The following is a 72,089-nucleotide window of genomic DNA, read 5'->3' as shown; positions in this document are numbered from 1 at the left end:
GCATTTCCTGGACAGCTCTGCCTTGAGTGTTGTCTCTCTTCTTTTTAAAGAGGCTTTGTCTGAAAAACAAGCTGGTTAACCCTCAGGCAGGAGTAAGGTGTTGGTTTTTAGTGTTCTGGTTCATTTTTTTCATTGAATAATTATTATAAAAATAAAAACATTCAAATACAATGAACAGTAAAATTTCCTCCCATTCTTTCTCTGAAGCCACTTAACCTTCCTCCCAAGAAGAAAGCACTAGTACCAGTTTTGTGTACACTTGGGAGATATTCTATTTCACCAAAAAGTATATATGCTACATGAAAATAACAGAATAAACACAGTTCTTGGCATCTTAATTTTCCACCAAAACAATCTACATAGATACACCTTATTCTTTTAAATACTGGCTGATTATTTCATTGCATAAAAGTGTCCCCACAATTTATTTAGCTAGATCCTCAGTAATAGAGATTTAGGTTGTTTTCAACCTTCTGATCTTACACGCAATGCTAAAATGAATAATTTGTGCATATATCAGTTCCAAATATAAATCAGATTATATTTATAGAAGTAGTTTTCATGGGTCAAAGGATATGCACATTTTTTATTTGAATTGCCATTGTTAAATCACCCTTCTCAATGACTGCTTCAATTTATACTCCCTCTGGTAATATATGGAAATGCCTTTTTTCTACACTTTGGCCAGACATTTTTTTTTTTTTTTTTGAAAATAACAGTTTGTGATATTTGCCAATCTGAGAGGAAAAGATCTGTAGCTGCATGTGGTTAAGAGTTTTTTGAGGACGTCACATTGTGATATGAGCTGTAGATAATTTTCCTAATTTTATTTTGCCTTCTGTAGATTTTCTTTTTGACCTTGATAAAATTTTTGGTAGTTGAAGTTATCAGTCTTTTATTTGCCTTCTCAGTTTTGTGTTACATTTAGAAAAATTTCACTCCAAGTTTATTTTATATGCTCCTTCCATATTTTCATCTAGTAGATTTATACTTTTTATTGTTGATGAGAGCATTTATGAATAAACTGAATTTTCTTCATTGATTTGAAATGTTGCTTTTATTGTATTTAATATACAATGTCTCTAGGTGTGTTTCACCTATTACTGGATTTCCTTTTCCCACTATTAGTTTTCTATTATTATAGCAAATTATATGCTTTTAATTGTAGCTTTATGACATTCATGTACTGGCTTAATTATTATAGTTTTATAATATGCTTTTACTTCTGAAAAACTGATAATCAGTCAGTACTCTTGAGTTTCCCTAGTGATTTCTCTTTGTTACTTTTCTATATGAACTTTAGAATCATCTTGTTTATCTTGCTGGGTGTTTCCATGGTGTTGAATCTTCCTTCCAGAGGACACAGACTTTCTAGTTGTTTCGTCTTATTTTGTGTCCTGCAGGAGAATTTTATAGTTTCTTCTAGAGAGATCTTGAAGGTTTCTATTTAATTTTATTCCTAGATTTTTAAAAAAATCATTTGTTTTTATTGAAGTCTAGTTGATTTCTGATGTTTCAGGAGTATAGCAAATTGTTTCATATATATGAATGCACAGATAGATAGATTGTTTTTCAGATTCTTTTCCATTATAGGTTATTTTAAGATATTGAATATAGTTCCTTGTGCTATACAGTAGTTAGTTATTGTTGTTTATTTTATATATAGTAGCCTGTAACTCCAATATTTTTGTTGTTATTTTATTTGCTTATTTTACTTGTGACTATATCTTAAAGATGCATGAAGTTTTAAAAATTTCTATACATTAATTTTCTATTCACTTATTTTGCTGAATTCTTTTACCTTTTCACTTGGTTCTCTGGATTTTTAGTAGCACTAGGTTTTTAACAAAGATGTAATCTGAATCCCTTGTGATTTACCATTTCTTTTTAAAAATACATGCAATAGACATGTAAAACAAACTTGTGGTTACCAAAGGAAAGAGGTTGGGGAGTGATAAATTAGGAATTTGGGATTAACAGATGTACATTACTATAAATAAAATAGGTTAACAACAAGGACCTACCATGTAGCTCAGGGAACTATATTCAATATCTTGTAATAACTTAGAAAGGAATCTGAAAAGAATTATATATTTCTGAATCACTTTGCTGTATACCTGAAACAATATAAATCAACTACAGTTCAGTTAAAAAGTTAAAATAAACAAAAAATAAAACATATATATATATACACACACACACATATATATATATATAAATTCTTGTTTCTTATCTTTGGAGATTCATTAATCTTGGAATGGGTTTTGAGATCTGCATTTTACATAGCTTTGTAAGTAATTTTCAGTCCTACCCAGGGCAAGAAAAGATCAGCTAAACACACTGAGTCCTAGCTGGTTGATATTATAGCCACGTGTTCCAGGAAAACAAACTCACTCAGAAGGGCAATGCAGATAGTGGAGTGCAGTTTATTACACTGGTGGGCCCAAGGCAGAGTCTCCTCTTAGCCAAGGACCCTGACCAGTTTTTGTGAAAACCTTATATACCCTAAGTGTACATGCCCAAACCCACCTCCCCAAATTCCCTGAAACGAGTCTGAACAAAGGAAAAGAAAGATACAATCGAAGTTAACCCGTGATTCATATGCCTTAAGCCTAGGTAGTTAACGGTGGACAATTATCAATAGGCCTGTGGTCATACCCCAATAAGCATAATAGAATTCATGATTCTATTCAGTCACACAGATAATAAAGGTATTCTTTTAGGCAATGGAGAGTCCACATACAAGCCCTGGGGCTCTTCTATCTGGGAGGTCTGATTTTCCAGTTGGTGTGTCGTTTCCGTAGATACTGGGCATATAGCTCAAAGTCCACAGTCCGGCCCAAGATGGAGTCCTGCTTTCAAGATGGAGCCTGTTCTGTCTGTTTCCTCCTTCACTGATATTAGAGAATGCTGTAAAATTGGGGATCCATATTTTTCTGAACATTAAATGTATGTATGAAATTCTGGATTACAATCATAACAGTTTGTTACTTCTTTCTTTCTAGTTCCTTATTTCCTCCCTTTCTCCTACCTTCCCTCTTGTAAAGGGAAACACTAATAATACAACACTGATATAAATCAGGGCTAGGGTGCACGCTCTGTTAACTTTCTCTTCCTGAGAGGTTATTTTTCATCAATGCATTGGTTTTATGCTCTGATAATTTGTCTTCACTTCTTTATAACAATGGAATAAAAATTGTGGATTTTTTTTTTTTTTGACAAATTTTATGTGAAAAAGAAAAGGAAATCTAGGTCACTCAGCTTGCTTTGGTAAGGTTTTGCTGTATTAGAACAGCTTTTTAAACGTTTCTCTTTACACATGGCTTTAAAAAAAATCATTTGCATAATTTCCTATTCAGCAATAAATGCTCTGATATCTGCACCTATTTTTTCCTATTCTAAAGACCCTAAAAATTATTATTCTTCCTTTCAAGGGGAGAGACTGACAACAACTCTATAGATAACATGCTATAAATTGCAGGGCATGCAGGAATTTTAACTCAGACCAGAAGAAAAATCATGAATATATTCTTGAACCCTTAGTTGTTCAAACTACTGGAAACAGCAAGGCAAATCTAACAGGGACCCAAAGAAAATAAACAGAAGTGTTTTACATTCCTGGGACTATCCTGTTGCACTTTCTCTAAATTTTAATGAAAGGTTTTTATTTTCCTTGACATGTATTACCCTTTTATAGTGATGTTTTGAAAAATATTATTTAATATGTGAAGTGAGTAATTTTGTTAAAAGTCAAGTAGATCTTTTGTTACAGATTGAATGATTTTTTCATAGATGTTGAGAGAAGTTGAGAAGTGGTTCAACTAGGGGGAGTTGAAATTAATCTGGTTTTTTTCAGACATGGTTTATTTATGAAGATATAGGAAAACTGATTATTTCCAGACTCTTTTGAGTGTACATTTTATCTTTGTTTATTGATTTTCAATCCTAAAGTCTTATTTATCAGTCTTCTGTGCAGCAAGTGAGATTGTTGCACATAGTTTGGATGCTTTAGGTTTTTAAAGGACTTTAGCATCTTTTGGAAGTTTTAGATGGCCTCTGTATCAGGCCCCTCTAAGTATATTTATATCATCCCGGTATACTTTGCTGAATAATTTTACATTCATATATCTTCTTTTTCTGTAATGAACTAATCCTGGGTTTCTTGTCATTACCTTCAAAGTATCATTTTAAGACAGAAATGAAAGTCAAGTCTTTTTCTAGTTGTTAGAGATTAGTGATTAGAGTCAAATGTTAATTCTTAGAAGGAGGGGGAGGAGAGAAGAGATGAAAGAAAAAAAAAAAAGAAAGAAAGCTTAGCAGGATCCAACTTTAGCCTGAAATTTCTAACTAAAGCTGAACTAAATCCACTTGGATTTAGTGTTCTGAAGCCTTGAAAATGGTAAAAAATAAAAAGGGGTGGGGAGGGGATCAAGTATTGAAAATTACACATTGAAAGGGGATAAGTAGGAAACTCATTTCATAAACTAGCCCTAAGAAAGACATTTTTAAAGTGAATTTTGAAGACTTAAATTGACTTATGTGCATTTCTTTTCTCTCATAATTTTTCTTTCACCTTTTTCCTGAGTATTAATTGTCCATCATCACCCATTTAGACAAACATGATACATATGCAGAAGCTAAATGGATGCAAATCAGTTTATAACAGAATAGATATGTGAACACAATTAAAATGAATGAATTGCAGGCTTGAGTAATAATTTTTTACTTCTTTTAAATAAAAGTTTTCTTTTTATTTTCAAAATTTCATTATGAAAATTTCCAAACATATAGATGAGTAAAAAGAATAACACAATGAATACCTATATCTATATTTAATATTTAAATTATATATATTTTACCCATTGTACCTATATTTAATACCCATTATTAAATTCAGTAAGAATTAATATTTTGCACACTGCTTTCTCTTGCTTATTATTTTTTAAACTTTTTATTTTAAATTAGATTCATAGGAAATTGCAAAGATTGTACTGAAGTCTCTGGTGCCCTTTACCTGGTAGTGACTATTACTTTAAAAATCCTAATACATTTCTTTTGATGTAAAGAAAATATATTTGCATTTCTTTTCCCCCCAACTTTATTGAGATATAATTAATATATAATACTATATAAGTTTAAGTTACACAATGTGATGATTTGATATATGTAAATACTGTGATTACCACAATAATCTTGGTTAACACATCCATAACCTCCTATAACTACCTTTTTGAGTGTGTAATGTAGTAAAAACATTAAAGATATTCTCACTTATCAACTTTAAGTAAATAATACAATATTATTAACTTTAGTCATCATGCTGTAAATTAGATTTCCAGAATTTATTCATCTTATAACTGGAAGTTTGCACTCTCTGACTAATATTCATCATTTCCCCACCCCCAGCTTCTGGAAACCACTATTCTATTCTCTTTGTGAGTTGACTTTTCAGATTCTATGTATAAGGGATATCACACAGTACTTGTCTTTCACTGTCTTATTTAACTCAGCATAATGCTCTCAAGATCAATCCATATTGTCAAAAATGGCTAGATTTCCTTCTTTTTATGGCTGAATAATAGTCATATAAATTTCACGTTTTCCAATCCATTGACCTGTTGACAGACACTTCAGTCAGTCAATTCAGTCGCTCAGTCATGTCTGACTCTTTGTGACCCCATGGACCTCAGCACACCAGGCTTCCCTGTCCATCACCAACTCCCAGAGCCTACTCAAACTCATGTCTATTGAGTTGGTGATGCCATCCAACCATCTCATCCTCTGTCATCCGCTTCTCCTCCCATCTTCAATCTTTCCCAGCATCAGGGTCTTTTCAAATGAGTCAGTTCTTTGCATCAGGTGGCCAAAGTATTGGAATTTCAGCTTCAGCAGCAGTCCTTCCAATGGATATTCAGGACTGACACTTAGGTTGTTTCTATGTTTTAGCTACTGTAAATAATGCTACAATGAGTAGGGGTGTGCAGATAATTTTTTCAAGTTATTGTTTTCATTCTTTGGACATATACCCAGAAATAGGCTTGCTGGATCCTATGGTAATTCTATTTCTATTCTAATTCTATTTCTATTCATACTACTTTCTACAGTGGCTTTACCAATTTACATCCCCACCAAGACACAAGAATTCCCACTTTGCCACATCTTTGTCAACAAGTGTTATCTCTTGTGTTTTTGAAAATACCCATCCTAACAAGTATAAAGTGATATCTCGTGGTGTTTTTGACTTGCGTTTCTCTGATGATTTGTGAGGCTGAGCCCCTTTTCATGTACCTGTTGATAATTTGTATATCTTCTTTGGAAAAATGTATATTTAGTTCTTCTGCCCAGTTTTTAATTGATTTTTTTTTTTTTTTGCTATTGAGTCATATGTGTTTCTTATATATGTTTGGTATTAACCCCTTACCAAAGGGCATATTTGCAGATATTTTCTCTGGATCCATTTGTTGTCTTTTCATTTTGTTAACTGTTTCTTTTGCTGTGTAGAAGTGTTTTAGTTTGATATACTCAAAAGTGTTGAATTTTGCTGTTGTTGCTTGTGTTTTGGAGACTTCTGTGGTGGTTCGGTGGTAAAAGAAACCACCTTCAGTGCAGGAGATGCAGGTTTGATCCCTGGGTTGGATAGATCCTCTGGAGAAGGGCATGGCAACACACTCCAGTATTCTTGCCTGGAGAATCTCTTAGACAGAGGAGCCTGTTGGCCTACAGTCCATGGGGTCACAAAGAGTCAGACATGACTAAAGTGACTTAGAATACATGCTTGCGCTTTTGGTGTCATATCCAAAAAATTGTTGGCAACAATGTCAAGGAGATTTCCCCCTATGTTTTCTTCTAGGAGTTTTAGAGTTTCAAGTCTTACATTTGAGCCTTTAATCCATTTAATTTTTGTGAGCAGTGCTGAGTCCAGTATCATCCTTTTGCATGTGAATATCCAGTTTTTCTAGCATCATTTATTGAAGAGTTACCCTTTCTCTATTGAGCATTCTTGATTCCTTTATAAAGTATTTGTTGATTGTAAATGCATAGGTTTATTTCTGAGTTCTCAATTCTGTTCCATTTATCTATGAGTTTGTCTTTATGATAGTACCACACAGTTTGGGTTATTGTAGCTTTGTAACATAGTTTGAAACCAGCAAGTGTGATGCCCATAGCTTTCTTTTTCTTTTTCAGAATGTGTTGGCTATAAAGGGTCTTTTGTAGTTTCATACAGATTTTAGAATTGTTTGTGCTAGTTCCATTAAAAATAACACTAGAATTTTTACAGAGATAGTATTTAATCTATAGAGGGCTTTGAGCAGTATGGACATTAGCAATATTAATTCTTTCTGCTCACAAGATGAAATTTTGATTTGTGTCTTCAATTTTTTTTTTTTTTCATCTGTGTCTTCATGTTTTAGTGTACAGATTTTTCACCCTCTTGATTAAATGAATTCCAAAGGCTTTTTAAAATTGTTTTAATGCCTCTGTAAATGACATGGTTTCCTTTTTTGAGTATTGTTGTTGTTGTTGGCATATAGAAGTGCAACAGATATTTGTATGTTTATTTTTATTCTGCAACTTTCTTGAATTTGTTCATTAATTTTAGCAGTTTTTTGCTAAGTTTTTAGGGTTTTCTGTGTATAACATCATGTCATCTTCAAACAGAGACAATTTGAATTTTTTTCTTTGCTGATTTGGATAACTTTTATTTTTCTTGCCTAACTGCTCTGGCTAGGACTCCCGATACTGTGTTGAATAAAAGGGATAAGGATAGGCATCTCTGTCTTATTCTTGATCCTAGAGAAAATTTTTAAAAAATTTTTTTCACTAGTCTAGCTAAATGTTTGTCAATTTTATTTACCTTCTGACATTTTTTTACCTTAACTTGTCAATTTTATTTATCTTACCAGTTTTAGTTTGTTGATCTTTTATGTTATTTTTTGGTCTCTATTTTATTTACTTTTGCTCTAATTTTGTTATTTCCTTCCTTCTCTTAACTTTGGACTTAATGTTTTTCTGGTTTGTTGAGGATAAAGTTAAGTAATTTATTTGTCATCTTTCTTTTTACTTAATGTGGATATTTATCACTATAAACTTCCCTCTTAGAACTGCTTTTTCCCCCTGCATCCCATAAGTGTTCATATGCTATTTTCATTTATTTTCAGATAATTTTGATTTCTTTTTGAGTGCTTTGATACACTGACTAATCAATAGCATATTGCTTAATCTCCACATATTTGAGAAACTTTCCAATTTTCCTTCTGTTATTGATTTCTAGTTTCATATTACTGTAGTCAGAAAAGAAAATTAGTATGGTTTCAGTCTTCTTAAATTTGCTAAATCTTTTGTGGTCTAACATATGATATATTCTGGAGAATGGTCCTTGTGTGCTTGAGAAGAATAAGCATTCTGCTGTTGTTGGATGAAATATTCTGTATATATCTGTTAGGTTTATTAGATCTAGAATGTAAAGTCCAATGTTTCCTTATTAATTTTCTGTATGGATAATCTATCCATTGTTGGAAGTGGAGTACTGAAGTCCCCTACTATTATTGGATTATTGTCTATTTCTCCCTTTAGATTTGTTAGTATTTGATTGTTATATTTAGTCTATGTAGGTGTTCTGATATTGGGTGCATATTTATTTAGAATTGTTATATTCTCTTAATAAGTTGGCTCTTTATCATTACATAATGACATTTTTATCTCTTGTTACAGTTTTTGCCTTAAAGTCTATTTTGTCTGATATTAAGATCAGCTACCCCTGTTCTCTTTGGTTTCTGTTTGCATTAGATACTATTTCCCATTCTTCCATGTGGAAACTATGTGTATCCTGCCAAAATGAGTCTATTGTAGGCAGCATATAGTTGTGTTTTATGTTTTAAATCCATTTAGCCATTCTGTACCTTTTGATTGAACAATTTGATCCATTTACATTTGAAGAAATTCTTGATAAGAACTTACTAATGACCTTTTATTGTTTTTTGACTTTAAGTAGTTCCATTCTTTCTTTCTCCCTCTCTTGCTCTTTCTTGTAACTTAATGACTTTCTGTAATGGTATGCTTTGATTCCCTTCTCTTTATCTTCTGTGTATCTGCTGTAGGATTTTACTTTGTGATTACTATGGGGTTCAGAATATCTTATAGATAAAGCAGTCTGTTTTAAGATGATAGCAACTTAACTTTGATCTCATAGAAAAACTCTTTTATACTTCTTTATTAAGGATTCTGAGGCTCTCTCAGACCTCTTATGTGGATATACCTGTCCTACATTTCTTGTGTCCTCTTGAGGAATTCTAAGGGTTATATGCCTTCTCTGGATTCTGTAAGCCAGGCCAGGTGCTCACTGTGTCTTATTTGCTTTCTCTAAGGTGGTATTGAATGCTCAGGTTTGTGTGCTTTTGCTGCTGCTACTGAGTTGCTTCAGTCATGTCCTACTCTGTGCGACCCCATAGATGGCAGCCCACCAGGCTCCCCCATCCCTGGGATTCTCCAGGCAAGAACACTGGAGTGGGTTGCCATTTCCTTCTCCAATGCATGAAAGTGAAAAGTGAAAGTGAAGTCCCTCAGTCGTGTCTGACTCTCAGCGATCCCATGGACTGCAGACCACCAGGCTGCTCCATCCATGGGATTTTGCAGGCAAGAGTACTGGAGTCGGATGCCATTGCCTTCTCCACAGGTTTGTGTACTTTTCCCCAAACCTGCAGAGTTGAGCCTCTTTCTGCATATGGTCAGTAGGTGTCTGCAAAGGCTCACTCTCACTGCTGTTAGGGGTGCACATAGGGCGCTAGCTTGGGGTGTGTTGGGGAGAGGTGGTGGGAGTGAGGTATGTGGAGTGTTGGAGGAACCCATGAGCTAGCTGGGATCATCTGCAGGTGAAGCAGCTCCAGAGGCTCATGGATGGCCTTCCTGATGGCATCTGTAAAGCAATTATTAGGATCTGCATTTTTTCAATGTGTTTCATTCATAGCCCAAGACACTGTTCTCCCAGCCACTCACTGCCCCTCAGCTGTGCAGCTCATGAAGAAGTATTATGGATGGGCAATAAAGAACTGGCAGGGACACACACAGCTGGGAAAATCAGGTGCTCACTCATATATTCTTAGTTTCTCTTTGGCAGAAATCCATGGGCCAACAAGGTCTCTCTTGGCAGTTTGTGCACCCTGGGGAAAGTGACACAGGTAAAGCAAAACAGCTCCTTTTGACCTCTTCAGTGTATCCAATCTTGGGCTTTTCTTGCTCCTTTGATATACTAGATCTTCTCCACTGAACTCTGGAAATCCACAAATGCTCTCTCATTCATGGACAATTGTTAAAAATCTACTTTTTCTGGGGAAAAAGATGGTAGAAAACTCAAACAGCCATTTTGATTTCATCATTTTGATGATTAAAAAACCTTATTTTTATTTAATAAAAGTTTTCTCATGGCTAAATAAAATTGACTTTATAGAAACCCAAATAACATTTGGAGTTTGCCTTTGCATGGGCAAAACTAAACTAATAACTCTGAAATCATTTTTTTCCCCTCATTATTAAGCTTTCCTAAGCCTCATTTTTTTCCTCTCCATATCAACTCAAACATTTATAGGCAGAAATCGAAAATGAAGGCTACAAAGAGGGACAATAAATAAAATGTAAAAGAAAGGCAAGATAAAGGGGGAATATGCTTTTGGAATTCTTTGAGGAATAAAATTAAAATGATCAAAAACAAAAAGAAAATATACACCATCATTTACTCTTTTCTTTCCTCCATACCCTCCTACCAGTCATCTTGGCACTGAAATATAAACTTGTTAATAACCAAGATAAAGTTTAGATCAAGCCTTGGTTGTTTTCCCAAAGAGAGGCAATGCCAAAGAATGCTCAAACTACCGCACAATTGCACTCATCTCGCACGCTAGTAAAGTAATGCTCAAAGTTCTCCAAGCCAGGCTTCAGCAATACATGAACCGCGAACTTCCAGATGTTCAAGCTGGTTTTAGAAAAGGCAGAGGAAAGAGAGATCAAATTGCCAACATCCTCTGGATCATGGAAAAAGCAAGAGAATTCCAGAAAAACATCTGTTTCTTCTTTATTGACTATGCCAAAGCCTTTGACTGTGTGGATCACAATAAACTGTGGAAAATTCTGAAAGAGATGGGAATACCAGACCACCTGACCTGCCTCTTGAGAAACCTGTATTCAGGTCAGGAAGCAACAGTTAGAACTGGACATGGAACAACAGACTTTTCCAAATAGGAAAAAGAGTACGTCAAGGCTGTATATTGTCACCCTGCTTATTTAACTTCTATGCAGAGTACATCATGAGAAATGCTGGACTGGAAGAAGCACAAGCTGGAATCAAGATTGCCGGGAGAAATATCAATAACCTCAGATATGCAGATGACACCACCCTTATGGCAGAAAGTGAAGAGGAACTAAAAAGCCTCTTGATGAAAGTGAAAGTGGAGAGTTAAAAAGTCGGCTTAAAGCTCAACGTTCAGAAAATGAAGATCATGGCATCTGGTCCTATCCCTTCATGGGAAATAGATGGGGAAACAGTGGAAACAGTGTCAGACTGTATTTTTCGGGGCTCCAAAATCACTGCAGATGGTGATTGCAACCATGAAATTAAAAGATGCTTACTCCTTGGAAGGAAAGTTATGACCAACCTAGATAGCATATTCAAAAGCAGAGACATTACTTTGTCCACAAAGGTGCATCTAGTCAAGGCTATGGTTTTTCCAGTGGTCATGTATGGATGTGAGAGTTGGACTGTGAAGAAAGCTGAGTACTGAAGAATTGATGCTTTTGAAATGTGGTGTTGGAGAAGACTCTTGAGAGTCCCTTGGACTGCAAGGAGATCCAACCAGTCCATCCTAAAGGAGATCAGTCCTGAGTGTTCATTGGAGGGACTGATGCTGTGCTGAAACTCCAATACTTTGGCCACCTCATGTGAAGAGTTGACTCATTGGAAAAGACCCTGATGCTGGGAAGGATTGAGGGCAGGAGGAGAAGGGGACGACAGAGGATGAGATGGCTGGATGGCATCACTGACTTGATGGACATGAGTTTGGGTAAACTCCCTGAGTTGGTGATGGACAGGGAGGCCTGGAGTGCTGTGATTCATGGGATCGCAAGGAGTCAGACACGACTGAGCGACTGAACTGAATTGAACTGGTTGTTTTCTGGTTTAAAATTTTTAATCTTCTTTTCTGCTGATGATAATTTTTTATGATCTGTTTGTGGATGTTCCAAAGATGGATTAAACTAGTGTAGTGGTAGACAGAAAAGTAATCTTGATTCATAAAGGTGGAATGTATGCGAACGCATGATCAGTTAATTCAGTCATGTACAAGTCTTTGTGACCCTATGGACTATAGCCTGCCAGGCTCCTCTGTCTATGGGATTCTCCAGGCAAGAATACTGGAGTGAGTTGCCATGCCCTCCTCCAGAGAATCATCTTGACCCAGGGATCAAACCCATATCTCCTGCATTGCAGGGGATTCTTGACCTATTGAGCCACCTGGGAAGTGCCAAAGGTGGAATAAACGCCTCTAAAATGCTTTGTACAATTTTCAATGAGTGGTTTCACTATACCAAGAAAAGCTTTGGCCTCAGTATGGAAGAACTTTATTTAAAAATTTTCCTGCAAAACAGGGGAAATAACATATGTTACTTATGTCTTGGCATTTGATCTTTAATCAGTAAGCCCTCAACAAATTATGGAAGAAAATATTTCAATTAATCAGAATAAGAGCACTCAACATCTTAAGGGACAAAAGAAGGACCTTCACATTCAGTGGTGATCAGATGCAGGTTGAGGGGAAGTTATTTGTCTGTTATGAGGTCTTTGGAAAAGCCATCCTTGTCTCTTCTTGGAGCTTGTCTCCTAAACACTTGAAAGCTATAAGCAGACTCTTTTTTGGATGTCAAATAGCCATTGGTATGTCCTTAGATTTTCCTTCTAGCAGATCATTTTTTTCCTAAGGGTATTTACAGATAAACTAAAAATTACAGGAGGGGCTGTAAATGATGTTTTACATTTCTCATTATTCCCATAATGGGAAAATATAAAAAAGAAGATAGAAGGGTGGAATGGATGAATTACTCCTTTTTGGCATTAAGTTCTTAGAAAGGTAACTAAGAAATGAATTTTTAATTACATTAAAAATTAATTACATTTTTAACGTAATTAAAATGAATTACAAATCTAAGGGGATTACAAATCTAAGGGGCTAGGATTACAAATCTAAGGGGCTCCCTGGAGCTTCATAAGGTGTGGTCTTCAGAAAATTGCAAAGTGAAAGGGATCCATAGAAAGCTGCTTCATCTTAAAAGACAGGCATGGTTGAGAGCTGGGGGTGTGATCAATGTCTTGTCTTCTGTATTAGGCAAAGCCATGAGACAGAGTGAAAGTTGTCTCACATATTTGTTCCAGCTGTAGGAACCTCCCCCCAACAGGAGCCCTCTCTTCCCTGCTTGTTCATGGAGTCTCCTCAAAAACATTCTTCCTTGAAATCTTAAATACTCTTTTTACTCCCTTGTAGGTACTATCTCAACTCTCACTTTCTTAACATTTGAGGGATAAACTTACTAATTATACATGGAATACTGTGTGTGTGTGTTGGGTAATTCAAGTAACATTTAACTCTACAGATTTCACATGCAACAATTTGTTCTCATAAGAATAATTTCATAGTGTCCATTTCTCAGAGAAGGAATTACTACTGAGTCATTCTGTAAGGAAAAGACACTTTTTTAAAGGTAAGGATTGCTTTTCAAATCTTCTCTGTTACATAAAGGATAGTAAATAGGGATTAACAAATATATTCTATTTTATTAAATCACAAATAATCAACAGACCTATTTAACAAACATTTATCCCACCATGGACTATATACCAGGCACTATTATATTCTTTTGTTCTTAATCTTACAAATATCCTTCTCTCCTTTCTCATATGAACATTTTGACTTACCACTGAACAAATGTGTCCTGTTTAAAATCAATCTTGGCTCCTCAGAGCAAAGCTTATGCATACCCAGATCCTAGTACTTCTTCTTACCCACTGTTTTGTGATGGATGAGCAGTTAAGAGTTACTTTTGGGTAAGCATTTGCATCCTGATATAAAAAGCTTAGCAAAGTGTGTTTGGTCTGGAAATTGGTCAGGCTATTTTAGTGTTTAGACCATGAAATGGTACCCTGAGACTTCTGTTGCAAGATGAGAAGAGATTTAGAAAAATAAGCAATAGAAGTCAAAACCAAGATTTTTGAATTTGAAGCATGTGTTTCAATTCTATTTTTGGATAAAATTAGACTTTCTGTTTTTATCAGAGAATGTCTCTTTTTCCTATTTGTTTTATTCTTTTCTATTTGCGTCACTCTTCTTCTGATTAGTTCTAGGTTTTCAGAATTTTTTCAAAAGTCCTAGGGTTGGAAGATTATTGATCATTAATTATTCTTTATTTCTTGAAAGTGCAGCATACCACATCAAGAATACACCTATGTTAATAGTTAGAACATTTGAAAATATTTATTCTAATAGATACTAGCTCTACTATAATGATACATGTTGTACATCTCCCTTATCAAATTTTTTATATTTTGATTTACACTTTTATTTCTTTACTCTTTGAGAAATCATTTGTTGTACCCTTTCTATGTTACTGCTTATTAATTTCTAAGCCACACCTTGGGAATGTATGAATTGATTGAAATATTATCCTCAAGCCTGTTAAGAAAGAATATATGTTAAACAGATTAAGTATAATTGCTTGTTGCTACTTGGAATAGCATCACAGCGATAAGGTCATGAAGAGGAGAGATTCATTTACTTTATTATTATTAGGTAGGGGTGAGTGAAGATATATCGAAGGAAGTGATACTTGAACTGAATAGGGAAGCACAAATAAGTGAGCATTAGATAAAGATAGTGGAGAGCAGCAGTGTGGTATGGAGTGTAAAGATTTTCTAGACTTGTGCAGAAGACTAAGGAACATAAAACAATACTGTTTGTTAAGGGAAATATGCCTTCTTTATTCTTTCACTTGAAAAATATTTAGTGCCTGCTTTTACCACACTTCATGTTAGGAGAAACAAAGATAATTTAAAATGTTTCTTAAGGGGGAAGGTAGCAACAGATAAGTTTAGAAAAGGAAACAGTATCATGCTAAGTAATGTATTTTTATCCTGATAATGATAAAGAGTCATTGATGACACCAACTAGGTGAGAAACAACAGAAAAATGTTTTTTAAAGATAATCCTGAAAGCAGTTTTGAGGACAGATTAGGAGCGGGCAGGAGAAATGAGACAAGAAACCCCCCTGAGGAAGCACTGCAGGAACGCAGGAGAGATAATTTAGGCTGAGTGAGAGTTAGAATGAAGAGAAGTTACTGGTGTACAATTAAATGGGGGAATCAGGTTTGGGGAAGGGAAAGAAGAGTTGTGGTCTTGGAAGATAAATTGGATAAGATACTAACATCAAGATAGAGAAAATAAGTATAAGAATCAATTGGCGGAGAAATTAATTATTTAGGGACCTATCCCTGAGTCAGGAAGATCCTTTGCAGAAGGGAATGGCAACCTACTCCAGTATCATTGCCAGGAGAATTCCACGGATAGAAGAGTGTGTCAGGTTACAGTCTGTGGGGTCACAAAGGCAGTCATGACTGAGTGACTAACATTTTCATTGAGTTTAAAGTTCATTTCTATCCCAGTCCACTTCACTGACAATCTGACATCTAATTGCTTTCTGGATGTCCCATAGATACTTTATACTTTATGTCTCTATGATTTTGAGTACTCTAAGTATTAATATCTTTTATAAGTGGAATCATACAGTATGTTTTTGTGTGTATGTGTGTGTTTGTGTGTGGCTGACTTATTTTACTTAGTATAATGTCCCTAAGTTTCACCCATGTTGTGATGTATGTCAGAAGTGCCTTCCTTTTGAGGGTCAAATGACAGTCCATTGTATGCATATGTACATTTTGCTTATCCATTCGTGTACCTATGAACTAACTCTTGGCTGCTTCCATATGAATTATGAATATTGTTATACATATGGTTAATAATGCTGCTATGAATATTGTTATACATATCTCTTTGAGACCTTGCTTTCAATTCCCACCTATAGTATAAAGTGTTCCAATTTCTCTACCTCTGTGCCAACCCTTGATATTTTCTTTCTGTTTTTTTAGTAGCTATCCTAATGGGTATGAGATGGTATGTTGTCAAAGTTTTTTTGTTGTTGTTGTTGTTAAAGTTTTGATGTTAAAAATCTTTATGTGTGATTATTGGACACTTGTATATCTTCTCTGGAGAAATACCTGTTCAAACTCATTGCCTGTTTTTGAATAAAGTTATTTTGTTAATTTTTGAATTATAGGAATTCTCTATGTATTATGCATATTAATCTTTTATTAAATATATAATTTGCAAGTATTTTCTCCCATGCTGTGGGTTGCCTTTTTCTCTGTTGACATTATCAATTGGTTCACAAATTTTAGAAATTTCACAAAGCCCAATTTATTTGTTTTTTTCTCTTTTGTGCCTTTGGTGTCCTATTGGAGAAATAATATAGTAATAGTTTTTATCTTTTCATAAAGATGTTATGCCAAAGTCATCTTATAGTTGAGCAGATAATGCAAATATAACATTATCTTTCAAATTCAAGAAATCTTTCATGCAAAACATGACTGTTTTTTTTTAGAACTTTAAAGGTATTTTCTAATACAATCTTTTTTGAGAAGACATTGCACTGTGTCTGAATCTATTTGAGAATCTCATGTGATCAGAAAATAAGCATTTTATTCTAATTCCTGATTTTTGGTAATATTATGCAATATCATTTGAAAATCATTTGCAGTAGCTTGAGTGAAGTTTCCCCTTACATAAGCAAACAAAGCTCAAATATTTAGTGGTAGTGGTTTTTAACATGTGTTGAATATTAGCTTTTATTACTTTTCCACGCTTTTTTCTCTTTCAACAAGTAGTCTAGCGAAAATGGTATTGTTTCAACAACTTTAAAAACAATTGGGAAATAAGAAGCTAAATACATTTAGAGACTTTATAGTTTTGTGTGTAATTTTGGAATGTGGAGGGCATCAATGTCAGTCTGAAGAGGGGATGTCACATCTCACAAATCTAACTTGGAGGCCAATTTTATGAGGTGGGCAGAGGTACATGTAGATGGAAGTCTAGAACGTTGGAGGCCCAATAGCAAACTGTATTGACAAAAAAAGAGTGAATTATAGTGTGTTTATGTGTGTGTGTTTGTGTGCTTGTGTGCGCACTCTCAGTTGTGTCAGACTCTTTGCTACCCATGCTACTCTTTGCTACTGAGGCCTCCAGGCTTCTCTGTTCATGGAATTTTCCAGGCAAGAATACTGGAGTAGCTTGCTGTTTCCTTCTTCAGGGGATCTTTCTGACTCAGGGATTGAACCCCTGTCTCTTGTCTCCTGTATTTATGACAAGCTAATCGCTCTTCTTTTATAGTCTTTGCCATGTGGAAAGCAAGCATGATGGTGGAAGTCTAGGCTGCTTACTTGGCCTTTTAGGGTGTGCACTGGGGTGAGCCATGGCTTTTTCTGTATTTTGACTGGAGTAGAGTGGTTATTATCTGTATATTTATGTCACGCTAATTAAGCTGCCCCTTTCCTAATCCTTTGTTAGAGCAGGTTTTTGCCTGTGTTCCTTGGTTTTTCCAGGAAGCTGCTGTTTTCAACTCCAAGTTTAGAACTTGTGAGCCAAAAAAGAAAACCTGAGAAACACTGGTCTGGAAGAAGCACAAGCTGGAATCAAGATTGCCAGGAGAAATATCAATAACCTCAGATATGCAGATGACACCACTCTTATGGCAGAAAGTGAAGAGGAACTAAAAAGCCTCTTGATGAAAGTGAAAGAGGAGAGTGAAAAAGTTGGCTTACAGCTCAACATTCAGAAAACTAAGATCATGGAATCTGGTCCCATCACTTCATGGGAAATAGATGCGGAAACAGTGGAAACAGTGTCAGATTTTATATTTTTGGGCTCCAACATCACTGCAGATAGTGATTGCAGTCATGAAATTAAAAGACGCTTACTCCTTGGAAGGAAAGTTATGACCAGCCTAGATAGCATATTCAAAAGCAGAGACATAACTCTGCCAACAAAGGTCCGTCTAGTCAAGGCTATGGCTTTTCCAGTGGTCATGTATGGATGTGAGAGTTGGACTGTGAAGAAATCTGAGTGCTGAAGAACTGATGCTTTTGAACTGTGGTGTTGGTAGAAGACTCTTGAGAGTCCCTTGGACTGCAAGGAGATCCAACCAGTCCATCCTAAAGGAGACCAGTCCTGGGTGTTCATTGGAGGGACTGATGCTGTGCTGAAACTCCAATACTTTGGCCACCTCATGTGAAGAGTTGACTCATTGGAAAAGACCCTGATGCTGGGAAGGATTGGGGGCAGGAGGAGAAGGGGATGACAGAGGATGAGATGGCTGGATGGCATCACTGACTCGATGCACATGAGTTTGGGTGAACTCCAGGAGTTGGTGATGGACAGGGAGGCCTGGCGTGCTGAGATTCATGGGGTCACAAAGAGTCATACACAACTGAGCGACTGAACTGAACTCAACTGAAGGAACTTAAGATTTGTTCCTTAGGTTTGGAGCTCTCTAGCCCATCTGCCTTCTTTCCACCTATCGGAGACTTTTTATGTTTCTTTTCTGTACAATGTTCAGCACTTTTACTTTTACTTATTTGAGTACTTTAGTTGTACTTAGGGAAAAGTGTGTCTATTCTCTTTTCCTGTAAGTCAAAGTCCATTTAATTTTTAGCCTCTCTGAGTTACTTTGACTTAGGGTTGTCTTTTGTTTACAGCATATATTTGGGTCTTGTTTTTTGAGCCAAATTTAAAATTTGTTTTTTATTAAATAAGTGAGTTAAATTCTTTCACATTTATTGATATGATTGATATGTTTGGTTTTAATTGTCACAAAACGTTTTGTAATTATGGATATTTTGTTGGATTTGCTATGTGTCTTCATCTGTGAGATGTATATTCTTTATGTTCTTTGTTTACTTATTATTTGTATTTAGGAGGGTTTGTATTTTTACAAACCTTGTGGTTACCTTTGTATTTATTTCTATAAAAATATATTTAGTCCCATGTTTTCTTATCTAATCTTTTAATATCCAGTTTATACTATGTTTTCAACATTTTTTAATACTCCCTTATTGCCTATACAGCAATAAGCCTTTTAACTTCTATGATGTCATAGCATGTAACATTTATATCTTAGTCTTCCACTTTTATCCCATATTGTTTTAGTCTTACATGTACATTTATGTATTTTAATACACTTATTATTGATCCTTTTGTTTAAGATTCCCCAATCATTACTTGATTGAAATTCATTTGATAGTTAATTCCCCAAGAAGGGCTGCTGAATGAAGAATCTCATATATTTTTATATGTTAGAAATGAATTTACTATGCTTGGTATTTAAAGGATGGATGACTTGTTTGGACATAAAATTCTTTATGTTTTACATTTTCTTTTGCTGAATATTTTTATAAAGATTGATTCATAGTTGTATTTGGTTTTAAAGTCTGTAAATTAATAATATTGGTGTGGTAAACTATCTGAATTATCTGCTTGGAGATCTTGAAGATTTTGAATTTATCTTTTAAATCTAATTATTTTACTAAGAAAATGACTTCATCATTTTGCCAGTTACCCAGTAAGCCTTTCCAATGTGTAGATTTAGGTGATCTTTTTAAAATTTCTGAAACTTTTTCTTAGGCTTTATTTTACATATTTCTGTTCCATTGCCTCTTTTTTTCTTTTCCAGTGACTCTGGTAATATGAATATTATTCTTAATTTGCCTGTCTTCCATTTCTGCAGTTTTTACTTTGTTATTTTCAGCCTTTTGGCCATTTTCCTGCCTTTTTCCAGTGCCCTTTGTTACTTTCTTATTTGACATGATTTCTGCCTTAAGCATTTTATAGTTTACATTTCTGAGATAATTTTGTCTTTTTTTTCCCATTGCTTTCCTGAGTTCAAGCAACTCTTCGTTTATTTCTCCCACTTTCCCCCCTATATATTTCCATTTCTGATTCAAGGTGGTTTTATTATCCTCAAATGTTCGAGTATATTTATTCTTTTTTATGTCTGTATTTATACAGAATGTTTTTTTTCTAGGTATCTGTAAACTTCTGATCATATTTTTGAGGTGTCAAACTTCTTTGTAAATATTTTCTACAACGTTTATCATATGTTATGCTTACTCCCGGAGAAGGCAATGGCACCCCACTCCAGTAGTTTTGCCTAGAAAATCCCATAGACAGAGGAGCCTGGTGGGCTGCAGTCCATGGGGTCACTAGAGCCGGACATGACTGAGCAACTTCACTTTCACTTTTCACTTTCATGCATTGGAGAAGGAAATGGCAACCCACTCCAGTGTTCTTGCCTGGAGAATCCCAGGGACAGGGGAGCCTGGTGGGCTGCCGTCTACGGGGTCGCACAGAGTTGGACATGACTGAAGCGACTTAGCAGCCGCAGCAGCAGCATGCTTACTCCAGGCTTTCAAAAAATATAACTTTTTTTTTTATAGTTTTATATCTATATTATTTGAGTTTTAATAACTCAAGTAATTATTTCCTATGAAAATGTTCAATTAGACTGTTTCAAGCTGTAGGTTAAAGAAGCAAATAAAATATTGATCACCTTGCTCTGAAGTTCTGAGACTAAAATAATCCTTAATATTTTAGATAAAAGGCTCATATTCTTTTTATCTATATGATTCCATTCATCTACCCATTAAACAAGATGAAAGAGTATCTGTCTAATACAGTTTCTGCTTCTGGCAAGTGGAATTATGAATTAACTGATGAGCTTGTTAAAATGCAAAATCTGATTCAGTAGGTCTGGTGTGACCTATATTTTGGAATTCTATAGACTCACTGGTGATGTCCATCCTGATCTGAAAAGTACACTATCCGTAGCACAATATTGATGTTGTACACTTCAGGTTTCTCTCAAGGAGTTGAAATTGTCACTTGTACTGTTTTTTTTTTTTTTGGTTTTAAATGATGCATTATACTTCTCTAGTGTTTTCTGTAAAGAAGATCTTCTTGCAGGGGTAACATCTGAGCTGAGATGTAAGAAGTCCACAAAATTCTACTATATCTTTTGATGCTTTCTTCTTTTATCTAAATAAATTTATGGAATCCTGACCAGGCCTTCACGTGTAAGGTCATCCTTTGGCATTTCCTGCAGTTCCACTGGTCTTGGAAAGTGCCAGCACCCCTATTTTAGTCTACTTCAATTACTTCCTTATCACATTATTCTGTTGTGTCTTTGTTTTTTTGTCTTCTTGGAAGTCTTGGACCTTGTAGTACCTGTTTCCCTTCCAGCTATTAGACTAGTTGATGAAGAGTCTGTGTGTCATTTCAATGTCAGTGTTGGTCAAAGAGCTTTACTGCCTGAAAGTCTTCTGCATCATCAGTGAAAAGTGCAACTGCCTTAGAATCAGAAATCCTGGGTTAAAGGTTTACATGTAATTAAGTTTTACACATAGTTCCATAGATATTCTGACAGTGTAAAAGAAGATGCCTTCATTATGTTTGTGTCCATTATGAACCATATTATGTTTCTCATATGTCAAATTAATGTTTTCATTAAGCTCCTAATTGTCTTGAGAATAATACAATTATGTTATAATTTTGTGTTAAATGTAAACATTTTAAAGAAAATCCAGTTTTTAATATACATGTTTGGGCATATCTTCATTTATCAAAATAATAGTGAAAAGTCAAAGTGTTAAGTTTGCTCAATTGTGTCTGACTCTGTGACCCCATGGACTGTAGCCTGCCAGGCTCCTAAATCCATGGGCTTCTACAGTCAAGAATACTGGAGTGTGTTGCTTTTTCCTTCTCCAGGGGATCTTCCCAACCCAGGGATTGAACCCAGGTCTCCTGCATTGCTGGCAGACTCTTTACTTCTGAGCCACCAGGGAAACCCCCAAATATTAGTAGTTTCAGCTAAAAGGAAAAAGTTGTGCCTCTCTCAAGCTCTGACAAACTTTAATCAAAATGCAGTTATTGTATATTTATCTTTTATAATATAAATCAACCAATATATCAGTATACCATTTCTACTCTTTATACACTTTGATCTTTAGTTTTCTTTTTCATTGAGATAAAATTGAACAATGAAAATTATGTTTTGAGAGGGAATTGCTCAGCCATAAATCAAATTCTTTGTAACTATGAGATAGAAAATAGGCTGGTAGTTTGAGATAGTACAACAATACTAAGAGGAAAATATAAGCTTGTGAAATAGATTTCAGTCAGTCAGTTCAGTCGCTCAGTTGTGTCCGACTCTTTGCGACCCCATGAATTGCAGCACGCCAGGCCTCCCTGTCCATCACCAACTCCCAGAGTTCACTCAGACTCACGTCCATCGAGTCAGTGATGCCATCCAGCCATCTCAGCCTCTGTCGTCCCCTTCTCCTCCTGCCCCCAATCCCTCCCAGCATCACAGTCTTTTCCAATGAGTCAACTCTTCGCTTGAGGTGGCCAAAGTACTGGAGTTTCAGCTTTAGCATCATTCCTTCCAAAGAAATCCCAGGGCTGATCTCCTTCAGAATGGACTGGTTGGATCTCCTTGCAGTCCAAGGGACTCTTAAGAGTCTTTTCCAACATCGCAGTTCAAAAGCATCAATTCTTCAGCACTCAGCCTTCTTCACAGTCCCAACTCTCAAATCCATACATGACTACTGGAAAAACCATTTAAATGCTTCTAAATCACTCAATCTCGCCAAAACTGGATTCAGTTATTTGATGATGTAAGTGTAAATGAATCAGTAACGTTTGGATTTGATTTTTTTTTAAGTTGCATATGATTACTAAAAAATGGAATGCTGCCTAAAACACATTTTGAATTTTAGTAATCATTTCTAGAGTTATGCTAGGAATTATGCATATTCCTTTAATAGTCATATTTGGTAAAGAAAGTTTATTTCTTTAAGTTCTCAGAATTGTAAACAAAAGGTCACTTTGAGCATAAAGTTAAGGAAATTAACTTGGAGAAACAAAAATTCCTGTATATTTGTATAAGCAACAAGTCAGCCAATAACTAGTCAAGCAAATTATATTTTAAAAAAAATACTATGCTGATTTTTTGATTTAGCAGGTTATTTTTCATGTCATTTGTTTTCTTTAAAATGCTATATGGGACCTCCCTGGCAGTCCAGTGGTTAATATTACACACTTCCAATGCATGGAGTGAGGGTTCAATTCCTGGTCATGGAAATCCTGTTACATGTATTTCTTTATGGTTAGTATATATAGTCATTATACAAAAGTGTTTATGTTGGAAAGAAGAAAAGTGATCACATGGATTTCTTACAATCATGCAAAGGTAACAATTATTAATAATTTAACATTTTCCTGTTTTTTTCCCATGCGCATTTATACCATTGAGATTCTATAAAGAGATTTTCATTCTGATTGTTTTTAGTTAATATTTAACATAAATACCTTTTCACATTGCTAAACTTTGAAATATTTTTAGTGGTTACATAGTACTATATTGCATAGCTGTACTGTGGTTTGGTTTTGCATCCCCCTGTTATTGAACTGTTTCCAATTCTCCTATCTTATAAATATGGCTATGATGAAAATTACACACTGTCAGGGAACGTTTAATAGGAGGATTCCTGTGTGCTGTTTTCTATTTCTCATAAATCCTCTGTTCCTTATCAGTTCTTGGTAACAGGAATGAGTGTTTATTGGTTCTCTGCGTAACCCAGGGAATATTAGCTTCTTTCTCTTTCACTTTCTTATCGTCGACTCTGGACCACCAGGTTCCAGTCCATTAAAGGATCGCAACAACACACAATACTTTTCTTAGTATTTAAAGCCTTCTCTGTGTTTAATAAGACCAAGAAGAGCATGTAAATTACTTAATCCAAGAATAAAAATATTTGTCAGTCTCTTGATGCAATCATTTTCACCAAAAATATTGTACTAATTTGCATTCATATTAGCAATGTGGATTCTTAGGTCTTCCTCAAAAATAGGCAATATGTTTTACTTCATTAAAATTTTTATCTGCTTATAAATCTATTGATCTTAGAACTTTCATTTTTATTTACAGAGGCTATAATGATGAATGAACTCTTTGTTATTTTCTATTTAATCTCTTATGCTAGAGAATATTCTCAAAGATAAGGAACAGATTTTGCAGATTTATTGACTAAGCTGTGAGGGAGAAAAGATGTATGAACAGAGCATATCTTTATATTTATTTGGGTATTCTTTAATTTCTTTAAATAGTGTTTTGTAGTTTTTAGAGAACATGTTTTGGACTTCTTTTGGTAACTCATTCCTAAGTATTTCATTCTTTTTGATATTGTTGTACACAGAACTGTTTTCTTAATTTTAAATTGTTCATTGCTAGTGTATAGAAATACAATTGATGTTTATATATTCATCTTGCCCAGTTATGGTATAGTTCAAAATGATACTCTGTTTTCAGTATTTTTATGCAAATTGGGAGCTGGTTTAAAAGTACTGATCAGACTCGGGATCCGTCTCTTTGGCCATTCTGTAGGTGAGGCTGGGTTTGCCCATCAGAAAACATGCTGTTGGCTTTTGCTCTTTTTTGTTGTTAGTAACCACTGATGCTTAGTATTTAAAACTGTTAACCTAAGTTGGGTTTGAAAAAAGGTGATATTCTAATGGTATTACTTCTTTTTCATTCATTAGCTGTAATGATTTCAATAAAAAGAATTTTCTGCTTACCTACTCCTAGGTTGACCATTAGTATTTTATACGGGAAAGCCAGGATAAATTCTTTATTTAATTTAATTTATTTTTGACTGTGCTGGGTCTTCATTGCTTCACCGGCTTTTTCTCTCATTATGGAGAGCAGGAGCTACTCTCTGGTTGCTGTGGACGAGCTTCTCATTGCAGTGGCTTCTCTTGTTGCGGAGCATGGGCCCTAGTGTGTGTGTGATTTAGTAGTTGTGGCATGTGGGTTCAGAGTTGCGGCTCCTGGGCTCTAGAGCACAGGCTCAATAGTTGTGGTGCATGGGTTTAGTTCCTCTGAGGCATGTGGCATATTACCGGATCAGGGATTGAACCTGGGTCTTCTGCATTGGCAGGTGGATTCTTTACCACTGGAGACACCAGGGAAGCCCAGGATAAATTCTTTATCCTTTCCCGTACATACAATTTTCAATATGACAAACTGTTTTCATTGTCATTTTCAGAAGATACCTAGTTTGTTGGTTTACTTTTAAAGTATTATTATAAATTTACATATTTAAACATTTTTTATAGAATTTAATCCATTGCATTTCTTCTCTATATTAAAATTTGAATTGTTCCATATTTGGTCAGTGGGAACCCCTTCATGTTGGCTCCTGCACCCATCTGTACAGTAGCAAAACTATTTTCACTTAAATTAGAATTTAAAATAATATAATTTATATTGCTTGGAATCCAAAAATTGTGTTTATTTTACTGCTTAATATTTAATTATTTTATTCAAAAATGTCTAAATGTATTTCCTGTACAGGGCCTCTGATTTAGGAATGTATCAAAAATAGCTATATATAGTCTTTGAAAACATGACTTTATACATGTACAATAATTTATATGTAAAATAATGGAACGTAAAAACAAAGTCTTTTGAGCAGCACAGATGATTCTCGTCTACAAGGAACATGCTTTTTTATGTAAAGTTCTTCTCATGTATTGTTTTCCTTATGTCATTTGGTTATTTATGTTCACTTATAGCTCACCAAACTTCTTTAAGACAATTATTTTTAATTCTTTGTTAGGTAGAAATATCTCTGTTTCTTTAGGACAGTTACTAGGGTTCTAGTTTAGTTCCTTTGGTTGTGTCAAGTTTCCCTGCTTCTTTATTTTCCTTGTTGCTTTTGTTGGTGTCTATGCATTTGAAGAAGCAGCACTTCTTCCAGTCTTTGCACGGAAAGTACTTTACCAGTCAGTCTAAACAAAGATTCTGGGTGGGCTGGCTGATGAGGTTCACCAGTGTTCAAGGGTCTGCAGCAAAGTCGCTTGCTCATTTGACTCTCCTTTCCACCCTGGGAGATCTGTGGGCCAAAGGGATCTCTCTTGGGATTGCACTCTGATAAGTGATACAGGTGAAGTGAAGCTACTCTTACTCTTTCCTACTTTCCAATCTTTTTGTTTTGTTTTGTTTCACTGCTCCACTCAGTGCTGTTACCTCTCACCTGGAGTCCAGAAATCTCATGAAGGTATTTTCTTCTGTGGACAGTTATAGAATTGGCGTTACTATGTTAGAGCTAGAACTTCCTATCCTACCATCTTCTTGATGTCACTCAGAATTTTTTCTGGTACTTCTTTTGGTGGAAGAAATATAATTTGGCCCAGCCCTGCCTCAAATACATGAGATATTTAATTTGAATTCTGTTTTTTTTTGGGGGGGGGAGTTGTATGTTTATTTAGAAAATGGTTCATGAAGTGAAGCAATTTGTTTCTATTTGCACAAGTTCTAATCTGGTAATTAATAACAAATGAGAAAGAAAACCATTCTTTTTTTCCATTAAAAATGTTCAGCATTTTTTTGGGGGGGGGCATCACTACTCAAAGATTCCTTATTAAAGCAAGTCACAGTAAGTGGGCTCCTCTATAGAAAAATCACCTTTGCAAAAACATCTATGGTTAAGCTCTTACTCTTTCATTTTTCACCCAAGGAATGTTAAGATCCTAAAAATTACCATTAACTGGTAATGTGTATAATTTTTGACAAAACCTAGGCTACTTTGAATGATTTGTTGAAGCTACCAGGCATATTTTTATAGTAAAATATATACTTGTGGTGTTGTGGAATGGTTAGGAATCAAAATGTATAGGTCATGTCCAACTGTATCAAATTAATTATTATATCCCCTTTTCTCTCCCCCCTCTTTAAACATAACAGTACTATGGGATATTTTAAAGATAAATTATGGCTAGCTAACAAAGTACAGAGTCTGTAAATAGCAATTTTGAAACTTACACTTCCAAAGTTCTTTTAACCCTTCTTAAATATATTTGATTATTTCAGTGTATTTCACTTGCTGTGATTTCAAAGGTCAACCTTATATGATTTTTGGTACATAAGGCTTGTATCAAATGAGTGTTCTTGATCTTTCCTTCAGTATATTTAAAGCAGATCATTTTCCTTAACTGTTAGCTTGTTAAACAGCAGGATGTAAATAGGCAGTTATATGGAACCTCTGTCTTCACCATTTAAAAACAGGATGAATAATTAAGAAATTTGGCTTATGTCACACTTATCTCTTTAGTTCATGGTTTCTTCATCTGCCAAATTAATATAAACAGAAGCCCACTGTGTTCATTTTGGAAAGAGAAGGTACATTTTATACAGTAGCTTATATGTGTGATATCTGTTGGACAAGAAACTGATTGTATTTCTCCTTTCAAGTCCTTTCTTCTCTGTGTTCCAGGTGAGAAGGAAAGTTGACTCATTGTTCTTTGCCATTTTGAATAAGCCTACTACCTCCCACAGAGTTGGGGGAGGAAGCAATTTGCATCTTGTGTGCTCATCTTCTCCTGTAAGAACTCCAAAATTACAATTTGCTGCTGAACAACCATTGACAGGGTTCCCACCAAAAAGATACCCCACCAAAAAGATACCCACCAAAAAGATACCCACCAAAAAGATACCCCACCAAAAAGATACCCACCAAAAAGATACCCCACCAAAAAGATACCCCACCAAAAAGATTCCCACCAAAAATGTTCCCACCAAAAAGATACCCCACCAAAAAGATACCCACCAAAAAGATACCCCACCAAAAAGATACCCACCAAAAAGATACCCCACCAAAAAGATACCCCACCAAAAAGATACTCCACCAAAAAGATACCCCACCAAAAAGATTCCCACCAAAAAGGTTCCCACCAAAAAGATACCCCACCAAAAAGATACCCACCAAAAAGATACCCCACCAAAAAGATACCCCACCAAAAAGATACCCACCAAAAAGATACCCCACCAAAAAGATACCCACCAAAAAGATACCCCACCAAAAAGATACCCCACATCCAAGGGCAAAGGAGAAGCCCCAGCAAGATGGTAGAAGGGGAAAAACTGCATTTAGAATCAAACCCCATAACCACCAGAGACACTTGGAGGGCTAAAACAAACCTTGTGTGCACCAGAACCCAGAAACCCCACAAGGACTGGGCCAGAACTGTGTTTGAGTGTCTCCAGTGGATGTACGGCTCACCAGTGGACTGCTGCAGGGGCTCTGGGTGCAGTGTACCTGGGTATGGCATAAGCCTTCTTGGAGGAGGTCACCATTAACCCCACCATAGAACCACCAGAACTTCCACAGGACTGTGAAAACAGACTCTTGGAGGGCACAAACAAAATCTTGTGTGCCCCAGGACCCAGGAAAAAGGAGCAGTGACCCCACAAGATACTGACTCAGACTTGCTTGTGAGTGTCCAGAAGTCTCCAGGGGAAGTGTGGGTCAGTGGTGGCCTAGAAAAAGTCAGTTTTCATTCCAATCCCAAAGAAAGGCAATGCCAAAAAATGATCAAATAACCACACAATTGCACTCATTTCACACACTAGCAAAGTAATGCTCAAAATTCTCCATGCCAGGGTTCAAAACAGTACCTGAACCTTGAACTTACAGATGTTTAAGCTGGATTTAGAAAACGTAGAGGAACCAGAGATTAAATTGCCAACATCTGTTGGATCATTGAAAAAGCAAGAGAGTTCCAGAAGAGCATCTACTTCTGCTTTATGACTATGCCATAGTCTTGACTGTGTGGATCACAACAAACTGTGGAAAATTCTGAAAGAGATGGGAATACCAGTCCACCTGATCTGTCTTCTGAGAAAGCTGTGTGCAGGTCAAGAAGCGACAGTTAGAACTGGGCATGGAAAAACAGACTGGTTCCAAATAGGGAAAGGAGTAGGTCAAGGCTGTATATGTCACCCTGTTTATTTAACTTATATGCAGAGTACATCATGCAAAATGCTGGACTGGATGAAGCAGAAGCTGGAATTAAGATTTCTGGGAGAAATATCAATCATTTCAAATATGCAGATGAAACCACCTTATGGCAGAAAGTGAAGAACTAAAGAGCCTCTTGATGAAAGTGATAGAGGAGAGTGAAAAAGTTGGCTTTAAACTCAGTATTCAGAAAACTAAGACCATGGCATCCAGTCCCATCACGTCATGGCAATTAGATGGGGAAGCAATGGACACAGTGAGAGACTTTATTTTCTTGGGCTCCAAAATCACTGCAGATGGTGACTGCAGCCATGAAATTAAAAGACACTTGTTCCTTGGAAGAAATGCTATGACCAACCTAGACAGCATATTAAAAAGCAGAGACATTACTTTGCCAGCAAAAGTCCATCTAGTCAAAGCTATGGATTTTCCAGTAGTCATGTATGGATGTGCGAGTTGGATTATAAAGAAGATGAGCACAGAAGAATTGATGCTTTTCAACTGCTGTGTTGGAGAAGACTCTTGAGAGTCCTTTAGATGGCATGGTGATCCAATTATTCCATCCTAAAGGAAATAATATTCAAAAGCAGAGACATTACTTTGCAAACAAAGGTCCATCTAGTCAAGGCTATGGTTTTTCCTGTGGTCATGTATGGATGTGAGAGTTGGACTGTGAAGAAAGCTGAGCACTGACAAATTGATGCTTTTGAACTGTGGTGTTGGAGAAGACTCTTGAGAGTCCCTTGGACTGCAAGGAGGTCCAACCAGTCCATTCTGAAGGAGATCAGCCCTGGGATTTCTTTGGAAGGAATGATGCTAAAGCTGAAACTCCAGTACTTTGGCCACCTCATGCGAAGAGTTGACTCATTGGAAAAGACTCTGATGCTGGGAGGGATTGGGGGCAGGAGGAGAAGGGTATGACAGAGGATGAGATGGCTGGATGGCATCACTGACTCGATGGACGTGAGTCTGAGTGAACTCCGGGAGTTGGTGATGGACAGGGAGGCCTGGTGTGCTGTGATTCATGGGGTCTCAAAGAGTCGGACACGACTGAGTGACTGAACTGAACTGATAATCAAAAAACTAGCCTTTAACTAAATATTGTTGATACGTGTCTAAAAATAAATATGAAGATATAAAATGGTTAAAGGAAGCTTCCAGATAATAAGGAAAAAAACAACCAAATAGTTCAAACTACATTTGATCTTTGATCTACTACTGGCCACTCTTGACAAGTAGTAGTATATTTTTCTGTTTTAGATGGCAAAAGTTTCTTATAATCAACAAAACTATCTCACTCAAAAGCCTACTTATTTTTGCATGTATACTTTTTCCATGCTTTGAATATATTTTTAACAAGATTTCACTTCTGAAAATTAGATTTTCTCATGTATCTTGTTACTAATTGCTCTGTTTGTTTCCAGGCTATATGAAGATTATAGTATTTTCCTATAATTATTTACTATGTTTAAAACATCACAATATATACTGTGTCTTCTTTTGAGTGCAACAAATTCAGCTCTCAAAACCAGAGTAATAAAACTATCATGGTATCTTTTGTACTCAGAAGACTAATAGATCAACCAACAATCATACATCAGTAACTCTTACTTTACAAAAGGAGGGAAACTAAAGATAATTGTATATGTTTATAAAATCATACCATAATTTTAATTGGCTCAACACTACTGTCAAACCTGTCTTGTTTGCCAAGCCTAACATATAAGAAGAGATGACAAATCAGAAAGAGCTAATTTTTTCCTATAGTAATTATATGCAAAATAAATAGTTTAGTATATTTGTACTTTTTAGGATGAATAGAGAAGTCAAATTAATGTACAAAGATAACCATAGTGTGCAAATATCAATAAGTTGATGATAAAGAGTTAGTTTCTAGGCTTAAAATAGCTTGCAATTGATGAAAATTATTAACACACAATTTGAGGATAAATTAACAGACCCTGGAGACTTGTTAATGATCTCACTGTCATTAATATTAATGCTTATAGATGTAGACATATTTCTTTTTCTTTAAGATCTCCAAGATTCCTGTCCTGTAAGAAAGTGGCTTTTTTTCCTATCTGACAGTCTGGGAATCTATAAGTCATAGACAGGAACCAAGGAGTATATTGTGGCAACATTTCCATATGAGAAAAATATTCTTTGTCCCTCAATTGACTTACCATGCCTAAATAAGATTTTTATTGAAACTATGCAAATAAAAAGTCACCGAACACACTAAAGGCATTCATTGCTGCTAATGCTACTAAGTCACTTCAGTCGTGTCCGACTCTGTGCGACCCCATAGATGGCAGCCCACCAGGCTCCCCCATCCCTGGGATTCTCCAGGCAAGAACACTGGAGTGGGTTGCCATTTCCTTCTCCAATGCATGAAAGTGAAAAGTGAAAGTCAAGTCGCTCAGTTGTGTCCGACTCTTCGAGACCCCATGGACTGCAGCCTACCAGGCTCCTCCATCCATAGGATTTTCCAGGCAAGAGTACTGGAGTGGGGTGCCATTGTCTTCTCTGAAGGCATTCATTAATATGTACTTATTCTCAGAGTGATCTTTTACTAAATTGTTAAAATATCAGGTTATCTTTAATAGGTGGCTTCTCTGTTCTTATTTTGTTCATTATTATAATAGCCATAGTCTTTTAATACTATAATCAAAAAGTGATTTTTGCTTTTGATTCAGCCTTGCCTAAAGGCCCCTTCTAAAGAAACATTAAAAAAAAATGATGACTTCAGTAAAGGAATTGATCACACACTCTTAACTACTGATTCTATAAGGAATAGCCTTTAGCATAGAGCTCCCAGGAGCAGAAAGGATTTCTAGCATTCCTGGTATATATGCATATAACTATGTGATAATAGACTTCCCCAAAACTCCAAATCAGACAAATAAGAAGCAATTACTTCAGACTAAATGACTCTAGAGAGAAAATTTAATTGTGCTTAATGTGTTGTGTTTTTTTTACTAAGTAATAGAATATTTACTTTTCTTCTTGATCTATCAACCTTAACAGGCTATCCTATTACGAACAGTAAAATTCTTTAAACGGTTTCTTATTTAAGCCCTTAAAATACAAAATAAACATAATTTGAAAAATTTTAAGATGATTTTGTTTAATTCAAAGGTACATTATTGGTTCCTGTTGGCAGAACTGCTCAGAACAATGGCTAAATATTAGGCAAAATGCCTTTAGTGTGTTCTGTGACTTTTTATTATAATATAATTATTTGCATAGTTTCAATAAGAATCTTATTTACTAAGGCATGATAAGTCAATTGAGGAACAAAGAATATTTTTCTCATATGGAAATGTTGCCACAATATACTCCTTGATTTCTGTCTATGACTTATATATTCCCAGACTATCAGATAGGAAAGAATGCCCCTTTCTTACAGGTCAGGAATCTTGGAAATCTTAGAGAAAAAGAAATATGTCTACATTTATAAGCATTGCAGGTAGATTAGTAGTGATACACTGGTTGTTTTCCAAAGGCAAACCTTGTAATAAGTGATTAACTTATGGCCCCCAATTCTTTACAAACCCTTCAGAAAGAAATTAAATATCACACTCTAGTTTCATATGGTTCACATTAATCACATTAATAGGAACATTTTTGGTTATTAATTACAATAAAATAAAATAAAACCATCCAAATAAAACATCACATTATTGACACTGAATTAGAAATAGCTATACAAACAGCTTTGGTCAAAGTTCCACTTATGTAGGAAGGATATTTGACCAGAAACGGGCTGAGAGTGCAAAATAGATCCTTGCTCTGCTGCCTTTTTTATCAAGCACATGATATAACAGTTAGAAAAAAAGGAATTCACATCCTCTTAAAAGGATAAAGCAGAAACATTCTTTCAGAGCATTTTCTAAGTAAGTAAAACCTTGAGCCCTTTTGCTAAGTTGCTATCTCCCTGACTTTTGAAATACTGATGACTGGAGATATACGATGACCTTTGGCCCTGGCGGATATAAAAATCAAGTGCGCAAACTGCTATTTTCCCACCTTGAACAGAAAACCTATAACTGTGGTAATATTTATGTTTCTTTGTTTTTGGTTTTTACTTTCTCTGTGTGTTTGGCTTTCTTTTGATAGCTACTTATACTGAAGTCATTTTGTAAAGCATTGCCAGAGAGGGGAAAAATATTTTTAAAAGCTTGTGTCCCTCTGAGTTTTCCTTCCCCAGAGATGATGTGGTGAGTAGCGCAGTATCACCTGCAGATGGAGCAGGAACCAAAAAATTTCTAGTGGTTCAACTGAAATGTTTTACTGTGAGTTTGTCTAGTTTAGTTCTATAAATCTGCTTAACATATTCACAGTAGATCACTTATGCTTTATTTCTGCATCTTTTCACTGAATTTATTTCAGTAAAATTACTTGCTAAAAATAGTTGCTCAGTTTGAATAAGATCCTTAACAAATGTTAGATCCATCCTTGTTCAAATGATGACAATATTCACTTTGTGATCTTTCTGGGAAACATTTTTTTTTAAAGACAGTTTTCAATTTTCCAGGATGTGATTCCAAAATAGCATGATTTTCAGTTGTATAGAAAAAGAGCCAGTAAGAAAAATGAGAGGTTGTCAGTGATTCTTAATCCCTTATGTACACTAAAATCTTTGAAAGTAGTATTAGTATGTTCTGGATTCAAAAGGAATCTTCATGGGAAGAAAGGATAATCTGGGGGACTACACTGCCTCTCAGTGGTTCATCTAATATTTTCCTCAATGACAAAATGTTTTATAAAATAAAAAATCTAAGTTCAGTTAAAAATAAAATAAAATAAAAAATAATATAAAATAAAAAATCAGTTCAGTTCAGTTACTCAGTCATGTCCGACTCCTTGCAACTCCATGGACTGCAGCACGCCAGGCCTCCCTGTCCATCACCAACTCCCAAAGTTTACTCAAACTTACATCCATCAAGTAGTTGATGCAATCCAGCCATCTCGTCCTCTGTCATCCTCTTCTCCTCCTGCCTTCAATCTTTCCCAGCACCAGGGTCTTTTCCAATGAGTCAGTTCTCGGCATCAGGTGGCCAAAGTATTGGAGTTTCAGCTTCAGCATCAGTCCTTCCAGTGAATATTCAGGACTGATTTTCTTTAGCATTGACTGGTTAGATCTCCTTGCAGTCCAAGGAATTCTCAAGAGTCTTCTCCAACACCACAGTTCAAAAGCATCAATTCTTCAGCACTCAGCTTTCTTTATAGTCCAATTCTCACATCCATACATGACTACTGGAAAAACCATAGCTTTGACTAGATGGACCTTTGTTGGTGAAGGAATGTCTCTGCTGTCTAGGTAGGTCATAGCTTTTATTCCAAGGAGCAAGTGTCTTTTAATTTCATGGCTGCAGTCACCATCTGCAGTGATTTTGGAGTCCCCCAAAATAAACTCTGTCACTGTTTCCATTGCTTCTCCATCTATTTGCAATGAAGTGATGGGACCATGCCATGATCATGGATGCCATGATCTTAGTTTTCTAAATGTTGAGTTTTAAGCCAGCTTTTTCACTTTCTTCTTTCACTTTCATTAAGAGGTTCTTTAGTTTTTCTTTGATTTCTGCCATAAGGACAGTGTCATCTGCGTATCTGAGGTTATTGCTGTTTCTCCTGGCAATCTTGATTTCAGCTTGTGCTTCATCCAGTCTGGAATTTCACATGATGTACTCTGCATAGAAGTTAAATAAGCAGGGTGACAATATACAGCCTTGACCCACTCCTTTCCCTATTTGGAACCAGTCTGTTGTTCCATGTCCAGTTCTAACTGTTGCTTCCTGACCTGCATACAGATTTCTCAAGAGGCAGGTCAAGTGGTCTGGTATTCCCATCTCTTTCAGAATTTTCCACAGTTTATTGTGATCCACACAGTCAAAGGCTTTGGCATAATCAATAAGCCAGAAATACATGTTTTTCTGGAACTCTCTTGCATTTTCAACGATCTAGCGGATGTTGGCTATTTGATCTCTGGTTCCTCTGCCTTTTCTAAATCCAGCTTGAACATCCCGAAGTTCACAGTTCACGTATTGCTGAAGCCTGGCTTGGAGAATTTTCAAAGTAGGAGGTACATTTATTGACCTATTATTTTCACACTTACGTCTTCATGGGTAATAATGTATGCAAAGCTGTGTGAGCACTCAATGAGAAATCATTTTCAGCAAGTAGAGTAGGGTTGGTATTTCTTTTTTAGGGTTGGCATTTTTCCCTTCCATAAGAGGAAAATGTTTACTCTTCATTAAATGTTTTGAATGCAACCACCATAATTTTTTCAGGTTTAATTTAGTAGCAGACTTGACTAATAGGAATTCACAGTTTCAAGGCTAAGATTAAGTAAAAATTAATGAACCTGTTTAAAGTGTTATGGTTAATTCAAAATTGTTCGTTTAATCCGTAAGTTTTGTCTGACTGACTCTTTTGCCACCTCATTGACCGCCAGCCAGACTCCTTTGTCACTGAGATTTCTCAGCCAAGAGTACTAGAGTAGATCTTCCTTTCCATCTCTAGAAGATCTTCCCAACCCAGGCACTGAACCCATGTCTCCTGCTTTGGAGGCGAATTCTTTACCACTGAGCCAACAAGGAAGCCCAAGGTTAACTCACCTTAACATAAAACATAATCAAAACACCAAATCAATATGTTAATGTGTAAATGTAGCCGTGATTAAGTAAACAAGTACTGAACTTGTTTACTTGTTAGGTCAAAACAAAACAAAACAGAACAAAAAAACACTCACTACAACACCGAGAAGAAAATTCCGAAAATTTTGTTAGGAAGAGAATGTTTCTTACTGTTACGTTAATTATGGTTTGAAATTTGCACCCTGGGTAGTGTGACGTGAATCTAGAAGTCTGCTTTTGATTGGTTAAAGTGAGTTTTATTGTTTATTGTTCAGCGTAAAATCTTCGATAGTGTTCTAGGGTGGACCAGTGGGCAGGGTTTAACCATCCTGGCTGGTTAGACCCAGTCATAGTGAAATACAGTATACTAATTAGATATGATCCGAGCTCTAAGTGGAAACTCTTTTATATACTGAGGGCGGCTCAGCCTGCCTGCCCAGGGCTCTTTTGCCCCCGCCCGGTGGCCCTCAGGCTGCTGCTTGGCCTCCTCCACCTTTGGCCGAACCAACGAGAGGACACCGCCTGCATCTAGAGCAGCCTGGAACGTAAAGGAGGGGCTCGCGAAAGTGAGAGGAAAGCCGGGTGCGCTTGCGCTTTCGGCCATTGAACCATACCGGACGTGGAGGAAGATGCTTTCAGAAAGCAGTTTGTTTTTGAAGGGTGTACTGCTCGGAAGCATTTTATGTGTCTTGATGACTATGCTAGCACATATTAAGATTGATTATGGAAAGAGAACGCACCACCATGAGCGTCACCACCTACAAGCTCCTACTAAAGAAGATACCTTGAAAATTTCAGAGGATGAACGCACGGAACTCAGTAAAAGCTTTCGGGTATACTGTATCATCCTTGTAAAACCGAAGGATGTGCGTCTCTGGGCTGCCGTGAAGGAAACGTGGGCCAAACATTGTGACAAAGCAGAGTTCTTCAGTTCTGAAAATGTTAAAGTGTTTGAGTCAGTTAACATGGAAACTAATGACATGTGGTTAATGATGAGAAAAGCTTACAAATATGCCTTTGATAAATATAGAGACCAATACAACTGGTTCTTCCTTGCACACCCCACTACGTTTGCTATTATTGAAAACTTAAAGTACTTTCTGCTAAAAAAGAATTATTCACAACCTTTCTATCTAGGCCACACTGCAAAATCTGGAGATCTTGAATATGTGAGTGTGGGAGGAGGAATTGTCTTAAGTATAGAATCAATTAAAAGACTTAACAGCCTTCTCAGTATTCCTGAAAAGTGTCCTGAAAAGGGAAGGATGGTTAGAGAGGTATCTGAAGATAAGCAGCTTGCAGTCTGCCTGAAATATGCTGGAGTGTTTGCAGAAAATGCAGAAGATTCTAAAGGAAAAGATGTGTTTAATACAAAATCTGTTGGGATTTTTATTAAAGAGGCAATGACTAATCATCCCAACCAGGTGGTGGAAGGATGTTGTTCAGATATGGCTATTACTTTTAATGGGCTGACATGTAATCAGATGTATGTGATGATGTATGGGGTATATCACCTAAGAGCATTTGGGCATGTTTTCAATGATGTGTTGGTTTTCCTACCTATAAATGGTTCTGACAATGACTGAGAAGTGAAACAAGAATATGTATGTTAGTACCGTGTAAGACACATGTTGTCATTATTTGTGGTAAAACTATATACCCAATACAGCAGTGTTTCCTTGTTTTTTTTTTTTCCTTTTTTCAGTTTGGTGACACTGGTTTATTTGCACATTGAAGTTTAGTAGTACATTTTCAAATAGGGTGAGGTTTTTGAAACATGAAAATTTTATGTGTTGGGAAGAAATGTTTTAAGAACGATAATTTTAGAAATAAAGGATATACTTATAAATAATGTAGTATTTTATGTGGTAAGTGTATTATAATTTATGTGGTAAATTCTAAATTATGAATATTAGAAATCTGTGGCACATATTTTTGCTGATTGGCTATATTGGTATATGTGCTGTGCTGAGTTGCTCAGCTGTGCCTGACTCTCTGTGACCCCATGGACTGTAAGCCTCCAGGCACCTCTGTCCATGGGGATTCTCCAGGCAAGAATTTTGGAGTGGGTTACTGTGCTCTCCTCCAAGGGATCTTCCCAACCCAGGGTCGAACCCAGGTCTCAGGCATTGCAGGCAGATTCTTTTATCATGTGAATCACTAGGGAAGCCCCAGAATACTGGAGTGGGTAGGCTGTCCCTTCTGCAGAGGATCTTGCCGACCTAGGAATCCAATCTGAGTCTCCAGCATTGGAGGCAGATTCTTCACCAGCTGAGCTACCAGGGAAGCTCTATATTGGTATATAGAAACATGGAAATGAATTGTAGTGCTTTGATGACTTAGCCGAAATGAAATCCTTAAAGGTGTACTCAAGTAGGACTCAATGGTGGTGCTCCTCAGTAATCATGTCTTACCTTCACAGATGTCAGGCTCTTTTATTGTCCTGTGTTGTCAGCATCTGGAGGCAAAGTCCTAAATCAGTTTTGAAGTGTACTGCGGCAGAAATTGTATACAGAAGTGTGTACTGTTTCAGAGGTAGAAAATCATGTTTTTTGTTGTTTGGTCACTCAGTTGTGTCTGACTCTTTGTGACCCATGGGTTGCAGTACGCCAGGCTTCCCTGTCCTTCACCATCTCCTGGAGCTTGCTCAAACTCATGTCCAGTGAGTCAGTGATGCCTTCCAACCACCTCGTCCTCTGTTGTTCCTTACTCCTTGTGCCTTCAGTCTTTCCCAGCATTGGGTCATTTCTAATGAGTCAGCTTTTCGAATCAGGTGGCCAAAGTATTGGAGCTTCGGCTTCAGCATCAGTCTTTCCAATGAATATTCAGAACTGATTTCCTTTAGGATTGACTGATTTGATCTCTTTGCAGTCCAAGAGACTCTCAAGAGTCTTCTCCAACACCACAGTTCAAAAGCATTGATTCTTCAGCCTGCAGCCTTCTTTATGGTACAACTCTCACATCCATACATGACTACTGGAAAATCCATAGCTTTGACTATACGGACCTTTGTTGGCAAAGTAATGCCTCTGCTTTTTAATATGCTGTCTAGGTTGGTCATAACTTTTCTTCCAAGGAGCAAGCATCTTTTAATTTTATGGCTGCAGTCACCATCTGCAGTAATTTTGGAGCCCAAGAAAATAAAGTCTGTCACCATTTCCATTGCTTCCCCATCTGTTTGCTATGAAGTGATGGGAATGGATGCAGCTATCTTCATTTTTTGAATGTTGAGTTTTAAGCCAGCTTTTTCAGTGTCCTCTTTCACCTTCATCAAGAGGCTCTTTAATTCCTCTTCACTTTATGCCATAAGGGTGTTGTCCTCTGCATATCTGAGGTTATTGATATTTCTCCTGGCAATCTTGATTCCAGCTTATGCTTCATCTAGCCTGGCATTTTCCATGATGTATTCTGCATAGAGGTTAAATAAGCAGGGTGACAATATACAGCCTTGCCACACACCTTTCCCAATTTTGACCCAGTCTGTTGTTCCATATGGTTCTAACTGTTGCTTCTTGACCTGCATACAGGTTTCTTAGGAGGTGGTAAGGTGGTCTGGTATTCCCATATCTTTAAGAATTTTCCAAGTTTGTTGTGACCCACACAGTCAAAGGCTTTAGTTTAGTCAATGAAGCCAAAGTAGATGTTTTTCTGGAATCCGCTTGCTTTTTCTGTGATCTAACAGATGTTGGCAATTTGATCTCTGGTTCCTCTGCAAGAGGAATGGTATGCAGAGGTGTGAAGTATTTCAGAGGTAGGAAATCATGTTTTTGGGTTTAACTAATCTGATATTTAGAAGGATGAGAGCTGTAGGAAGTGATGACTGTGATTAACCTGAACATGTCAGTTTGCCAGATACATGGACATGTTCAGTCCATTTTAGTTTGTTACTGCTGTTACTAATGTTACCATAATAGATGAAATCAATTTCTTAAAAGGAAAGTAGGTTTTGATTAGGAGGAGAGAAGTAGATGTTATTTAGGCAGTATCTAAGCACCTGTCTGTTGAGAAACCTATATGCAGGTCAGGAAGCAACAGTTAGAACTGGACATGGAACAACAGACTGGTTCCAAATAGGAAAAGGAGTCTGGCAAGGCTGTATATTGTCACCCTGCTTATTTAACTTATATGCAGAATACATCATGAGAAATGCTGGACTGGAAGAAACACAAGCCATAATCAAGATTGCCGGGAGAAATATCAGTAACCTCAGATACACAGATGACACCACCCTTATGGCAGAAAGTGAAGAGGAACTAAAAAGCCTCTTGATGAAAGTGAAAGAGGAGAGTAAAAAAGTCTGCTTAAAGCTCAACATTCAGAAAATGAAGATCATGGCATCTGGTTCCATCACTTCATGGGAATTAGATGGGGAAACAGTGTCAGACTTTATTTTTTTGGGCTCCAAAATCACTGCAGATGGTGACTGCAGCCATGAAATTAAAAGATGCTTACTCCTTGGAAGGAAAGTTATGACCAACCTAGATAGCATATTCAAAAGCAGAGACATTACTTTGCCAACAAAGGTCCGTCTAGTCAAGGCTATGGTTTTTCCTGTGGTCATGTATGGATGTGAGAGTTGGACTGTGAAGAAAGCTGAGCACCGAAGAATTGATGCTTTTGAACTGTGGTGTTGGTAGAAGACTCTTGAGAGTCCCTTGGACTGCAAGGAGATCCAACCAGTCCATTCTGAAGGAGATCAGCCCTGGGTGTTCTTTGGAAGGACTGATGCTAAAGATGAAACTCCAATACTTTGGCCACCTCACGTGAAGAGTCAACTCACTGGAAAAGACTCTGATGCTTGAGGGCAGGAGAAGGGGACAACGGAGGATGAGATGGCTGGGTGGCATCACCAACTCAATGGACATGAGTTTGAGTGAACTCCGGGAGTTGGTGATGGACAAGGAGGCCTGGCGTGCTGGAATCCATGGGGTCATAAAGAGTCAGACACAACTGAGTGACTGACCTGAAGTGAAGCAGCATACAAAGGGAAAATCTGAAAAGCGTGGTCACTGGGAGGAATTCAGACATTTGAAGGTCAGTGGAGGGGGTGTGTATGCAGGAAATGAGATAAAAGTTACCTGAAGAATCCTATGTACTTTCAGCTCTCTCTGCTGCTGCTGCTAAGTCGCTTCAGTCATGTCCGACTCTGTGCGACCGCATAGACGGCAGCCCACCAGGCTCCCCCGTCCCTGGGGTTCTCCAGGCAAGAACACTGGAGTGGGTTGCCATTTCCTTCTCCAATGCATGAAAATGAAAAGTGAAAGGGAAGTCGCTCAGTTGTGTCCGACTCTTCGCGACCCCATGGACTGCAGCCCACCAGGCCCCTCCGTCCATGGGATTTTCCAGGCAAGAGTACTGGAGTGGGTTGCCATTGCCTTCTCCATCAGTCTCTCTAGCTCAGCCCTACACGCTATCCTGGTCTTTCAGGCAGCTTATGCTAATTTTAGAGAAAGACCTATCCTCATTCTAGACTAAGTAGGTATGAGTATTTTTTTCCTATGGATGTGAGCTGTCAGCCACTTTGCTTTGTGGTGGATTTCAGTTTTTACAGTTTCTCCTTCTTAATGCAAAATCAGGGTGTGAGTCTACAGTTCAAATAGAAGATTAGGGTTAATGGATCTGGTACCTTGGTTTGTGAATTTCTGTCTTCTGGTTTTAAGTTGATAAAGCAACAGGAGATGCATTTTCTACCAGGGTTTCCCTTACACACAATTAAGTATCAGCAGATCTTCTGCAGGTGTTTGATTGTCTTTCCAATACCTTTTCCCTGTCAGCCTAACTGCACAAGGTTAGACATAAAATCTCCTTAACCAACTTTATAGATGAGTGACTATATCCTTACTGGTTTTCTGCTTGCTGGATTGTCAAGTACAGATAGAGATGTATTGAGGTCTTTAATTACAACAAATGATTTGTTTATTTCACCGTACAATTCTATCTTTTTTTTTTTTGCATCATGTATTTTGATGCTCTGTTCTTAGGGCCATACCTGTTCAGGATTAGGATGTCTTCTTGAAAACTGACCCCTTTATCATAATATGATGCCTCTCTTTATCTCTAGTGAGTTTCCTTGTTCTGAATTCTGCTTTGTCTAACATTAACATAGTGAATCTATATTTCTTTGGATCAGTGTTAGCATGGTATATCTTGATCCATTTACCTTGAGTCTATTTATGCTTTTTATTTGTAGTGGATTTCTTGCAGAGAGCATATAATTGAGAATTCTTGGTTTATCCACTCTGACATCTCTGTTTTTTACTTTTTTATTTAGACCATTTACATTTAAAGTGATTACTGCTATAGTTGTATTAATAGCTACTTTGTAATTACTTGTCATTCATTGTACTTGTTTTTTTCTCCCCTCCCACCTTTTTTTTACCTCCTCTGATTTTGATTGAGCATTTAATACTATTTTTATATCTTGTATTAGCATATCAATTATACTTCATTTTCTTGGATTGCTCTAGAGTTTGAAGTATATATTTACAACTAAGTATGTCTATTTTCAAATAACACTATACCACTTCACTGTTTGCATAGGTACTTTACAACAGTGTGTTCTCAATTCCTCCCTTCCATCTCTGATAAAATAACTGGGATTCATTTCACTTATGCATATTACCCATTGATGCAATACTTTTTACTCTTATTAATTTGAAGTTATTATATCACTAAGAAAAAGAAGAAAAAAGTTTGATTTTACCTTCATTTATTCTTTCTCTGATACTCTTCATTTCTTTATGTACATCACCTATATAATTTTTCTTAGCTTTGGAAAACTTGAAAAAATTTCTTGCAGAAAAAGTCTCTATATGGTACACTTCTTCAGTTTTTGTATGTTTGAAAAAGCTTTAAATTCTCCTTTACTTTTGAAGGATAATTTTGCAAAATATGGAGTTCTGATTCACTGGGGTTTTTGTTTTCTTTCTTTCAACACTTTAAATATTATTGCACAACTCTTATTGATTGCATGGGTATAAAATCTGATGTCATTCTAATCTTTGTTCCCATTTGTAAGATGTTGTTCCCTCTGGCTTCTTTAAATATTTATTTCACTTTTTCCCCTGCTTGGTGTTCACTGAGCTTTCTGGATGTGGTTTTAGTATCTGCTATTAATTTTGGAAAAATTTTAGCCATTTAAATATTTCTTTTGCTTTTTTCTCTTTCCTTCTCTTTGTATGTCCATGAGGCATCTCTTCTAATTTTGTATTTGTTCTGCAGGTCTTAGCTATTCTATTCCTTTTGTCTGTGAATTTTAGTTTGGGAACTTTCTATCACCATATTTTCAAACTCACAGATTCTTTCCTTTGCCATATTCATTCTTCTAATGAGCCCATCAATGCAGTCTTCATTTCTGTTACATTGTTGCTGATTTCTTGAATTTCCATTGGATTCTCTCTTATGTTTCCATTTCTCTGCTTATTTCACCCACCTGTTCTTGCATATTGCCTACTTTTCCACTGAAGTCTAATATATTGCTTATAAGGGAAAGTGAAGTCACTCAGTCATGTCCAACTCTTTGCGACCCCAGGGACTGTAGCATACCAGACTCCTCTGTCCATGGGATTTTCCAGGCAAGGGTACTGGATTGAGTTGCCAATTCCTTCTCCCTCTTCCTGACCCAGGGATCGAACCTGGGTCTCCCATATTGCAGGCAGGTGCTTTACCATCTGAGCCACCAGGGAAGCCAATATATTGCTTAGAGTTGTTTCAAATTCCCTAATTGACATTTCCAAAATCAGTATCATATCTGAATCAGGTTTTAATGCTTGCTTTATCTCTTTAGACTGCAGTTCTTCTTTTAGTGAATTTGACTCTGAGCTGTGATCTTTTAAGACATTTCTTAGCCTTTTCTTCTTTACACTTCCCATGAGACAGGAAAATCAGAAGGGATTGGAGTTGGCTGTTTGCTCTTTCCGCAGGTGAGATGATGCTTTTTCAAAGAAGACGGTGTTAGGAAGAATCATCTGGGAACATTTTAAAATGATTTTTGTTTTCTCTCCCTAGTAAAGACAGGAAGGAATTTTCTCCAGTTCACTATGACAACTCATAGTGGAGTTCCTGGATGTAACACCCAAGGAAGTGTTGGGAACCTCTTATTTCTGGGTCCCCTGGAAGATTTAACTCTCAGACTTATCCACACTGGGCTTCTAGCCATTTGCTGAAATTATCATTGAAATAATTCTATCAGTACCTGGTTTCAGTGTCTTCTGCTTCAGGTAACCTGATCTTGGCTGTGATTCTTTGTATTTGCCTATCTCTCCAGATTGTGGTAAATTCTTAGCTCTTGACCTCAATTCTCTGTTGGAGCAAAGAAAACAGTTACTGTTTTTGTAATTGTTTGAAATTTTTCTATTTATAAAGATAGTGTAATGACTTATAAGCCCTTTCCATATTGGAGCTTACACTAAAAGGTTTTTTAAAAAAATATAAATTTATTTATTTTAATTGGAGGCTAATTACTTTACAATATTGTATTGGTTTTGCCATACATCAACATGAATCCGCCATGGGTGTACATGTGTTCCCCATCCTGAACCCCCCTCTCACCTCCCTCCCCATACCACCCCCCTGGGTCATCCCAGTGCACCAACCCCAAGCATCCTGTATTGTGCATCAAACCTTGATAAGATTCCATCTTGATAAATTAATAAAGCTTTTAGAGTGTCTTCCAGGTTGTTCTGGAAGAGTTTGAAGATGTGATTCTCCATTAGTTGTTGCGCTGGAACCAGGGAAAAGGCGGACCGTGATTGAAAGAGTTTCCTCTTGGGGGGTGAACTGGTGCCTCTTGGCCATATAACCTAGATGGAGGACTGTTTTCATACATGAGAAATCCATTCCTCTTCCAGAGCACAGCCTGGGAGCCTCAGGCCCCATCCCAGGAAGTTCAGTTTACCCTACATTTGTAAAAATGAAATTTTGGAGGTTTTTCTGAGTCATAAAAATATTCCTGACCACCCCCCACCCCCCGCCCACCCCTGCAAATGACCATACCAATGTGGCTCATTTTGTATGTTTCTATGTAACTTATAGACATTTTGGTATACAGTTATGAATACTGTTTTAATATTTTTTTTCTAACATTTGTTCTAGACTGATCAACTTTAATTCTTTGATTTATTTAGAAATGATGTGGTTTCTTTCCCTTGCATATTCACAGTTCAGTTCAGTCACTCAGTTATATCAGACTCTTTGCAACCTCATGGACTGCAACATGCCAGGCTTCCCTGTCCATCACCAACTCCCAGAGCTTGCTCAAACTCATGTCCATCAAGTCAGTGATGCCATCCAACCATCTCATCCTCTGTCATCCCTTTCTCCTCCTGCCTTCAATCTTTCCCAGCATCAGGGTGTTTTCCAATATTCACATGCTGCATTATTTTTTATTGGATGCCAGAATTGTAAATCTTAACTTTTCTGTGTGCAAGTAAATTTTAAAAAATAATTTGATTCTTTCAGTTGTTGCTTTTAAGATCTGTTAGAACCAGAGAGGAGAACGCAATGGCACCCCACTCCAGTACTCTTGCCTGGAAAATCCCATGGAGAGAGGAGCCTGGTAGGCTGCAGTCCATGCGGTCGCTAAGAGTTGGACACGACTGAGCGATTTCACTTTCACTTTTCACTTTCATGCATTGGAGAAGGAAATGGCAACCCGCTCCAGTGTTCTTGCCTGGAGAATCCCAGGGATGGTGGAGCCTGATGGGCTGCTGTCTATGGGGTCGCACAGAATCGGACACGACTAAAGTGACTTAGCAGCAGCAGCAGCAGCAGAACCAGAGAAGTATTCAGTCTAGGACTAGTCATTCCCTGATTTTGAGGTAAGGCCCTCTGTGTCTTCTACTGAATGCCCCATGAATCTTGAAATTTTCCAATGTGACTCTTACAGCAGATAAGATTCCTGACCCTCTGTGAGCACTGCTGCTGCTGCTGCTAAGTTGCTTCAGTCGGGTCCGACTCTGTGCGACCCCATAGATGGCAGCCCACCAGGCTCCCCCGTCCCTGGGGTTCTCCAGGCAAGAACACTGGAGTGGGTTGCCATTTCCTTCTCCAATGCATGAAAGTGAAAAGTGAAAGTGAAGTCGCTCAGTCGTGTCTGACTCCTAGCGACCTCATGGACTGCAGCCTACCAGGCTCCTCCGTCCATGGGATTTTCCAGGCAAGAGTACTGGAGTGGGGTGCCATGAGCACTAGTCACTCTTTAATCATTTCTGGTAGCTTTTTCCTCTGCCCCAAGTGTGATCCCCACATGCATTGTACCAGTCAGTATTCAAGGAAGCCCTGCTGCATCTCTGAGGTTCTTGTTCTCTGCAGTGCTCTCAGCTATGGTTTTCTGTCCTGTGAACTGAAGCCACCTAGTGTCTAAAGATGCCTCTCTCTGTTTCTTCATGTTAGGGAATCACCAGGCTTCTCCTGCTTTCCCCCCTCTATGCTACAGAAAACTCTACCAAGGCAGTAATCTAGGGCAATCATATTATTTATCTTTTAGGAATATTCTCCTTTTCCTGCTGTTCAGTGTCTTGCAAACTATTGTTTCATATATTTGCAAATTAAGCAGAGGAGTGTGAGTTGGGAGGGAGAGTATATCCTGACCTATTAATTTGTTTAGTCCAGAAAACAAATAGAATTTTAAATGCTTTTAAAATATCTATTCTAATATTTCGTGAACATGTATTTGATTTGCAATATTTATAATATTTTTTAATATTTGTTTTTTATTAAGCAGTCTTACTAAACTTGCATTTCCAGAAGATATATACTTCTAGATTTTCTGAGAATATTCATGCATTGCCTAAAAAAATAAATAAATAAAAGAGATTTCCTTCCTTGTTTTCAATCTTGGTGGCTGTCAGTAAAAGTTCAAGAAATAGTCAAGAAGAAAAGAGATAATTTTACTTGAGCCAAACTGAAGATTATAATCCAGGAGAGAGACTCTCTGAAACCTCTGTGCCCTGTTCCGTCTGTTAGAAGTCGACAGCACAAGTCATATACATTTTAGAGACAAAGGATCATACATCAAAATGACACACAGATGTTTTACATAAAATTCACCAAGCAACATAGTAAACAAGTACAAAGAGAGCAGGAAATCACCATGACCCCTACAGAGTTGGGAAGGAATGCTCTTCTTTTCAGAAGTTACATTGCTAGTGTCAGCAGAAAGAAAAAGAAATCATCTTTATGGTCAGCAGGTACTCCCATCTTTGAGGAGTTTCCATTAACGAGTAATGCAGACACTGCACCCGAGGAAGAGAGAAAGGAGGCCCAAATGGATCCAGAGAGAGAATTCTGTTTAATTTTTCCTGTCTTGCCTTTAAAATCCAATAATTTTATTTCATTGTGCCTCATATTACTTTGTTGAGTTACTTCACTGGATAAGTCCTTCAGTTAAAAAACAAAAAAAGTGATAGGAATGAATATCCTTGTTTCAAATCCTTTTTGGTTTCTTTTTACCTGCTGGCACTTCTTTCAGGGATTATTGTGGCTTTTTGGAAGAAAGCTTCTTAATATTTCTTATGAATCTACTGGTGACAAACTGTCTTGGCTCTGTCTTTATTTTAGCCCCTTTAAGCATATTTTATTTTCATGTATAGAATTTTATATTGGCAGCTCCTTGTTTTTTATCTTCAGTACTTTTCGGGTACCAAAAAGGCTTCCCAGGAGGCTCAGTGGTGAAGAATCTGCCTGCCAAGGCAGGAGCCGGGGGTTTGATTCCTGGGTCAGTAAGATCCCCTGTAGAGGGAAATGGCAATCCAATATTCTTGCCCAGAGAATTCCATGGAGAGAGGAGTGTTTGGGATCTCAAAGAGCTGGAGACGACTTAGCTGCTGAGCAAGCACACACTTTTCACTACTGTTTTATTGTCTTCTGGTGCGTGGTATATAATATGCATTATTCTTGTTGTTTTCCTTAATAATATGATGTGTCCCCCCACCCCCAGCCTTGGTTTCCTTTAATATTTGTGTAGTTTCTATTGATATTTCTTCCCACATTTTAATGGGTTAAGACTGGAAATATTTCTAAATTTGTGGGTTTTATAAGGTAAGGATTGGTTCAGCCCTTAGAGTTTTATTGCTTAAATCAACATCTTGATGAGAGCTTTTCAAGCTTGGAGCCTTCTTCCATGATCTTTTAGGTTCTAAAGTCTAGAATTTAGTTCTTCATGGTTGTAGGACTTAGAAGCCCAATTTCATGCACGTGGTTTGACTGGGAGCCACTCTGTTTTTAGAGTCTGCCCCCATTGCTTAACATTTGGGCCTCAGACTTCCCTGGTGGCTCAGCTGATTAAGCTTCTCCCTGCAGTGCAGGGGACCTGGGTTTGATCCCTGGGTCAGGAAAATCCCCTGGAAAAGGGAGTGGTTACCCACTCCAGTATTCTTGCCTGGAGAAGTCCATGGACAGAGGAGCCTGGCAGGCTACCGTCCACAGGATCACAGAGTCGGACACGACTGAGCGACCAACACACACCATACTCATGTCAGGAATTGAAAGTTTAAGGTGTACTGATTTGGAGCCTTCATTACATCTGCAAAAATTTCTTCATAGCAATACTTGGAAAGGTGTTTGATTGAATAGATGAGATAAGGGGTTTGTTCACCAGTAACCAAAAACCTTAGGTAGCCGTTATTAGAGTCCCAGTTATAAGAATTTTGTCTTCATCTTTGATTTTCAGCGATTATAACTATAGTGTCTCTATATGTCATTTCCTCTATATTGTTCAGTTCACTGAGCTTTTTGACTTGTGGGCTCATGATTTTCATGAATTTTAGAAATTTTTCATCTAACATATATTCCAGTATGCTTCTTCCCTATTTTTATTTCCAGCCCTTATCACACTTATATTAGACCATTTGATATTGTACACATGCCTAATTTATATTGGCATATCTCTAAGTTGTTTCCTTAGTCTACTCAATTAATCCTTAATTTCAGACATTGTATTTTTTATACTGGAATGACAGTTTATATTCTTTAGGTTTACCTATGATGATGAATTCAACACCTTTCTACATTTCTCCGTTTTATCTAATTTCTTTAACATATTTAACAGTTATTTTAACCTCTATTTGTTGTTTTTAATTCTAACATCAGAGTTGTCTGTAGGTCTTCTTAACTGCATTGAGTGTGTGTGTATACTAGTCATTACATTTAAAAGAATCTTTGAAATTGAAGTAATTTTTTATTTTTTAAAAAGAAAGGACACACCCTTACAATATTTTGTAGCAAGTGTGAGGGCTGATTACTTCAAACCAATCAGAAATTGATTTGAGTTGTGGCTATGTGGCATGTTTAATTAATTTCAATTCACATCTGATTTCTACAGTTTGAAATTTAGCTTTGTTCCAATGTGCTTGGCAGACAACTCCTTCCAGCCAAAATTTGGCATGTAACCACTAGAAATGCTGAGAAATATTTCTGTTTTCAATCGGCTTACCACCCTCTCTCACCACCACATGAATGAGGGAAAAATCAACAACCAAGGAAAACTATGTCTTCACTGAAGCTCTTTCGTATATCAATCAAACATATAAATTCATGTCTTTATCAAGAGTCCCTTTTATTAGCGTAAGAGCTTAGGTTCCAAGGGTTTCCCTGATAGCTCAGTTAGTAAAGCATCTGTGTGCAATGCAGGAGACCCTGGTTCAATTCATGGGTCGGGAAGATCCCCTGGAAAAGGGATAGGATACCCACTGCAGTATTCTTGGGCTTCCCTTGTAGCTCAACTGGTAAAGAATCTGCCTGCAATGCAGGAAACCTGGGTTCTATCCCTGGGTTGGGAAGATCCCCTGGAGAAAGGGAAAGGATATCCACTCCAGTATTCTGGCATAGAAAATTCTATGGACCCAAAGGGTTGGACATGACTGAGCGATTTTCACTTTTACGTTAGGTTCCAAAATGCACGGTAGAAGAAATTATAATATTTTCCATTTTCTGACAGCATATTCTATCATTTAGAAATTAACAGAAAAAGAGCTAGCCATGGGGATAAGGCAAGACCAATGAGGCTCCAAGTAAGGTAGAGAAGATGGGGAAGGAAGAGTGTAATAAATTAGACTGATATTTCAAAATGTTGATTTTTCCATTATGCTTTTCTGTATGTTGGATTGTTCATATATAGCTTCTTTCCAGCCTTTCATATCCTTTGCCACCCATGTGGTTCTTATTCCTCAACTTTTTTAGAATAATAATCTTAATTCCTTTCAGTCTAGTGCTTAGATAGATAATAAAGCAGGGTTGTATTAAGAAATTATGGCATAGGGATAATACAGTGATTATAGTAAAAGTGATGACTTCTGCAGCAAAATGAATGGAGAAACAGGGGAGGCCCCAAATAAACTAGTATGTGACAAAATTCTTAGGAAAAATGGAAGTCAGGAAGTTTGCAAAAGCTCCACCAAGGAATGGACATATGCAAGAATTTGCTCAATTTTCTTACCATTTTGCCCAATACAGAGTTTAGCAAATATAAACATGTAATAAATATTTGCTTAATGAATATATCCTTTTTGCATGATTGCCCAACTAAATAGGTTGAAAATTTGCATTTTTAATGTAAGTAAGCACTTTATACGGAGAAGGCAATGGCACCCCACTCCAGTACTCTTGCCTGGAAAACCCCATGGGTGGAGGAGCCTGGTAGGCTGCGGTCCATAGGGTCGCTAAGAGTCGGACACGACTGAGCGACTTCTTTCACTTTTCACTTTCATGCATTGGAGAAGGAAATGGCAACCCACTCCAGTATTCTTGCCTGGAGAATCCCAGGGACGGGGGAGCCTGGTGGGCTGCCGTCTGTGGGGTCGCACAGAGGCGGACACGACTGAAGCGACTTAGCAGCAGCAGCAAGCACTTTATAAAGCCATGAAATTAAAAGACGCTCACTCCTTGGAAGGAAAGTTATGACCAACCTAGATAGCATATTCAAAAGCAGAGACATTACTTTGCCAACAAAGGTTCGTCTAGTCAAGGCTATGGTTTTTCCTGTGGTCATGTATGGATGTGAGAGTTGGACTGTGAAGAAAGCTGAGTGCCGAAGAATTGATGCTTTTGAAGTGTGGTGTTGGAGAAGACTCTTGAGAGTCCCTTGGACTGCAAGGAGATCCAACCAGTCCATTCTGAAGGAGATCAGCCCTGGGATTTCTTCGGAAGGAATGATGCTAAAGCTGAAACTCCAGTACTTTGGCCACCTCAAGCAAAGAGTTGACTCATTGGAAAAGACTCTGATGCTGGGAGGGATTGAGGGCAGGAGGAGAAGGGGACAACAGAGGATGAGATGGCTGGATGGCATCACTGACTTGATGGACGTGAGTCTGAGTGAACTCTGGGAGTTGGTGATAGACTGGCAGCCTGGCGTGCTGTGATTCATGGGGTCGCAAAGAGTCCGACACGACTGAGCGACTGAACTGAACTGAACTGAAGCACTTTTTAAATATTTCTGAACTGGTTGAATCAATTCTGGAACTTGCTCAAGAATACCATGTTCTTATCTTCTTGTCTAAGGATCAGTAGACCAAAGTGGATTTTAGTTTTATAGTAATCTATGACAAAGGCATTAGCCTTGAGAGTAACTAAATATTACCTGACAGTTTTTTTTTATTAAACTCTTCACAGTAATCTTTACAAAATATTAATAGAAGAAACAGACATCATGGTTTATCATGTGTTCTGCTTAGACTCATAATAAAATTTGTTGTGCTGAATCAATGATGGTGTCACAGGGTGACAGAGCTTCCACCAGCATTTAAAAATCTTTGCTACTTTGTCTACAGATTTGATGGAAGATATTGTGAACTGTATTTCAGATAGAGTAACTGTTGAACTAGTTACTATTGTCACCGTTAATCTTGCAACTGATTACGTTCTACATAATATGATCATGTTAGCAGGAGACTGTCAAGTATCTGTTCACCTACCAAGCATTTTAGTATATATAGGGCTGCTGCTGCTGCTAAGTTGCTTCAGTCGTGCCCAACTCTGTGCGACCCCACAGAGGGCAGCCCACCAAGCTCCCCCGTCCCTGGGATTCTCCAGGCAAGAACATTGGAGTGGGTTGCCATTTCCTTCTCCAATGCATGAAAGTGAAAGTGAAGTCGCTCAGTCGTGTCAGACTCTTAGCAACCCCATGGACTGCAGCCTACCAGGCTCCTCCATCCATAGGATTTGCCAGGCAAGAGTACTGGAGTGGGGTGCCATCGCCTTCTCCAATATATAGGGCTACATTATATCAATACTGCAGAGGGGTTGTAAAATGAATATCATTATGGGATACAAAACTCTAGGCTTTGGACTGACTTGTATCCTCTTTGCTTATTATATTTATACACTGATACCAGAAAACATTGAAGAACCCTGGAAAGTAAGGATCATTGACGGTGCTGTAAAAATAACTTCATTTATGGTAAGTTTTTCTTTTCCAGGGAATTGGGATGCCTTGTTACAAGAACATGTAAGCTTTCTTTCAATTAGCATTTTGAAAAAGACTTCAGTTTTCTTTTGGGATAAATGAGCCAAATATTATTAATCTGTTTAATTGAATAAATCATTATGAAGCCCATTTGAATCTGTACAAAACATGGGGAGGTACAATTTCTGCTTATAAAATAAACAATATGTCCACAAGAATTCCAAGACCATACTTTGAAAACCACTCTTTTGTCTACCTTCAATCCTAAATTGCTGGTTTTCAGATTTTTTTGTGACAGTGCCAAAATTTAAACTAAGTTCTACCCCACTGAAAATACCATGCTGTTCTCTCAAATCATGCTGCTACCTGGAGGCCTTATAAATGATATGGACAATAGAAAGTCTGAGGGAGAATGCCTCAGCAGACAATAAATAATCAGAGTAGCGCATGGTACCTGGGAAGTGGCTGTTTATTGTGCTACCCAGAGGAGATGACAGATCTGTCAAACTAGATCCCAAGGTATCTCCTGCCCAAAGTATGCCAAATCACCCCTTGCCCTCAATGCTTCCTTTAATTTCAAAGGCTTAACCTTTTCATTCAGTGGATATTAGAGAAAAACAAGTAAGTGCCAACCCTACAGAGAAACTGCCATGTTATTTTCTGAACAGCTTATATATCTTAAACTTCAGAGTTACTACTACAGAGTTTATTACTCTGGCTCATCAAAGCTAGTATATCCTGAAAACATACAACTGTAAAATTCATCTTTTAATTATCAAATGCAAAACAGAATTAAAATATTGTTCATCCAAAATAGAACCAACATTTGTATTTGCTTATAGATGCATTTTATGCCATAAGGGTGGTGTCATCTGCATATTTTATTGATATTATCAATAACCTCAGATATGCAGATGACACCACCCTTATGGCAGAAAGTGAAGAGGAACTCAAAAGCCTCTTGATGAAAGTGAAAGAGGAGAGTAAAAAAGTCTGCTTAAAGCTCAACATTCAGAAAATGAAGATCATGGCATCCGGTCCCACCACTTCATGGGAAATAGACGGGGAAACAGTGGAAACAGTGTCAGACTTTATTTTTCTGGGCTCCAAAATCACTACAGATGGTGACTACAGCCATGAAATTAAAAGACGCTTACTCCTTGGAAGGAAAGTTATGACCAACCTAGATAGCATATTCAAAAGCAGAGACATTACTTTGCCAACAAAGGTTCGTCTAGTCAAGGCTATGGTTTTTCCTGTGGTCATGTATGGATGTGAGAGTTGGACTGTGAAGAAAGCTGAGCGCCGAAGAATTGATGCTTTTGAACTGTGGTGTTGGAGAAGACTCTTGAGAGTCCCTTGGACTGCAAGGAGATCCAACCAGTCCATTCTGAAGGAGATCAGCCCTGGGATTTCTTTGGAAGGAATGATGCTAAAGCTGAAACTCCAGTACTTTGGCCACCTCAAGCGAAGAGTTGACTCATTGGAAAAGACTCTGATGCTGGGAGAGATTGAGGGCAAGAGGAGAAAGGGACGACAGAGGATGAGATGGCTGGATGGCATCACTGACTTGATGGACATGAGTCTGAGTGAACTCTGGGAGTTGGTGATGGACAGGGAGACCTGGCGTGCTGGGACTCATGGGGTCGCAAAGAGTCGGACATGACTGAGCGACTGATATGATCTGATCTGATCTGATAGATGCATTTTACGTGTATATGTGTGAATTATGCTAGCAATTCATCAATTTCTACTTATTTGTATAATAATCATTTTGTTAGTGTCATGCCTGAGATTTTTAACATATGTCATGGAGGCAACCATCAGTTCTTGATGAAATGATGTGGAAAAATATAAGTTACACATTCATTTTATTGACAGCAAGAGTAGAAGAAAGAGAGAGCATTAATTTTAAAAGCCAATCGTTCCTTGAAAGAGTATACTTCATCCTTTTATGGCTCAGTTCTTTCAATTGCAGTGAGAAGACTATAAGCACATTGCAGAGTTACTATGAGAATAAGGGAGCAGGTGTTCCAAGATAGCATGTAGTGATATCTAAAATGGTATTAATATTAATAACTGTTTTTTATTCAATAGAGATCTAGTCAGTATCTACTCCAAGATAGGACCTATGTGAAATGAGGGGACAAAAGTAAAAAAAAAGTTGACTTTAAAGTGATATATCTGCTAAATTGAAATTATCTTCACTGTGATTATCTTCATCCAACTATGAAAATATTTGAGAATATTTTCCATACATGTTGTTAATGAAAAAATCTAGGAATTATTGAGCACTTGTGGTGTAGCCTGCCCTACTTTAATTTCCTTAAAAGTATGGCTTAACACTTAAAACTGTGCTTTGAACAAGTCAATATTGTTACCCTTACTTTATAATGAGGAAAACAAGACATAAGAAATAAGTAATCCAAAGACATAGAGTTAATAAATTTTAGAATTGGGGATCAAACCCAGACAATCCATATTCAGACTCTACCTCTTTTTATCATTTTGCCAACTTTTAACTTTCCATACAGTTAAATTTCAGTCTTTTGGTTATGTAGTCCTATGTAGTTTAATATAGGTAGAGATTCATGTAACCACTAAGATAATCAAGATATGAAAACATAATCCCTCAAAATTACATTTGTGCTGCCCTTTTTGGGCTTCCCTGGTGGTTCTGTGGTGAAGGCTCTGCAGTAAACTCTTTCCCACCCTAAATTCAAGGCAACCACTGATCATTATAAGTCTGTATACTTTGCCTTTTCCATAATATCATATAAATGAGTTCATGCTGCACGGATTTTGAAGCCAGCTTAATGCATTTCACTGGGCATAATGCATTTGAGAGTAATCCACTCATTGAGTATCATAAGTTCAATCCTTTCTAAAGCTGTGTAGTACTCCATTATGTGGATGTATCATGGTTTGTCCTCAGTAAACAGTTGGAAGATAGTTAGGTTGTTCCCACTCTGGAGTGACATGAACAAAAATTTTAATTTCTGTTGAGTCGATGTTTAGAACTAGATGTGCTGGGTCATATTTTAAATGTATACTTAAATTTATAGGAAATTGCCCCAATTTTTTTCCAAAGAAGCTATACAATTTTGCATTCAGACCAGCAATACATCAAAGTTTTAGTTGGTCTAAGTCCTTACTAGCATTTAATATTTTCAGTTTTTCTTTGAAAACCATTCTAATAAGTGTGTCAAAATATATGATTGTGGTATATATTTTCACTTCCTTAGAGATTACAGGTATTGGGTATCTTTTCATGTATTTATTTGTTATTCCATGTTTTTTTTGTGTGTGTGTGTGGTGACATATATGTTTAATCTTTTCTCCATTTGAAAAAAAATATTGTTGATTATTGTGAATTCTTTATATTTGGGATGAAGTAATTTAGCAGATACTTAATTTGCAAATATTTTCTCCCAGTCTGGGACTTCTCATTTTGTTGCCTTGAGTTATATATTTTGTTGAAGTCCTTTTTATCTTTTTCTACAAAAACCTTTTGTTTTTTGATATTATGTGTGTGTGTGAGATCAGTTGTATCTGACCCTTTGCAACTCCGTGGCTTGTAGCCTGCCAGACTCCTCTGTCCATGTAATTTTCCAGGCAAGAATACTGGAGTGGGTCACCATTTCCTCCTCCAGAGAATCTTTCCAACCCAGAAACGGAACCTGCATCTCCTGCATCTCCTGATTTGGCAGGTGGATTCTTGATCACTGAGCCACCTGGGAAGCCTTTAAGCCTCTTAACTTTTTAACCTAACATAAGATCACAAAGGGAGAAGGCAATGGCACCCCACTCCAGTACTGTTGCCTGGAAAATCCCATGGATGGAGGAGCCTGGTAGGCTACAGTCTATGGGGTCGCTAAGAGTCAGACACGACTGAGCGATTTCACTTTCACTTTCCACTTTCATGCATTGGAGAAGGAAATGGCAACCCACTCCAGTGTTCTTGCCTGGAGAATCCCATGGACAGAGAAGCCTGGTAGGCTGCAGTCCACGGGGTCGCACAGAGTCGGACATGACTGAAGTAACTTAGCAGTAGCAGCAGCAAGATCACAAAGATTTTCCCCTATGATATCTTCTAAGAGGTTTGTAGTTTTACTTTTTTGCATTTAGGAATTGGATCCTTTATGAGTTAATTTCTATATAAAATGTGAGGAATTGATGAGAGTACATTTTTTTGCATATGGATGTCCAATTGCTCCAACACCATTTGTTGAAACACATTTCTTCATTGAATTGCCTTGTGTCCATGTCAAAAATATATTGGACATATTTGTGAACTCTGTTCACAAATGAACAGTTATTTCTGAACTGACTTTGTGTTCTTCCCTTAATCTGTGAGTCCATTCTTTCACCAATAATACACTGTATTATCTATTGAATCTTCTCAGGAGTCTTGGAATAAGGTTTTATGAGTCTACCAATCTTATTCTTCATTATCTGAACTGCTTTGACTATATAATATAATTAATCATCCTTTCCATGTACAAGTTTAAATTTAGCTTATTGGTGACTAAAAATTTTGAAGAAATTTTGCCTGAGATTATAAACTCTCTGAAATTTTAAATAAATAAGTAATGAAATGAAATTAAAATATTCAGAATTTGCATACAGATAAGTGTAAAATCTTGTTATTCAGATAATTTTTTATGATAAAATTTTATAACTTACATTTAAGAAATAAGTAGACCAAAATAAGTTGCATGTAAATTGATAAAAGTTAAATGAATGAGATTACTTAGTTTAAAAACACTACATACTTGAGATTTATTTGGAAGCAACTGTAGTTTATGTATTAGGATGTACAATAAGACCTCTAAGGTATTATTATGTTTTTTCTTCTTTTTTGAGTGCATATTTATATGCCTTTGATGTACTAAAAATCAAAATATTTAGTGTTTTAATTTGTTTTTGTTTGTTGTGACAGGCTATATTATTGGAAAAAATACGTCTTAAAAGATTTGATGAATTGTTTTCCATAATAATGAAACTGGACTACACACAACTAATTTCAGATGAAAACATTACAGTGATGGATATAACCTTTAGTGATATTCCAGTACATTTGTACTTGCCAAAAAGGAAGTCGGAATGCCAGAGACCAGCTGTAATTTTTGTTCATGGTGGTGCCTTTGTTTTGGGAAGTTGTAGTAAGTGCTTTTTATATAAGCAAATATGAGTGAGCATGTGTGTTTGTGTGTATTGCACATTATATGTATTTATATTAGAATACATTGTGGTATATATATAATTAGTAGAGTGTTGATATGTTTATAAGTATATATATGTATCATTCGTGGTTCATATATAGGTCTTCATATACTTCTTGGCAAATCATAAAAAATACCAGATTATTATAAAAATTATCAAATAAAGTTATACTGACAATGTAAAATGGGAAATTCATTTTGAACATCAAATGGAAAAATAAAATACAACTGAGTAATTAGATCCTCCCATCAAGTCTATTCCCATCTAATGTTTAGAAACGATTCTAAGAAGTACAATGGAGTAGCTAAGAAAACTATAGTCATACACATTCTCACAGACACAAAATCAAAGGCGCTCAGACATATCACATAGAGTTCACATACACATATATACACAAAGTTGTTTTTATACTCTTGATATTATTGACTCACCACATAGCACTGAATACAGAGGATATTGTATTAAGGCAATTCAGAATGTAAGATGCAAATAATGACTCCTTTCCTCAAAGAGCCTATAGCCTGAGTCATTATACCCAGGATTTTGACTTTGTGATCTGTTTAACGTTTCAAATTGAAGAAAGTAGGGAAAACCACTAGAACATTCAGGTAGGACCTAAATCAAATCCCTTATGATTATACAGTGGAAGTGAGAAATAGATTTAAGGGCCTAGATCTGATAGATAGAGTGCCTGATGAACTATGGACTGATGTTCGTGACATTGTACAGGAGACAGGGATCAAGACCATCCCCATGGGAAAAAAATGCAAAAAAGCAAAATGGCTGTCTGGGGAGGCCTTACAAATAGCTGTGAAAAGAAGATAAGTGAAAAGCAAAGGAGAAAAGGAAAGATATAAGCATCTGAATGCAGAGTTCCAAAGAATAGCAAGAAGAGATAAGAAAACCTTCCTCAGGGATCAATGCAAAAAAATAGAGGAAAACAACAGAATGGGAAAGACTAGAGATCTCTTCAAGAAAATTAGAGATACCAAGGGAACATTTCATGCAAAGATGGGCTCGATAAAGGACAGAAATGGTATGGACCTAACAGAAGCAGAAGATATTAAGAAGAGGTGGCAAGAATACACAGAAGAACTGTACAAAAAAGATCTGCATGACCCAGATAATCACGATGGTGTGATCACTGACCTAGAGCCAGACATCCTGGAATGTGAAGTCAAGTGGGCCTTAGAAAGCATCACTACGAACAAAACTAGTGGAGGTGATGGAATTCCAGTTGAGCTATTTCAAATCCTGAAAGATGATGCTGTGAAAGTGTGGCACTCAATATGCCAGCAAATTTGGAAAACTCAGCAGTGGCCACAGGACTGGAAAAGGTCAGTTTTCATTCCAATCCCAAAGAAAGGCAATGCCAAAGAATGCTCAAACTACCACACATATGCACTCATCTCACACACTAGTAAAGTAATGCTTAACATTCTCCAAGCCAGGCTCCAGCAACACGTGAACCATGAACTTCCAGATGTTCAAGCTGGTTTTAGAAAAGGCAGAAGACCAGAGACCAAATTGCCAACATCCGCTGGATCATCAAAAAAGCAAGAGAGTTCCAGAAAAACATCTATTTCTGCTTTATTGACTATGCCAAAGCCTTTGACTGTGTGGATCACAATAAACTGGAAAATTCTTCAAGAGATGGGAATACCAGACCATTTGACCTGCCTCTTTAGAAATCTGTATGCAGGTCAGGAAGCAATAGTTAGAACTGAACATGGAACAACAGACTGGTTCCAAATAGGAAAAGGAGTACGTCAAGACTGTATATTGTCACCCTGTTTATTTAACTTATATGCAGAGTACATCATGAGAAACGCTGGTCTGGAAGAAGCACAAGCTGGAATCAAGATTGCTGGGAGAAATATCAATAACCCCAGATATGCAGATGACACCACCCTTATGGCAGAAAGTGAAGAGGAACTAAAAAGCCTCTTGATGAAAGTGAAAGAGGAGAGTGAAAAAGTTGGTTTAAAACTCAACATTCAGAAAACGAAGATCATGGCATCTGGTCCCATCACTTTATGGCAAATAGATGGGGAAACAGTGGAAACAGTTGTAGACTTTATGTTTTTGGGCTCCAAAATCACTGCAGATGGTGACTGCAGCCATGAAATTAAAAGATGCTTACTCCTTGGAAGGAAAGTTATGACCAACCTAGATAGCATATTCAAAAGCAGAGACATTACTTTGCAAACAAAGGTTTGTCTAGTCAAGGCTATGGTTTTTCCAGTGGTCATATATGGATGTGAAAGTTGGACTGTGAAGAAAGCTGAGCACCGAAGAATGGATGCTTTTGAACTGTGGTGTTGGAGAAGACTCTTGAGAGTCCCTTGGACTGCAAGGAGATCCAACCAGTCTATTCTGAAGGAGATCAGCCCTGGGATTTCTTTGGAAGGAATGATGCTAAAGCTGAAACTCCAGTACTTTGGCCACCTCAAGCGAAGAGTTGACTCATTGGAAAAGACTCTGATACTGGGAGGGATTGGGGGCAGGAGGAGAAGGGGATGACAGAGGATGAGATGGCTGGATGGCATCACTGACTCGATGCACGTGAGTCTGAGTGAACTCCGGGAGTTGGTGATAGACAGAGAGGCCTGGCGTGCTGCAATTCATGGGGTTGCATAGAGTAGGACAGGACTGAGTGACTGAACTGAACTGAACTGAACTAACGTTTCAAAACAACCATGGATGCTACTCTAGTCGGGTGGGTGGTCCAGTTTTATTTGGTTGGTAATCACATTCTTAGGATGGCTAACATTGTCACAGTTTTACAGATAAGGTAGCTACAGAATGGTTCAGTAACTTGTTCCAAGCCCTACTATTAGCAAGTGGTAGAACTTGTGGCCAAATCTAGGCCTGTCAGCAGGAGCCACAGGCTTAACCCTCACATCACTGGTGAGCAATCCCATTCTACCAACAGTGAAGGTGGCTTAAAGATGCTGTTTCTTGTGTGTATTTAGTTTCTATCCTTCATGTCAATGTCACTTCCAAACCCTCAGTGCTCTTTTAAGTCTCTCAGCTCCTCCTCTCTCAATTATCAAGGATGTCTGTCCAAATTCAGAATGTTCTGCCCTCCCTCTCTTTGAGTACCTATGTGTCCTTAAAATTATTAACACTGTTTTCATCTTTAATTTCACTTCTTTCTAGTTACGTCCTACAAAATGCACTTTAATCTTTTGGTGAAGTTTAATCTCTATTTTTTTCTGGGATCATATTTCCTCATATTGTTTTGCCTTTAATCCATATTTCTCTTTCTTCTATCTAGAAATATGTCCTCTCCATTGACACCTAAGCATGTTTCAACCTCTTCTACCTTGATCTTCCTTGCTTCGGAATCTCTCTCTCTCTTTCTAGTCCTCTATCACTCTCTTTATATTTCTCAGGCTCACTTTTATACACTGTGGAATCCATTTTCCCCTTTTCAATAATTCTTTACACTGTGTAATTTGAGAATGACCACTCCTATTTTTTTCCCTGAAACTCTCTAATTGTAAACACATTTCTATAACATTTCACACATGTAGGTGGTTTTCTATTGCTTTTTATTTACAGAGTACACTTTCAAAATTTTTTTTTTTTTTCATTTCAGAAATAACAGCTTGGGACCTCCTAAAAAGACAGGGATCTTAGGGATTTTTTTGGTTTATGTTAGTAACTTTTATTAGTGTTACATTATCCACTCTTCTCCAAAGGGGCCTGAAAGTGAAAGTGAAAGCGAAAGCGTTCAGTCATGTCTGACTCTGTGATTCCATGGACTGTAGCCTACCAGGCTCCACTGTCCATGGGATTTTCCAGGCAAGAATACTGAGTGGGTGGCCATTTCTTCTCCAGGAGATCTTCCCGACCCAGGGATTGAACCTGGATCTCCTGCATTATAGGCAGACGCTTTACTGTCTGAGCCACCAGGGAATGACAAAGGTGCCTGCTGCTGCTGCTGCTAAGTTGCTTCAGTCATGTCTGACTCTGTGCAACCCCATAGATGACAGCCCACCAGGCTTCGCCGTCCCTGGGATTCTCCAGGCAAGAACACTGGAGTGGGTTGCCATTTCCTTCTCCAACAAAGGGGACTTTAACCTCTGTCATTAGACAGACCTCTGGGAGGCACCACAGGCTGAACATTTTTGGCAATACAGCTGTGATATTTTCTAGAAATGCCTAGGTGCTTAATTATCCATTACACATTTGGGATGCTGTGGGGTTTTTTTGTTTTTTTTTTTTTGAGTTGGTGATAAAAAATTTAATTTTATAAATATTCTTTTTAAAAAATGAACTGCAGTTGATTTCAGAGAAGGGCATGGCAACCCACTCCAGTATTCTTGCCTGGAGAATCCCATGGACAGAGGAGCCTGGTGGGCTACAGTCCATGGGGTCGCAAAGAGTCGGACACGGCTGAAGCGACTTAGCATGCACACATGCAATTGACTTATAATATTGTGTTAGTTTCAAGTATACAGCAGAGTGATTAGTTATGCACAGTTTTTCAGATTATTTTCCATTATAGGTTATTATAAGATGTTGGTTATATAGATATTCTTATGGAGGACCATCAGATGAAAATATTGCAACCATCTGGGAGTTTACAGTCATTCAAAATGAGAGAACATAAGTGCTCATGATTTTTGCCCAAATTTCCAACAATATGCAGCAAAGACTAGGAAATAACCAGTCCTTTATGACCTATTTAGACATTCTCTGTACTCCATCTTCAGGATGATTTTTTTCCCCATTTTTCCTATCAATTAAATAGTACAGAAATTTTCTTAGAGACTTCTAGCCCAATAGTGAATAGAGAATATAGTGGAATTTCTTGGTATATGAGAACTTAAGTAGATTGACTATAACATACAAGTGAAACCAGTGCTGTCCTACTCATCATTGCTGCCTTAGAGCAACCAGAACCTAGATGTTTTCAGAGACTTCTAATCTATAATAATTAGAATATTCTCCCTTTCACTTAATAATTTTAACCTAGTATACCATTTTATTATCTTAGATACTTTTAAATGGTAATATGTATTGTACTTATCTTAAGAATTCCATCAGTTATTTCTGATATTTGTGTTTTTTTAATCCTGAAGAGAATTTAAAGTAATAGTATATTTTTATATGTTCTTTAGTTTATACTATATTTAAAATATATTTCAGATATTTTAGATATAGATTGTTGTTGTTCAGTCTCCCAGTTCAGCATCTGACCCAGTTGCTACCCAGTTGGACTGCAGCATGCCAGGCCTTCTTGTCCTTTACTATCTTCTGGTGAGATAGATTACAGTATGACAAAATTGCAAGGGTTATCTGTCCAGAATGCAATGGTTAGTAGTTATATTATTAACTCACCAATTCAAATTTGTAGTAAGATTACCAGTATAAGTAGAAATAAAAAAATAGTAAGACAACCCAATAGAGCTTGCCCCAATAGTAGACGAATAAACTATAGAGAGATATAGATATAGTTGTTCACATTAACAGATGCTCTAATAATTTGCCTTAAAATAATTTTGACAGTTGTTACACAAGATCACTTACTGTACTTCAATATCAAATTTCAAAACTTTTCTTTTGAATTACGTTTGCAGGTCATATGTAAGCTCATACTCATGTATTCACCTTATGATATGTTTTCATAATAGAACATGCTATTTTATAGAATTTTTACCTAAATAAAATTTCTAACATAAGACATCTACAAATCATTCATTCTCAGATTTGCTGCTTTGAAAATCTAGTGTGCACTCTTCACATGGTTGTGAAAATATTTGCTACCAACTGCATTTGAGAATCTAATAAATGCTACAGAGAGATCATCTCCCCTATTGATCATCTCCCCTACTGAAAAATTTATATACAGTGTTCTGAGGATGAAGACATAATCTTTATCTCTCTCAAGTCCCCATTGAACAGGACATTTGAAAAAAAACTTTATCAAAGAATCTACATTTTATTTGAAAAACAAGTTAGTAGTAAGCCTAGGTATGATTGGCGAAATTAAAGGAAATTAAAGATTCAAAACAGGGTCAATTTTCTTCTCTGGACCTACTGATTGTATTGAGAGATACCTCAATATATGCAACTGAAGTTTAATCATATATGCTTTTCTTTCTTTCTTTTTTTTTTTCCTTGTCTGAAGTTATAGATTAGGTCATCAATATCAATTTCCTGTTGCCCATGAAGATGTTTCTGTGGTCAAATTCTTTCTACAAGATAAAATTCTTGCAAAATATGGAGTGGATCCCACTTGAGTCTGCATTTCAGGTGATAGTGCTGGGGGTTTAATTGCAGCAACAGTGGCTCAACTGGTATGTTTTATGTGTTATATGTTATACTTATTTATAACACATACTATAACTCTAACACAAAAGTGTCATTTTGTTAGAATGTTTTTAATGAATTTATATTTTAAACTGCTAAATGGAAAAACCAACAACAAAGAAACCTGTCCTTTTACATAACTTTACCTTTAGATAATGTGGCTCTAAAGCATTGAAGGAAAAAAAATATACTTGTAAATAAACCTCCTAATTTAATCACCAATTTTGAGGGAAATAAAACATGTCTAGGAACCATTTTTAACGTGGTAAACAGATTTGTTCTCCTTGCTGCTGCCGCTGCTTTGTCGCTTCAGTTGTGTCCAACTCTTTGTGACCCTATGGACCATCACCCTCCAGGCTCCTCTGTCCATGGGATTCTCTAGGCAAAAGTACTTGAGTGGGTTGCCATACCCTCCTCCAGGGGATCTTCCAGACCCAGGGATTGAACTCGGGTCTCTTGCATTGCAGGCAAATTCTTTATCACTGAGCCACCAGGGAAGCCTGTTGTTCTCTTTAAGTAAACTGTACAGTCTACCAAGCACTTGGGATTATTGTAGTTCATGTATTTCAGTGGAATGTGAGGAGATAACATTTGGGCCACATGTCATGCTTACATGGAAGAATCACTACAGTAATAAAAAAGAAAAATGGCCATTTTTACAGCGTTCAAACCCTTGCTGCTGTTCATTGTTCAGTTACCAAATCATTTCTGACCCTTCTTGACCCCATGGACTGCAGTACACCAGGCCTTCTTGTCCCTTATTATATCCCAGAGTTTGTCCAAGTTCATGTCCATTGTATCGATGATGCCATCCAACCATCTCATCCTCTGTCACCCTCTTCTTCTGCCTTCGGTCTTTACCAGCATCAGAGTTTTTCCCAATGTGTTGGCTATTTATATTAGGTGGCCAGAGTATTGAAGCGTCAGTATTTAAGGTTGATTTCCTTTGGGATTGACTGGTTTGATCTTCTTGCTGTCCAAGGGATGCTCAAGAGGCTTCTCCAGCATCCCAGTTGGAAAACATCAATTATTTGGGCTTCCCTGATAGCTCAGTTGGTAAAGAATCCACCTGCAATTCAGGAGACCCCAGTTTGATTCCAGGGTCAGGGAGATCCCCTGGAGAAGGGAAAGGCTACCCACTCCAGTATTCTGGCCTGGAGAATTCCATGGACTGGATAGTCCATGGGGTCTCAAAGAGTCAGGCACGACTGAGCGACTTTCACTTTCACTGCCTTCTCTATGAAAAAATCTTTGCTATGTGCAATTAAATAATAGCAGCCCACAATAACTAATACATTTGAAAAAGGAATTCAGTAGAATATCTTCTTACTTACAAAACTAATTTTTTTGAACAAAACTGACTTAATAAGAGGGATACCTATCTTTAAAACCAGTAGGATCTTCTAACTCCTCTTGTAGGATCACTTTTGCTACTAGCCTGAGAAGGTATTGGTTGAGTCTCTCTGTCTCATTTTTGTTTATGTGTGTGCAGTTGTTCTTCCACTCTGCTTATGAGATGAGCCAGCTGGTTTAGAAAATAATCTGTCTGAGGGCACTGGGGTGTGATCAAGGGCATAAGAGAGATTACGTTAGAGAAATTTGTCTTTCCTCATTTTCCGCTTTGGAACTGTGGCACCCATTATACCGTGAGTGTGCAGTTTCAGTTGGTTGGCTAACATGTCCCCTTGTGAGGTTCCACTGGGATTATTTTCAATTAATTCTCTCATTTGGTATGTCAGCTACTTTGATGAGGGGTTAACTTTAAGAAAGGCCCTCCAGATACTGAGATTTTCGTGTGGAGTGGCAGCTGGTATATTTATTTCTATAGATGTCATTAAGAAGGTTGATCTGTGTCTAGGCTCCTCAGAGGTTAATTGTAGGTTTTCTTCTGTACAGCATAGAAGTAAAAGAAAGGGGAAGGGAAATGTATGATGGCCCTTCTCACCCCATAGCTGAAATCTCAGGATCTCTTATCTCTACAAGAAAGAAAATTTCCAAATACATGCTGCATGAAGGTGAGTTGTATATTAGGAATATTTCCTTTAACTTGATAGAATTCCTTTTGAATTTAGATAATGTGAATTTGGATATTGATATCCTGTTGCTGTATTCATTTTTTTCTTCTCACTTAGGTCACTTTAGGTCAAAAATGATTTTCAATATAGGTAACTTTTCATCTTTCCTATGTTATGCTATACTATACTAAGTCGCTTCAGTCGTGTCCGACTCTGTGCGACCCCATAGACGGCAGCCAACCAAGCTCTGCCGTCCCTGGGATTCTCCAGGCAAGAATACTGGAGTGGGTTGCCATTTCCTTCTCCAATGCAGGAAAGAGAAAAGTGAAAGTGAAGTTGCTTAGTCGTGTCCGACTCTTAGCGACCCCATGGACTGCAGCCCACTAGGCTCCTCTGTCCATGGATCTTCCAGGCAAGAGTACTGGAGTGGGGTGCCATTGCCTTCTCCTCATCTTTCCTAGGACTCACATAATTATTTTTTTATTTGGTGGTTCCCTGGTGACTCAGTCGGTAAAGAGTCTGCCTGCAATGCGGGACACCTCGGTTCAATCCCTGGGTTGAGAAGATCTCCTGGAAAAGGAAATAACAACCCACTCCAATATTCTTGCCTGGAGAATTCCTTGGACAGAAGAGCCTGGTGGGCTACAGTCCTTGGGATCACAAAGAGTCAGATGCAACTGAGTGACTAACTGTAACTTACATATATGAATAGATGCATGCGTGTATATGTGTGCATCATTACTTTAGTGATGAAAGTGGGATGACACATTTTAATGCCCTATGAAGTATAAATATGATGAAAATAATTACTAGGAACTATATCATTTTTATAATTATTTACATCATCACAGCTGATATGATTGGAGGAAAGGCTGCTACTGCTGTAGTTTTGAAGCCTTTGATTCATTCACATTTTATTATACAGTTTTTTTCAGATACAGAATGATCCAGAATTCAAAAATAAACTGAAAGCACAAGCTTTAATTTACCCTGGCTTACAGGTCCTTGATATCTCCATTCCTTCTCACAGAGAAAATGAGCACGGTCCATTTCTGTCAAAGAAACTGGCATTAGAACTTGCATGCCTGTATTTGACTCAGGATAAAGCACTCCCTCAGGCAATGACGAAAAATCAACACATGCCTCATGGGCCAAGGCATCTGTTCAACCCAGTTAACTGGAGTACCTTCCTTCCTGAAGAGTATAAGAGGAACCATATATATACAGAACCAATTCTTGGAAGACTCAATCCTTCATATTCAGCACTTTTGGATAGTAGGTTATCACTCTTGGCAGTCAATGATTCCCAGCTGCAAAATTTGCCCATAACTTACATCCTCACCTGTCAACATGATATTATAAGAGATGATGGGCTTATGTATGTCTCATGAATTCAAAATGTTGGAGTTAAAGTTTCTCATGACTATATGGAGGATGGAATCCATGGAGCTTTATCATTCATGGCTTCGCCAATTTATTTACAGCTAGGCATTAGGATAAAAGATAAGTATATTAATTGGCTAGAAGAAAATCTATAAATAATACATATAGCTAGCTAATCAGTTATAGTCTACAGGATATATTTTGAGATTTGTGAGTTTAAGGAACAATATCACAATTTTAGCTTTGGATAAATTTAGGTTTAAATCAAAGCAAAATAACTATGTATCTTTGAAAAAATTAGTTTCCCTAATCTTAAATCTTGCTACAGTGAAGACTTCTGCTATATTTATCCTAATATATATCATTTATTTTCCCTGACACATGGTAAATATTCACCAATCATAGTAAAGTATAAAAACAAAGTATGATTATAGGCAAAATATACACAATAGTTTCAAGACAGTTACAGGAATGGTAGTGGTAAGTGAGGATAAGTTTTAAGGAAAAAAAAAAAAACTTGTAGTTTTCTTTAGATAGGGTTGGGTCATGCTATCTTCAAGTCATTTTGTCAATTAATCATCCATACATTAATTTTATGCACTCTGTAAACTGTTAGTTTTCTTTCATTCATTTAATACAGAAGTCTGCTTTCAGGCATGTTATTGTTGTTCAGTTGCTAAGTCATGTCCGACTTTTTGCTATCCCATGTACTGCGGCTTGCCAGGTTTCCCAGTCCTTTACTATCTCCCACAGTTTACTTAAATTCATGTCCATTGAGTCAGTGATGTTTTCTAACCTACTCATCCTCTCCCTCCTTCTCTTTTTGCCTTCAATCTTTTCCAGCATCTGGGACATTTCCAATGAGTCAGCTCATCACATCAGGTGGCCAAAGTATTGGAGTTTCAGCTTCAGTGAATCAGTCCTTTGAACGAATATTCAGGGTTGATTTCCTTTGGTTTCAAACCAGGTTTGACTGGTTTGACCTCCTTGCAGTCCAAGGGACTCCCAAGAGTCTTCTCCAGCATCACAGCTTGAAAGCATCAACTCTTCAGCATTCAGCCTTCTTTGTGGTCCAACTCTCACATCTGTACATCACTACTGGAAAAGCCACAGCTTTGATTATATGAACCTTTGTTGGCAAAGTATAACTTTGCTTTTTAATACACTCTCCAGGCTGGTCATAACTTTCCTCCTGAGGAGCAAGCATCTTCTAATTTCATGGCTGCAATCACCATCTGCAGTAATTTTGGAGCCCAAGAAAAGAAATCTGTCACTGCCTCTACTTTTTCCCCCTTTTATTTGCCATGAAGTGATGGGACCAGATGCCATGATTTTAGTTTTTTGAATGTTGCATTTTAAGCCAGCTTTTTCACTCTCCTCTTTCATCTTCATCAAGAAGCTCTTTATTTCCTTTTCACTTTCTGCCATTAGAGTGGTATCATCTGTATATCCAAGGTTGTTGATATTTCTCCCATCAATCTTAATTCCAGCTTCTGATTCATCCAGCATGGCATTTTGAATAATTTACTCTGCATATAAGTTTAATAAGCACAGTGACAATATACAGCCTTGTCATACTCCTTTCCCAATTTGAATCAGTTAGTTGTTCCATGTAATGTTCTAACTCTTCTTGACTCGCATATGGATTTCTTAGGAGACAGGTAAAGAGGTCTCATATTCCCATCTCTTCAAGAATTCTCCAGTTTTTTTTTGAGCCACACAGTCAAAGGCTTTGGCATAGTCAATGAAATAGAAGTAGATGTTTTTTTGGAATTCCCTTGCTTTTCATATGATCCCTACTTTCTTCAATTTAAGCCTGAATTTTGCAATAAGGAACTGATGATCTGAGCCACAATCAGCTCCAAGGCTTGTTTTTACTGACTGTAAAGAGCTTCTCCATTTTCTGCTATAAAAATTATGATCAATCTGACTTCAGTATTGATCAATCTGACTTCATCCCATTTGGGATGTCCATGTGTAGAGTCATCTTTGTTACTGGAAAAGGGTGTTTGCTATGACCAGTGTTTTCTATTGAGAAAACTCTGTTAGCCTTTGTCCTGCTTCATTTTGTACTCCAAGGCCAAACTTGCCTGTTACTCCAGGTATCTCTTGACTTCCTGCTTTTGCATTCCAAATCCCCATGAGGAAAAGGACATTTTTTATGGTATTAGTTCTAGAAGGTCTTTTAGGTCTTCATAGAACATTCAATTTCAGCTTCTTTGGCATCAGTGACTGGGTATAGACTCGGATTACTGTGATATTGAATGGTTTGTCTTGGAAACTGACAGATCATTCTGTCATTTTAGAGATTGCACCCACATACTGCATTTTGGGCTCTGTTGACTATGAAGGCTACTCCGTTTTTTCTATGGGATTCTTGTGCACAATAGTAGATATAATGATATTCTGAATTAAATTTTCCCATACCTGTCCATGTTAGTTCACTGATTCTTTTTTTTTTTTTTAAGACTAGTCAAGTGCAGTAGTGAGAAGGGGGGAAGAGTAGAACGAGGAGTTTGATCTGTAACTGACTGTGAACAATCAATTGAGACAACTCACTACCTTCGGACCAGCCAGTTCACTGGTTCTTAAGATGTTGATATTCACTCTTGACATCTCCTGCTTGACCACATTCAATTTACCTTGATTCATGGGCCTAACAATCCAGGTTCCTATGTAATATTGTTCCTTACAGCATTGGGGTTCATTTTTATCATGAGACACATCCACAACTGACTGTCATTTTTGCTTTGGCCCAACCGCTTTTTCCTTTCAGTAGCTATTAGTAATTGCCCTCCACTCTTCCCCAGTGGCATATTGGACACCCTCCAACCTGGGGGGGAGTCATCTTCTAGTGTCATATCTTTTTGCCTTTTTTGCTGTTCATGGGGTTCTCACAGCAAGAATATAGGAATTGTTTTCCATTCCGTCCTCCAGTGGACCATGTTTTGTCAGAACTCTCTTCTATGACCCATCTATTTTGGATGGCTCTGCATGGCATGGCTCATAGTATCAGTGAATTATGCAAGCCCCTTTGCCATGACAAGGCTGTGATCCAAGAAAGGGGCTTTCAGGTATATTATGGAAAAGGCCAACATCTGCATCTAAAGTTAAATATTTAACCCTTACTTAAAGGTTTAGAAATGTCAACCTCAAGGTAGAGAGTTACTGTGTCAATATCTATTTATTGATTAATTATCCAAGATATTCTCTCACCAATTGTACATGGACATGAGAATTATTTATTGTTTTATTTTGAACTTCTGGAGTGAATCATTTATTCTCACAGGGAGCTTTATAATAGAAAGATATTTAAGCTGATGATCTCTGCATCTATTGACTTTCCTTTGATAATGGGGCCCACACTCATGTTAGTCTATGTGAACCTCACAACTAAAATTTATTCCCATTAGGGGACATCTTAAGTAGTGTCTAATATTCTGAGATCCTTGTGATGCTACTCTTTGCATGTTGTTGTTTTCTCTGTTCTGTGTCAGTTTTGGAAGCTGAGTAAATTTGGTGCTGGGTAAGTGTAATTGTGTTTCATTCATTTGATTGATAATCTAATTCCAAAACACATTGCTGGAGTCTACAAATTTACTATTTGCCTTTTGGTCATCTTAACACATAATCTGTTTTCTCATCTTTCAGCACAACCCACCAAATTAGAATCTTATCTGAAATCCAAACATTGAGTTATTACATCAGGTTCCCAAAGTGGTAATTAATATGTTTTCTTTGGTATTACTTGTCTTGTATGTTCGAAATAACATCCTATTCAATAATCATCTGTTTGTGTATTTTTTAAAAGAGAGAGACATTGTTCAAAAGTATCATCATAAACCAGACTTGACAAAAATTTGTTTGCCTGAATCAATCAATAATCATTAGAATCATGTGAGTAGGCAGTTTGTGCTTGTTTTGTAATCATTAATTTTTTTTAATTACAAAACTTAATATAAAGCACTGTAGCTATTAATATTACAAAATAGCAAGTTGATGTGTATAATTAATTAATTATATATATTTAATTAATTAATTAATATACACAATTAATGCTATAGTGACTGGAAAGTGATAGGTCTGTGCTATTGAGGGTACTTATCAGTCTATCAAAAAATTATGACTCTCAAGCAGATATAAAAATGAACATATGTTAAACACTATATTTTAATTCATTCAGTGAGGAAACCAGGTATCTGTTAAAACTTCTTCAAAATAGAACCTGAAGGGACACAAACAGATTGAGAGATAGATCATGTTCTTAGATAGGAAGAATTAATATTGTCAAAATGACTATACTATGCAAAGTAATCTACAGACTCAGTGCAATCCCTATGAAATTATCAATGGCATTTTTCATAGTATTAGAACAAAATATTTTACATTTGCTATGGAAACACAAAAGACTCTGAATAGTGAAATCAACCTTGAGAAAGAAAAATGAAGCTGGAGAAACCAGGCTCTCTGATTTCAGATAATGCTACAAAGCTGCAGACATCCAAACAGTATGGTACTGGAACAAAAACAGAAATGTAGATCAATGGAACTGGATTGAAAGCCCAGAGATAAACCTATGCACATATGGTCACCCCAGATGTGAAAAAAGAGGCAAGAATATACAGTGAAGTAAAGATTGCTTCTTCAATAAATGGTGCTGGGAAAACTAGACAGCTTCATGTACGAGTAAAAATTAGAACTGCTTCACACTATACATAAAAATAAACTCAAAATGGATTAAAGACCTAAATTCAAGGCTAGACACTATATAAGTCTTAGGGGAAAATATAGGCATGACACTCTTTGACATACATTGTGGCAATATTTCTTTTATGTTGTATTTTTTTAAACTTTTTATTTTGTACTGGGGTATAGCCGATAACCGTGTTCTGATAGTTTCAGGTGAACAGCAAAGGGACTCAGCCATACATATACATGTATCCATTGTCCCCCAAACTCCCCTGCCATACCGGCTCCCACATAACAATGACCAGAATTCCATATGCTATACAATAGTTTCTCAGCAAGACTTTTTTGATCTACCTCCTAGAATGATGAAAATAAAAACAAAAATAAATAAATGAGATTGAATTAAACTTCAAAGCTTTTAC

The 72,089-nt window shown here is 37.1% G+C and overlaps 1 protein-coding gene and 1 pseudogene across 1 annotated transcript; both read left to right on the top strand.

Annotated features, from left to right (window-relative positions):
• The first annotated feature begins 36,133 nt into the window (after window positions 1-36,133).
• Window positions 36,134-37,460, top strand: LOC523130 (C1GALT1-specific chaperone 1). Its single transcript, XM_005201841.5, has one exon. It carries the CDS (start codon window positions 36,261-36,263, stop codon window positions 37,215-37,217), a length of 957 nt encoding a protein of 318 aa, XP_005201898.2. The 5' UTR covers window positions 36,134-36,260; the 3' UTR covers window positions 37,218-37,460.
• Window positions 37,461-65,589: 28,129 nt separating this feature from the next.
• LOC782298 (arylacetamide deacetylase-like 2) lies at window positions 65,590-67,133 on the top strand (annotated as a pseudogene).
• The last annotated feature ends 4,956 nt before the right edge of the window (window positions 67,134-72,089 follow it).

The sequence above is a fragment of the Bos taurus genome, chromosome 1 (assembly GCF_002263795.3).
Source record: "Bos taurus isolate L1 Dominette 01449 registration number 42190680 breed Hereford chromosome 1, ARS-UCD2.0, whole genome shotgun sequence".
NCBI lineage: Eukaryota > Metazoa > Chordata > Mammalia > Artiodactyla > Bovidae > Bos > Bos taurus.
Note: the sequence above shows the minus strand (reverse complement) of the source record. Positions and strands in the feature narration are given on the sequence as shown.

Excerpts from the sequence above, each read along its gene's own strand:
- LOC523130 (XM_005201841.5), top strand. The coding sequence starts at position 36,261 with ATGCTTTCAGAAAGCAGTTTGTTTTTGAAGGGTGTACTGCTCGGAAGC.